This window comes from Ictalurus furcatus, chromosome 14 (genome assembly GCF_023375685.1).
Source record: "Ictalurus furcatus strain D&B chromosome 14, Billie_1.0, whole genome shotgun sequence".
Taxonomy (NCBI): domain Eukaryota; kingdom Metazoa; phylum Chordata; class Actinopteri; order Siluriformes; family Ictaluridae; genus Ictalurus; species Ictalurus furcatus.
The window spans coordinates 7,322,276-7,386,976 of NC_071268.1; the positions used below are offsets into that span (position 1 = coordinate 7,322,276).

General features: G+C 38.8%; 2 protein-coding genes across 3 annotated transcripts; both read left to right on the top strand.

The window, feature by feature from the left end:
• Positions 1 to 13,831: 13,831 nt before the first annotated feature.
• On the top strand, positions 13,832 to 16,151 carry LOC128618660 (Golgi-associated plant pathogenesis-related protein 1-like). Its single transcript, XM_053642390.1, has 6 exons — positions 13,832 to 13,917; positions 14,042 to 14,067; positions 14,177 to 14,386; positions 15,372 to 15,449; positions 15,607 to 15,756; positions 15,948 to 16,151. Exons 1-6 carry the CDS (start codon positions 13,847 to 13,849, stop codon positions 15,953 to 15,955), a joined length of 543 nt encoding a protein of 180 aa, XP_053498365.1. The 5' UTR covers positions 13,832 to 13,846; the 3' UTR covers positions 15,956 to 16,151.
• Positions 16,152 to 39,788: 23,637 nt separating this feature from the next.
• Positions 39,789 to 58,050, top strand: zgc:92242 (uncharacterized protein LOC436899 homolog). 2 transcript variants are annotated; one of them, XM_053641850.1, is made up of 6 exons: positions 39,789 to 39,807; positions 43,407 to 43,808; positions 49,720 to 49,867; positions 51,356 to 51,446; positions 52,300 to 52,510; positions 56,133 to 58,050. In XM_053641850.1, exons 2-6 carry the CDS (start codon positions 43,631 to 43,633, stop codon positions 56,291 to 56,293), a joined length of 789 nt encoding a protein of 262 aa, XP_053497825.1. In that variant the 5' UTR covers positions 39,789 to 39,807; positions 43,407 to 43,630; the 3' UTR covers positions 56,294 to 58,050. The 2 variants fall into 2 exon arrangements, with proteins under 2 accessions (XP_053497825.1, XP_053497827.1); XM_053641852.1 differs by having other exon boundaries at positions 39,802 to 39,888.
• The last annotated feature ends 6,651 nt before the right edge of the window (positions 58,051 to 64,701 follow it).

Here is a 64,701-nt window from a genome sequence, read left to right on the forward strand (position 1 = left end):
TGACATTTCCACCTGACATTTTATCTTCTAAAAGGTGCATTTACTGTCTATACTTCTTATAGGAGCATGGAATTGAATGCCTTTTAGCTAAAGTCCTTGTGGTCCATTGCATTCAAAACTATTATCAAGAACCATTCCAAAACAACTTTGCTTATTTACGAAGCTCATAGGTCAACCAAATGATGTTAATGCCATCAAAGCAAATTTATTACGCACTATGCCAAGCTTCTACAACTTCATTAATGTATCATGAATGTGCTGTTTGTAAAAAACATCAGAGCTCCTGAAGTGTTCCTGATGGATGATATCCCGAACAGTGGATGTTCTTCCTTGTGTAGTCTTAGGACTGCAATTTCTACGAACAGTGTTGCACTCAAGTCTCTATCATTGAACAGTTAATAACTTCAACAACATAGACTTCAAGTAAAAATTGTAGTGAATTCAGAAATATCTCTGATGCTCATATTCATACAGTAATTGGTTCATAATCTCATAAGTTCCTGTTTACACAGTTGCATTTTTGGACTATATATTCCATCTTCTATACCGCTTTATCCTTTTCAGGGTCACGGGGAAACCTGGAGCCTATCCCAGGGAACATCGGGCACAAGGCGGGGTTCACCCTGGACAATCCATCGCAGGGCACAATCACTCACACATTCACACACCCATTCATACACTACAGACATGCTTACCATGCATGTCTTTGGACTGGGGGAGGAAACCGGAGTACCCAGAGTACCCAGGAAACCCCCGCAGCACGGGGATAACGTGCAAACTCCGCACACACAAGGCCATGGTGGGAATCAAACCCCCGACCCTGGAGGTGTGAGGCGAACATGCTAACCGCTAAGCCACCGTGCGCCAGACTATATATTATACAGATAAATTGTTTACACTTACACTGTCCAGTGTCAGCCAGATGAGGATGGGTTTCCTTCTGAGTCTGGTTGCTCTCAAGATGTCTTCCTTATGTCATCTCAGCGAGTTTTTCCTTCCCACCATCACCTCTGACTTGCTCATTAAGGATAAATTTACAAGTTTAAAATGTATATCCAGAATTTATATATTTCTGTAAAGCTGCTTAGTGACAATGTCCATTGTTAAAAGTGCTATACAAATAAAATTGGATTGAATTGAATTGAAATTCTTGGAACCCTCTCTGAGGGAATTCCTCTATCTTAGACTTCTTTATACTTCTTTAAGGGTTCCTCCAGAGAAACAAATCAAAGGTCCCAGATTTTACCTGTTGATTATAAGTTTCCATTGAATGGTACACCACCAGAGACAATAAAAGTTCCTTGGCATTTCTCAGGACAGTTGGTATGGGAATGTCAAGCTGGGCAGCTCTGACTGCGAGTCTAATTGCCTTTCGGCTCTTTAACAATATTTAATTAGTGATCAAGCCATCAGGATCTCCAGGACACATCAATCAGACTCAAATCTCACCCTCGCTTGTCTAACAGGATCACACTGACGACGGACATAAGACAAAGCTGTTCCTGTCATCCTGGGATTTTCTCATTCTATACACATTCTCACTACAGCACACAAATACAATAGTTCTGGAGGTCCATCTGCTTGTTATTATCCCAGTTTCTATATAACACTTTTCAACATATATATTCCATATATTCTTTTTTGGTTATGGATTCATTTGATTAAAGACTGACTAGAAGTCTGTCGAAGTTACTTTAATTTTCAGTTTTCATGTGTGTTAAACTAACATCAGATGTGTCAGGTGTTCATATTTGTCATGCCAATAAAGCAACATTTTGACACAACTTATTTGGACATGTAGCTGAAATTTCTACACCAATATATGTTTTGATACGGCTTGACGCTTCCACGATGTCCCTTTTTTCGAGAGTCAACTAATATTCTACACTCATGCTAAAGACATCAGAGTCATACTAGAAAAGTAGTAAAGTAAGTTTGTTTTGGCAAAGAATATTTATGGTATTATTGCTGGATGAGGTTCAGTTGTGACCTGGATCACTGTGGGAGTTGTTTACTGCAGGAGTTGTTTATTGTACCTCCTGCAAGTCGTGTAATCAGCACTACACTGGAGAAAGAAAATATAGTTTAGTTGATTGCTGTGGCAGGCAGCAAAACATGAGAATTAAGGACTTTTTTATTGCAGTGGTGAAAAGTTTTAAGACTGATGGATATACTAGTCCTTCAAATTACAGTAAACTTTCCTCACACCTCAAGTTCTTCATCAGCTGTGGGATGGACAGGACAGTGTTTTAGAAAGAGCAGGAGGTGGAATCTGAGTCAGATTCTCATTGTGATTCTGTTTCTGATTCAGATTCTGCTACTGATTCTGTTTCTGATTCTCAATTCTGATTCTTGTGCTGAATCTGACTCCGAATCAGCTATTGATTCTTTTTCTAATTCTGATTCTGGGTCTGCTTCTGATTCAGACTTTATTTTTTTGATTCTGACTCTGCTACTGATTTTGTTTCTGATTATAATTCTGACTCTGCTACTGATTCAAATTTTGATTGTGATTCTCATTTAGCTACTGATTCTGATTCTGAATCGGTCTTTTCCAGAAGCTCTTTCCTTGTTCTGCTGATGAATGCCCAGATTCTCCAATATATATATATATATATATATATATATATATATATATATATATATATATATATATATATATATTCTGCTGTATTACTACATGCTTCTACAAAAAATTACCACAAAATTCATTTCTAATGCTGGACATTATTCTAACAGTGCTGTGTTGTGTGCAATTTATGAACATAGCTAGCTGTGACTGTCAGATATCTCTCTCTCTCTCTCTCTCTCTATCTCTCTCTCTCTCTCTCTCTCTCTCTCTATATATATATATATATATATATATATATAACATTTTTTATTGTACATGTTACGTTAGGAAGTCCACATATGCTTGGTACAGAAACTCTCTCTCTCTCTCTCTCTCTCTCTCTCTCTCTCTCTCTCTTTCTCTCTCTAGGGGAGGAGGGATAATTTCAGTTACCAGTGCAGCAAGAAAAATCAGACATGTACGCAAAATTAAGCCAAATGACCAGTGTTTTGTTTTTGTTGTTGGTTTTTTTTTGTTTTTCTTTTTGTTTTTTTGTTATTCAGATGTTACTGTCAGTTTGCCTTATTTTTCTTTGTTTTTTTGTTGTTTTTTTTTTGTTTGTTTTGCTTTTGACTAATATGAAAGCAATAACGTGAGTCAGTGTGCAGGAGAGCAAATGCTGCCACCTAGCGGAAAGTTTCCTGAAAGTTTAGGACAGCTGTGATAACAGCTGTGTTGTGTGCTGCCTTAACCCTTGTGCGTCAATTACAAAAAGTTACACATAGGTCCATAGAGGACAAAAATGTCCATGTCCAAAAACTATCATAAAAATATTATATATTAATATTTGTTTTCCACTTTCACTGATGTTGATATTTTTTTTATTTTTTTTTACCAGCATCAGTTCTAATTATAATTACCAAACATACATTCATTTTCAGAATTTTAACCCTTTAAAAACTGGTTTCTTTACATAATGCGAAAATCTTCAAAGCTCAGTAACCCTTTTTTGACTCGTATACTCATGTGTACGAGTCAAAAAAGGGTTACTGAGCTTTGAAGATATAATTTATACATGTGGGATTTGTGATTTCCAGTACAAGATCATTTCTTTCTTTCAAACTGTTCACACATAAAATTTTCAGTACACACATACAAACCACAACTCTGATATCCATACAAACACACACACACACACACACACACACACACACACACACACACAATTATAGCTGTATCATTTATTCAGTTGGTCGGTAGTGCTCTATAATACAGCAGAATCAGAAAAAAAGGAAAAGCATGGATTTTCCCCATGAGGCTAAACCTGAGAAAATACTACACATTTCAAAAACTTATTTTAAAAAGTCAATGTTTTGAAACCTTGTGAACAAAATAAGAGCATATTAACACAGAATGCATGATTTTATACTTAAACGTCATGGGGATTAAATATTGCAGTTTGAATGGGTTTCAGTGGGGATATTTTTGTCCTTTTGTCCTAGATATTTTATGTATCTAGGTTAAAATAGATTTATGTAAACAAATGAAGTTGAAATGTTAAAACTCCAATACAAATACACACCTTTTGCAAAATTCATGCTGTTTGCATTAACACAGACAAAATGTGTTTTTTTTTTTTTTTTTTTAAATAAAAATGCCAAAAATGTCCATAATGATGCAAGGGTTAATTAACCATACCAAAAATGTTGCAGTACATGTGTGTGTGTGTGTGTATATATATATATATATATATATATATATATATATATATATATATATACACACACACACACACACACACACACACACACACACACACACACACACACATAAATCTGACTGATATCAGCAATGACTCCTGTTTCTGCCAGCATCTTAGCTTGTTAATGAACACCTCTTCTCTGACTGGTCTTTTCTGGAGCAGGTGGGTTTTAGTTGTATCGATTAAACATGAAGACACTTGCCATTTAAACTCCCACTGTCCTTGGTTTTTATTCAGTGCCACATATAAGCCTGCAAATTTATGTTATTTATCAATTTACTGCTGCAAACAAACAACACTTACTACACCTTCAGCATTTAAAAGGTACTGGATCCTTTGAAAGATAACCATAACCAGTTTTAAAGTAGGCATTCTCTTAAAACAAACAAAAAAAACAAACAAAACAAAACACACACACAAAAAAAAAACTAAAACTAAAAGAACCTTCAACAACTCAGGTTTCAAGAAGATCATAGTTAAATGCTCCAAATTCAATATGTATGTCCACTTCAGCAGTAATATAAATAAATAAATATAAATAAATGTGTAAAAGACCTATTTCCATTGTTGTACCATGTTTGTATATGGCACCATACCCCAAAAATGCCTCCTTGAATTAAAAAAAAAAATACAACCCTAATTCCAAAACAGAATGCAATGATTTGCAAATCTCATAAACCCATATGTTATTCACGATAGAACACTGGAAATAGTTTAAACTGAGGAAATGTACCATTTTAAGGAAAAAATAAGGTAATTTTGAATTTCAGGGCCGCAACATGTCTCAAAAAAGTTGGGACGAGGGCAACAAAAGGCTGGAAATGTAAGTGTTACTAAAAAGAAACAGCAGGAGGAACATTTTGTGACTAATTAGGTTAATTGGCAACAGGTCAGTAACATGATTGGGTATAAAAAGAGTACCTTAGAGAGGTAGAGGCTTTCAGAAGTAAAGATGGGATGGAAACTGGATGGAAGAATATGTTTTCTCTATAACCTATATATACCTTTCAGCATTGATGGTGCCTTTCCAGATGTACAAGCTGCCCATTCCATAAGCACTAATGCTCCCCATACCATCAGAGATAGTTGTAGTTAGCACCATACTGTTTAAAACCATATCACTTAAAAAAAGAACTGCCACTCAAACTGAAAAACAAGCAGTGGTTGATCTGGTATCGGGTTTTGTGTCCAACTGTCTGTTTAAAATTGTTTTTTGTTGTGATAACAGTCATGTGTCATGCTCTGTGTCAAAGTCTATTAACAATATAATGTGTAGCTCATAAGATGCACTAAACACTTATTTCACTATCTTTCCTATTGTTCACAAACACTTGCAAAAAAAACTGCATCTTCACCTTTATCTTCAGCACTGAAGTAATGGAGAACATGGTTGCTTGTTGGTCTAAAACCAAACTAATGTAGTTTAGACTGCTGTTAGAACAGAATTTAACTCAGTTTTACATTTGTCTCCATATCAGTATTCTAGGAATGGAGAATGTGTGGCAATGAGAAAGCGATGTACATGTATTAAGAAACTTTGCACATATATTCAGACGAGATTACAGCAGTGGGCAAAGGTGAGAGAAAGAGAGAGAGAGAAAGAGAGAGAGAGAAAGAGAGAGAGAGAGAGAGAGGAGGGCAACAGAATGAGTGATTAGTGATTAGTGATTAGTAATTAGTAAAGAACTACTGTAATGCTGCTCAGTTAGTAAGTAATTACGCATTAATTAAGGAACCATATTGTAAAGTGTAACCAATTATATAGCATTGCCAGTGTAATGAATGTGCCATATTTTTTTCATTAAAGAAATGAATGTGGTCTCACTTATTTTTTTAAAGCCCACACCAGCTTTTTAAGCACTTCACTCAGAACAACCAACACATGCTAGATTACTTGGAAGTCTTTTAAGTTGTCAGTTCTTCAGAAGTTAAATGAATCTTAACCCAGGACCACAATATCACCTTACGATCAAACCGGTTATGCTATCGCCATGTATGATGCAAACATCCTGGTTAGAAGAAAAGAAAACATGCCAGAAAATCCCCCACACTGTGTTCATTTGAAGCTGTCCAAATACGATGGTTAGAAGATAGAAGAAATTGTATTACCAACACCACTCTGAGAAACTAACACCATCAATTTGGCTCGATCTTTTTGGAAAGAATTTGGATCTCAAACATTTTGTAAACAAAACTAGGCATCCAGAAGTTGTGCTGAGCATCCTCAGTGTAAATTACTCCTACATACTACAGAAACAGAAGCAGGTATGCATGAGAACTGTGGCAGATTCACTTTATAAACATCAAGAAATTGTTCCTGAGGGAAGTTCTGCAGTTTTGAAGGCAAAGTGCGGTCTCAAAAAATATTGATTTGCTTTCATTTATTATAGTTTAGCATACATAATAGATATAGAATGTTTTCATTTCATTATTACACCAATGGCATGTTTGCTTGACAGATTTTTTTTCAGACGTGCCCAAGAACAATAACGGTCATATTGTCATGCCATGAAGTTTTTGCAATGTTTCCTGTTTTGGCTTCCTTGGAACCTACAATATGCATGCATGGCATTCTCACACGACTGAAAATCTTTTGTCTGTCTTTCAGAACACCATGTGCCAAATGACACATCAGCTAAAATCTGTACTTATCTGCACTGTTCCTGTATACACACACTGCACGCTAATTAGACAAATGGACTTTAAAAGGCAGATAGAGAAACAGACAGGTCTACAGTCCATGCAGGTGGTAAACTAGGCGTATTGATGGCTTCAGAAATGGGGTTCTGTAGTAGCAGTAGCATTGAGCTGAGTCAAACAAACGTATTTATTTTTCATCATGTGCTATACAGTATTATGAGTCATATTAGCTATACGAATCTGCCATCATCTAGAATTTCTCTGTAGCATTTACAATTTCTGACCTCTTTTTATGGTGATACATACCAGAAAACTCTGACAAAAAGTCTGTCCATTGACTGAAGGGAAAAGGGCACAGAAAGGGAAAGATACATTTGTGATTGCTTTAATTTATGAATTTGTGAAGTATTTTCCAATTCATTGTCAATAAACTGGTCATTCAATAATATAAGTGCAGGGTATAATGCGTCATGTGGCACAGTTTAATATTTCTTCACAATGTATTGTATATTTAAACATTTTCTGTCTCAATTTGGCCAAACAAGATGTTTTATTTGTTTGATTTTCTTTCATATCAATAATAATAGTGTTAAGACCAGGAATATTTTACAATCCTGTCCAAAGACATTTTTTGTGTGTGTAAAATTCTTTGTTTTCTTTCTCCATGCTAGGATTTCCTTGTTGGAAATGGTGGCTATGTAACACTTTCTCCCAGATGAAGGCGTAAATTCTTAACAATACCAATTCTATTCTTTCACAACCCTGCTTTCAGGACCTCCTTCACTATTTTCTGTTATTTAAAAAAAAAAAATTAAAAATACATTACCTACATATAAATAAAATCAAAGAAACCAACAGTAGATTCGAACACATGAAAACCAGGTCGAATGTCATGTGTTGTTGATGTGGTTGTAACTACATCTTATACAGTGGCGTGAGATTTCTCAAGAGCCCACAGGATCATCTGTGTGATAAGATGTTTGTTACATATTTGTATTAAAGCATTAGAGGAATGTGTGTTGTGTCTCTTCTGACTAAATCAACTAAATCTTGTCTTTCAGTGATGCATGCACTGAAAAATGTTTTATAGAACAACACATCAGGCAAGACAACCCTTTGCTTTTTAAACATTCATCAATAGGTACATGTTGTGCCTGGTGGTACAACCATTGGCTGGTATGTTTTTCTAATCTTGAGAATCTGCTACAGTTGTTCATGAGACTTTGACCGATTGCTTCTGATCTTGCAGGTAAAACCTGATAGCCAGCATTCATTTCTTTTTGTCTGAAAAGTGGTCTACGAAATAATATGTTACCTTCTTTACTGACAGACAAACATTTTTCTTACTTATTTTTTAAGTAATGGTTGGACATCTAAAATGTGTCTTTACGGAGCAGTGGTGGCTCAGTGGGGCAGTGGTGGCCCAGTGGGGCAGTGGTGGCCCAGTGAGGCAGTGGTGGCTCAGTGGGGCAGTGGTGGCTCACAGGGGCAGTGGTGGCTCAGTGGTCACATGCTCTGGGTTACTGATCAGAAGGTCAGGAGTTCAAGCTATCACTGCCAAGCTACCACTGTTGGGCTCTTGGGCAAGGCCCTTAACATGGCAGACACCACAATGTTAAAGACCTCAGTTAGATGGCATCCAGGTGCATAGTTTGGAACCAAGCTACTTAGATAAGATAAGATAAGGCACCTTTTGGTGCCTGAATGTGAGTGACCTCAACAAAGGGAGTTACAAGAGAACTTTGAGAAGTTTGAACTTCTTGCAAACACCAACATTCTGGATGTAAAGGAGATATGCAGTATGGAGGCAAAGAAAATTGATGGACAAGTTTAGAAATTAGTGGCGTTAGAATGAGAATTTGATTCATTTCTGTAGCTAGGCAAGATCATATTCTTCTGATGTCTGATTTTTTCTGATTGTAGAAACATATCATTTAAATCAATGTCAAGATTTTTAGCAGTGTATGCTAGATGTACAGGGAGTGATGATGATGTCGTCACCACACAAAGCTGTACCTTAACAAGACATTTTAAGAAGCAATTTCTTAGGAACTCTGTGATCACTCCTTCTCAGAATGTACGAAACTCTGTAGTGTTGAATGACCAGTTATAATTTTTGGCACATGTTCCAAACAGTCACTCTTTCATCTTCATGGGAACATTGAGCGTGAGGTGGGAAAAACCCTGGATTTGACCCCAGTCCAAATGACTCCGGGTGCCATGCACACACAAATTCACATACTCATTCACACCTAAAGCCAATTTAGAGTAGCAAAGCCACCTACCAGAAGAATTAATTTTGCTCTGATTCATACTCTGAAAATCGATCTAATGGATTAAATGAAAGCAACATAAGTCACTTTGGATAAAACTGAGCCAAATCATTATATGAGTTACTGAGGCAGCAATAAAACGTGGTCCTTATTGGCACGTGGAGCTCATTATAAGCCTGCTGTGGCATTTTATCTGAGTTATATGGCATAACTCCTTCAACTACACATTAAAATCAGGCCCACATTGTCAGTTGATTTACAAATGAAAATAGCAGGTCTCAGGCTTGAATCTTCTGGGTGTTGATGTATTGAAACAGCCTTCCTGGTGGATCTAGTCTACAAACAAAGCTATTTACATTTGTGATCAACAATCACTCAAGTGGTTATACAACTTAAACACATATAGTTGAGTCAATAGCTGAGTCAGAGATAATACTGTAATAACATATATGTACTTTCTTAAACCTGGGAGCATCATAGTGTGATGTGACAAGTTTGAGAATGTAATTTCATGTAATCTCTACTGGCGATCTAGATAAACCTGTGAAGGTATACAGTGCAATAAACTAAATATATGTGAATGTAAATCTACTTTATGTATCTATAGAATGTATTCTCATGAAAGTATATGCATGTTTTTTTTTGTGCCAGATTAGTAGTCTTCCAATAACATATTTGCTAAAGACTCCTGCCATAAAACATCCAGGTTGGTACTCAGATTGCTGCATATCCGACAGACGTCTAATTTAGACAAAACGTGCAAACAGTTGAAGGCACAGAAGGAAAAAAAACATCACAGAGTAGCATCTACAATTTATGAAACTGCCCCTGTCCAAATAGGACTTTGGCTATTTTTCTCTATTGATTTTCTTATGTATTACTTTTGGGTTTTTTTTTAAAGTTATTATTCAGATTCTCAGATGCTTTGTATTCCTGTGCCTTCAACTGTTTGCATGTTTTGTCTAAATTAGACATCTGTCAGACATGCGGCAATCTGAGTAGCAACCCGAATGTTTTATGGCAGGAACGAAAGCATGTATTGTGTGTTATCAGCATATCTGGGCATATTTGGGTGGCTGTGATTCAGGTGGTAGAGCAGGTTGTTCACTAATCACAGAGTTGGTGGTTCAATCTCCGCCCCAGACGCCTCCACATGCCAAAGTGTCCGTGGGCAAGACACTGAAGTCCAAGTTGCTCCCGATGGCGGGCTAGCACCTTGCATGGTAGCTCTGCTGCCACTGGTGTGTTAGTGTGTGTCTGTGTGTGTGTGTGTGTGTGTGTGTGTGTGTGTGTGTGAATGGGTGAACGAGAAACAGTGTAAAGCACTTTGTAGAACTGCTAAGATTAAAAAGCGCTATATAAATGCAAACCATATCTGCATGAAGAAGATGTGGATCTTTTCCATGTCACCTGACATGAGCTCCACTTCACTTCACAGTATTGTGCAGACCACTGCCAAGCAAAACTAATTCCAATGATGAGGAGAATCGACGTGATGGTATGGCTACTATGATGAAGGCAGTGGAGAAAATTCTAACAGTGTTATTTTATCGGAATAATTTAAAGAAAAAAAATTGGGCATGCTCCAAATATTGCAATGTGTGAAAACTAAAAACAGTTACAGTCTGATTATTAACCAGTATCAAATTAATAAAGTATCAAATAAAGCACAACACAAGACACATGGAACAAGAAAAGCATAACATGATACATGGAGACAGAACAAGTAATGTACGACAACAGTGCAGTGCTGAATGTTGCTATAAAAACACCAGTGCTAATGAGCTAAACGTGAAACAGGTGAATTGAGACTTGTGACAAGGTGCAGTTGCTGATGGGAAACCTAGTTTCTAGCCCTTCTCCGATATTACATGACACATAGCATTAAACACATGTCAATCTCATAACTGTAAACAGTTCAGCAAAAGCTGTAATCAATTGGACACACACACTGCTAGTGTTGGAAATAGGTTCAAGTATATCCTCTAGAATTAGAAAGTCTAAGTAAGAAGTAGATTTTTAATTGAACTGAGAAATCTTGTAAAAAAAAACAATTTATTTGGGGCCATATACTGAATTTCTTAGTGAATTTGCAGACTTTGTCTCAAACCTGGTTGTGTCTGTAGATAAAGCATTAATCGTCGGAGATTTTAATATTCATTTTGATAACCTGGAAGTTGTATGTTTGTTGTATGTTTCAGCGAAGCCAGAGGACAGACAGAAGCTTAGTAAGGTTGAGGATTGTGTAAAGGACATTAGACGTTGGATGTTAACTAACTTCCTTTTACTTAATTCTGATAAAACAGAAATACGATTATTAGGATCACGTGTAGCTAGAAATAATCTTTCTGATCACGTGGTTACTCTGGATGGACTTTTGATGCTCATGTAGATAATATTACTAGGATAGCCTTCTTTCATCTCAGAAATATTTCTAAAGATAAGAAATATAATGTCACTACATGATGCAGAAATACTAGTTCATGCATTCGTCACCTCTAGATTAGATTACTGTAATGCCTTACTGTCTGGATGTTCCAGTAGGAATATAAACAAACTCCAGTTAGTCCAGAATGCAGCTGCTAGAGTCCTAACTAGAACTAGAAGATACGATCATATCACACCAATATTATTAATACTGCATTGGCTCCCAGTGGAATCCCGCATTAACTATAAAATACTTTTATTAGCCTATAAAGCACTAAACGGTCTCGCACCACAATATCTAAGCGACCTTTTGGTTTTCTATGATTCGCCACGCCTACTTAGATCAAAAGATGCAGGCTATTTGACGGTACCTCGAATAGTGAAGGCTACAGCAGGGGGGAGAGCTTTCGCTTATAGAGCCCCACTGTTATGGAACAGTCTTCCTATTAGTGTTCGGGACTCAGACACAGTCTCAGTGTTTAAGTCTAGGCTTAAAACGTATTTGTTTACTCAAGCCTACCCTGACTAGACTTTCTATTATACTAATTCCCAGTCCTAATAATCTTTTCTCTCCCTCTCTCCTTCTGCCGAGCCACACACGATTTTATGGAGATACTAGAGATCCAGATCCTTTCTGCCTCTGAATGGAGCTCAAATCTTCTCCAATTCCAGACTGCTGGGACTACGGCTGCTCCTAAGGCCATACAGACTTCATATAAGTCAATAATGAACTTTTTCACATTATCTGTTGTTAAGCAGATGAGGATGGGTTCCCTTCTGAGTCTGGTTCCTCTCAAGGTTTCTTCCTCTTAAAACATCTTAGGGAGTTTTTCCTTGCCATCGTCGACACTCAGTGGCTTGCTCAGTTGGGATAAATTTGTACCTTTAATATCTGTATACCGTGTTGATATTTCTGTAAAGCTGCTTTGAGACAATGTCTATTGTAAAAAGCGCTATACAAATAAAATTGAATTGAATTGAATTTGGAAAAAAACATCCACGTGGCTGGTCTGGATCACTCTTGTAGCACCATACTATATTTGTCTTATAGTAAATACTAATACTGTCTAATTTCAATTGTAAGACAAATCTCAGCTTACAATAACTTACAGTTTTATAGTAACTGCTTCACCAAACAAATACACTCTCATGTAACAAAGCACTCATTTAGAGTCCCATTACAATCTGAGAGTGGACAATGATGAAGTCCTTAAATACAAAGATTTATGGATTTGATGGAACACTTGTTTAACTGTTTAATTATTTCACAATAGAAAAAAAAACTGTAAGAAAAAAAAAATAATTAAATAAAATAAAAAGTAATAAATCCGTCCATCCATCCATCCTCTATACCACATATCCTTCCCAACATCCCAGGGAACATGGAGCACAAGACGGGATACACCCTGGACGGGGTGCCAGTCCTTCACAGGGCACAATCACATACACATTCACACAAACACTCATACACTACGGACAATTTGGACATTCCAATCAGCCTACCATGCATGTCTCTGGACTGGGGGAGGAAACCAGAGTACCTGGAAGAAACCCCCACAGCATGGGGAGAACATGCAAACTACACACACACAGAAGAGCGGCAGGAATCGAACCCTCAACTCTGGTGGTGTGAGGCGAACGTGCTAACCACTAAGCCGCCATGCACCCTAAAACATAGTAAAGTAAAAGTAAAAACTATATATTGTTTTGAATTCATGTTTATGTTAATGTTGTGAGAATTTAATACTGATGTATTCATATAACTACATTATGTAAGTATTTTCATATAATTTAACATACTCAGACTGATAACATTGCAGATTATGGCTGCAAACAGGTTCAGGGATTTTCTTCTTAAACCATTATAAATTATTAATCATAATTGCTACTTCTTATCAGCAGCCAGTGTGGAACATTGTATAGGTAATAAGGGCTGAGCTCTCAGGAACTCTTTAATAACAATAACAAGTTCAGAATGACAATAAAATAAACACTGAAAAACTTTGAATTTACACACCAACCTCAGAATCTGATGAAAGGCTTAAAACCTACAATGAGCAACGGATATACTTTTCCAAGGAAAGGTAGAATTTTAATTCCCTGGAAAGGGATTAACCTTTAGCCAAAACTACCGGCATGGAGCAGTCGAGTCTCCTCCTTCTGCAGCTTAGAATGAGAAATCTATAAATAGCAATGTTGTGTTCACTGCCGCATCAGGCTGAGAAGATAACTGCAACCTCCGAGAGGCAAGGAGAAAAGACACGGTAGGATGCTGCAGTGTAAATAATGCACATTTCAATAATATTTCTTTATATAGCAGATATGTTTGCATGCATTAATGAATAGAGAATCAGAACATATATGTATGTCTGTTTATACATATTGCAGCATCACATCCTTAGCAGCAATGGCAGGTTAGTCAGTTATTGCTATACTGGTTTTTATATTCATCTGTATTCCCTTTAAGCAACAGTTATTGGTTTTCGTTCTAAGCCATACTTACTCATTATATTTCATCCTCAGATGCAAACCTTAAGGCAAAGTTCCTCGCCAAACATAATGAGTACAGAAAGAAACATGGAGCCCCTGCTTTGACCATAAGTCAAGACTTATGTAGTTCTGCACAGGCTTGGGCTGACCATTTACTGTCCATTAAAGCCTTGCAGCACAGTAATACCGACAACGGCGAGAATCTCTATTATTTCCAGAGTTCTGCTCCAAAGAAACTTACAGGCAAGTCAAAACAGTATATAATAGTATGTGTTACATTGGACAACTCTGTGCTAGCTTATGACTAATCCTGATATTTTACATTGACAAACTGAATTTGTGCATCTTCTTGAATGACATCTATGAAACAATTAAACACTTACAGTTTATTATATTATTGAATTGTTTCAGACTAGGCAGCTAAATTATTAGACACACGTTGTAAAAAGGCTTTCCTGAGCTGCAGTAAATAGTAATTACAGCATTTACAGGCAGAAACAGATGTGCCTACGCTGTTTACAACAGGGTGTGTTGTTGCTTCTGACCACAAGGTTTCTGACGCCAAAAAATTACTTTGTAGGGAATATGACACTAGGAGCTAGTTCTTTTTTCGCTAACAATGTTGTGCTTTTATGGTGGTTAGCGACTGAACAGTGAATAAATAGATTTCTGGACACTCCAGGTTCTGAGGTTTCCTCCCACCTCCAAAAAACATGTCAGGCTACGCCAAGACCTTGACCAAGATAATTTGGCTACTGAAGAGGAATGAGTGAATATTTAATGATAACATAATAACAAAATGTTTGATAATTTATTACTGGCTCTTACATCTATGTTTCTATTAATCTGAAAGGGAACAATTTGTCTGTTTAGCAAACCTAAAGCTACCAGATCACCATTCTGATGTTTTAGAAATGCAGACTGTACCTTTTGAGTACAATTTCAATAGATATAATTTTCTGGAAACTCAGTGTTCTCCCTCCACGACGCTGACGCCGATAATGCTGTTACTAACGAATGAAACTATTGGCAACAAACTTTTCAGTAATGCTTAGCATAAGATAAATTATTTAGATTTTATTTTAAAAACCCATCAGTTTTGTTTTCATGCTCTAAAATTTTCTCTGCATTTTCTCTGTATAATTTCTGTCCATTAATTGTATGATGTTGCTTTAAATACATTTTGCTTACTTAATTACTTACTTACTTTCCTACATACTTACAATAGGAGAGGAGCCTGTGGACAGCTGGTACAGCGAGATTAAAGACTATGATTTCAGTAAACCTGGATTTCAGTCCAACACAGGTAAAAATTATTGTGGAAATACCTGAAGAATGTATTCATTGTTGTACAAAGAAAATAAGAAGAAAATTAAAATCAATACAATGTATTTGCAAATAGTCCATCTTTAGTTCATAATTTATAAAAACATCAAATGAATCTGATTCACTGTCATTTGTAGGACACTTCACCCAGGTTGTTTGGAAATCAACCAAAGAAGTTGGAGTGGGCTTAGCCACTGATGGAAACACTGTCTTTGTGGTTGGTCAGTACAAACCTGCTGGAAACATAGCCAATCCAGGATTCTTTAAGGACAATGTTTTGCCTGCAGGTTGCCATAAAAACCCATTTATTCCATTCTTTCATGTTTTTTCCTTATTAGAAAACAGATTATGTTGTTAGTACACTGATTGTCTATAAGTTGATATTCTCTATTTGTGAATATTTGTTCTAGTTTTATTTAGTGTGTAACCTTGAAGAAAGCTGTAATATTTCTAATGATCATTTCTCTTTATTCTTAAGGGGAGTGAGACATCAGCTGGTGAAACATTTAAGAGATATGGATGTCTACTAAAGCACATTATATTTCAGAGAAGATTTTGAAATTCCGTACAATAAAATAACTTTTGATCTTTCAAAGCATCATATAATAATAATTTGTAATTGTGGCATAACTAACGTGTTATTTGACAAATAAACTCTTGTTTATAAATTGTAATCAGATGAAAAAAATGAAGCACACTGCTTGTTTATTATGTGTTCTTGTGTATTAGTGTGGCAAATAAGAACCACAATATGATTCAATGGTATAACAAAAATAATAGCAAATATATTTAGAGAAAACTAACAGTATGTAGAAAAAAAAGACACAGTAAGTTAAGGTTGTGAAAATATGGGGGGAAAGCACTAGAGGGATCACAAACAGGAGAAGAAGTTTTAAAAGGACAAAGTAAACTGATTTTATAGAGCAGATTAAGATTCAGATCATGCCTAAAACCTATTTTTAGAGGGCTGGACCAGCTAGTACTGTTTACATTCTATAACGTACGGTGGCCAGGAGAAACAGAATTATTGCAGCACAAAACAAAATCAGCATGTAGCATTGTTGCCTCACAGCATCACGGTCCAGAATTCTGAGCATAGGTTCCTTTCTGTGTAGAGTTTCATTTCATTCTTCCAGTGCCCATGTGGATTTGCTCCGTGTTCTCTAGTTTTCTTCCACCACCCCCCGCCCCCACTGTAACCGTTACAGTTACGTCAAAAAGCAAATGAATACGATTACAGGTACAGTTTGTAAAAAAATGTCAATACTATTAAGATTACATTTTTTTTTTCATTTAAAACCAAAGAAATTAATGTTTTGACATAGCAATATAGACAGCTGCTTGATTATAGTTCTGGTTCTCTCTTGCCAATCATGACTCACATGAGCAACCTCCTGGTGCATGCGCAAACACATTTTATGCAAAGTTAATTTGGTAGAAATTAACACAAATTGTTCTCTGAAATCCTTTTGTTAGGGTGACCATACATCCTCGTTTTTCCCTGACATGTCCTCTTTAATCGGAACTTAAAAAAGCATCTAAGTTTGAGAAAATGTCCGGGATTCAGCTTTAGTTTCATTATGATGTGCTTATGGTCTAATACAGCAATGGGTGTGCGCATATTTGCATTGGTTTATCCCCTCTCTGTATTTCCAACCTTCTCGCACACCAACTGGTCGATTATAACAGTCTTGCAGCAACCATTGGCTAAAACTCTCAGTGAATGTGCGAAGGTGAAGCGCTGTTGTGTATGGCATCAAACAGTTGCTTGGCAGCAAATGACAGCTGTCCTGAGTCGAAACAATGCTTATGGCCATAGAAGGTTATTTTAAATTTCATGGTAACACATTGCTTTGTATTACATGGCCAGTCAAATGTGTAAATGATGGTAGAAGGTTCACTCATGGCCTCTGATATTTTATTTTATTCCAAAAATGGACATTCAAAGGAGAAACTGTAAAACCTGGGTAGAGTGAAAACAATTTTATTTATATATATTTATGTGATGCTAATAGTGGATCTTTTTACATTATTATTATTATTTACATTATTGTCCATCTACTTTCGCTTCTATCAGGGGTGGCCCAGCATACCATGAAAAATCTCAAAAAGGTGATTCTGCAGCAGGTCAGCCATACTCTGGAAAACCAGTGGCAGAGATTCTGAGCCTTGACCATCATTCAGTTCAGCCAACCATTTGTTCTCACACAACAGCTTAATGATACCTGCCAGAGGTGGCTGCTCATTGAGGTGCTTGATGTTGGCAAACTTGTGGACCGGGTGGTACTGGAGTAGTTTGTTGCATGACTGCCTGCAGGAATAGCGGAGTGAGTACAGTGCTATCAGCTGGGGATGGTGGATGTGCAGCTTGTAGATGATCTTTAAAAAAAAAAAAAAAATTAAATCTTAAAAGAATATTAAACATTAAATATTAAATTACATATTGGTATTTATCTAAATATTGTTGTTAATGTAGCAGTTTTTCAGTGATGAGTAGGAGCACTGAGCTCAAAATACAACAGCAAAATCACCTATATATAATGTTGTCAATGTTTCATGAACTTCAGACAAGCGCCTAGAGCATAGATTAATTTTAAAAAATCAAATATGAAAGGAGAAGACATTTCTACAAATATTTAAGAGGGAAAATGATTTCTCAAGTCTGCTTTTACTTCTGTCCTTATTCAAGAGTTGCTAGGTACTGTAGATCAGCCTATATCTAGAGGGCTGGGCAAGCTACACATGTCTGCAGACTGAGATATACAGTTACTGGCTATGAGATAAAAAACCAAATCCAACCACGCACCAAAATTTAGTCAACAGAAATGTTTTCCCACAACAGAAATGTTTACATTGACTATACAAGGTGGCAATCCCGTTTCTACCACTTTAGAGAAAAGCTACAAAGAAAACTGTGGATTTGTCTTAAATACAACACATCAGATGTGAGTTTGAAAAGGTTTTTTCCAACCATGTTTTATGGAAGCACTGTGCTGAGACACTAGGAAAAATTCCCCATCTTTGAGTTATGCATGACCTAAATTGTGTGCTTTAGTGAACAAACATATAGTGCAAATATCCGTATTGGACATTCAAAATGTTAACGACGTGTTACCTCTGCATAAATTCAAATAAAGTTCAGTTAAGGTTAATGTGGGTGTGATTGGTTTTACTGCGTGGATAGTTTAAAAGGCATCTTATTAAATAGCAGCAGGGCCATTCATTATACTTATTGGGCTTTAAACTCTACACAACACCTCGTAAAAAAAAGAGCACACATTACGCTTAAATGAACTTTATTTGATCTTAAACAGAGGAATATTCTTAATATTCTGACAACCAAATGTTGACATTTTCACTTTAGGTTATTCAGTAAAACATAGACTTTAGGTTTCTCTGATGCCTAATGCCAAATAAAACACTCCTCAAACCCACAGGTGGATTTGAAGCAGTTTACCTGTCAGTTCATTTTAAAAACAAATACTTAATTTTATCTTAGTTTTTTTTTCTCTACAGTTGTAGAAAGAAGATTGACACATTCTCTGGCATACTCTGGCAGGCTGCCACAATTGAATCAGTCAACAAAGTATTTTAAAAAAAATTTAATTATGATGATTGATGATGCTCGTCCATCGGTGTCAAAGAGGACCATTTTGTCATCTATTCACTTGGGAGGTGGGTCCAGAGATGGCTGATCAGTCCAATCCGGGCCCGGAAGAGTCTGTTGCAGTGAGGACAAGGATAAGCAGGTTGCTGACTGGGAGATCTGTAACTGCTATTCCTGAATTTGCGCAGAGCACATTTTTCAGCTGCGTCTGCCAGCCTTTTCTGCTCGAAGGCTGCCACACCGGCATTGGTTTGACTGCGCCAAGCAGATCTATCAGCAGCGACACTCTCCCAACTGCCATGGTCAATGCCAAATTTCTTCTGCGAGGCCTTAAGGGTGTCCTTGAACCTTTTATATTGACCACCGTGAGATCTCTTGCCTTGCTGTAGCTCTCCATAGAACATCTTCTTGGGTAGGTGTTCTTCCGGCATGCGGACAACATGGCCAGCCCATCGGAGCTGTGCCTTGCACAGCATGGTGTGGATGCTTGTCACGCCAGCCTGACTGAGCACCACTGTGTTCGGTACCTTGTCCTGCCAACCGATCTTTTCAGTTTTCTCAGGGAGCTCATGTGGAAGTGGTTGAGTTTTTTAACATGGCGGCTATACACAGTCCATGTCTCACAAGCATAGAGGAGGGTGGGTAGAACCACCGTTGAGTAGACTTTGAGTTTGGTAGCAAGCTTAATGCCTCTCCTATCCCAAACATTTGAGCGGAGTCTGCCAAATGCTACACTGGCTTTGGCAATCCTGGAGTTGACCTCATCGTCTATGTGCACGGCTTGTGATAGGGTTCTGCCGAGGTATGTAAATCTGTCCACATTTTTGAGCTTTTGGCCACTGACAGTGATGGATGGTTCCAGATAGTCTTTTCCCGGAGATGGCTGATGCAGAACCTCGGTCTTGTTGGTGGAGATGGTTAGTCCGAAGTTGGTGCACGCTGTGGAAAAGAGGTCCATGCTATATTGCATGCCTGCCTCTGTACTGGAGTTGAGGGCACAGTCATCTGCAAATAAAAAGTCCCGAATGTATTCAACTTGGACTTTGGTCTTGGCTTGAAGCCTCCTCAGGTTAAACAATTTCCCATCCAGACGGTATCGGAGACCGACTCCCACATCACTGTCCTTGAAAGCATCCATAAGCATGGCAGAGAACATGAGGCTGAAGAGGGTGGGGGCTAAGATGCATCCTTGTTTCACACCATTCGTAACCTCAAAGGGTATGGAATAGTTACCCTGGTCCTGGACTCTAGCAAGCATGCCATCATGAAATTGTTTCACCATTTCAATGAAGACTTCCGGACATCCAAATTTGGCCATGATTTTCCAAAGGCCTTCCCGGCTGACGGTGTCGAACGCCTTTGTTAGGTCTACGAAGGTGATGTATAGCTGGACATTTTGTTCCTGACACTTTTCTTCCATCTGCCTGGCAGCAAAGATCATGTCAATGGTGCTTCTCTTCTTTCTGAAACCACATTGACTTTCTGGCAGTAGGCCATGATCAAGGTGCTCTGTGAGTCTATTCAGCAGAATCCTGGCAAGGACCTTTCCTGCGATACATAGTAGAGAGATTCCTCTATGGTTGTCGCAGGATTGGCGATTTCCTTTGCGTTTGTAAATGTGGATAATAGATGCATCTTTGAATTCCTGGGGTATACGTTTCTGCTTCCACATCCCACAAAACATCTCTGTTAGTCTTTCCACTAGCTTAGGCCCACCACACTTGTAGATTTCCGCTGGAATGGAGTCTGCTCCCGGAGATTTCCCACTAGACAGGAGCTCAATGGCCTTGTGAGTTTCCAGCACTGATGGAAGGTCAGCCAATCTCTCGTTTATCTCCACCTGGGGTAATTTGTTGATAGCTTCATCATTGATGGAAGAGGGTTTGTTTAGGACACCGACAAAGTGTTCAGCCCAGCGCTCCAGTATCTTCTCCTTCTCGGTTATGAGAGTGCTGCCGTCAGAGCTCAAGAGTGCGGCAATGCCTGATGTTACTGGGCCATAGACATCACGAAGAGCACTATAGAAATGTTTCATGTCGTGTCTGTTGGCAGCAGACTGTATATCATCAGCCTTTCGGCTCAGCCATGTGTCCTGCATCTCGCGCAGTTTTTTCTGCACCACTTGGCAGACTCTGCTGAAAGCATCTTTCTTTGCTGCGGACTTGGGGTCGATGCTGACCGCACGCTGGAGACGGTGCTTGACCTCTAGCATAGACTGTATTTCTTCACAGTTCTCATCAAACCAGTCTTGGTGCTTTCGCGCAGTGACGCCAATTGTTTCATATGCAGTAGAATACACCAGCTGTTTAAAGGCCGCCCAACATTGCTCTATGTCACTGGTATCAGAATATGTAGTTTCTAGCTTGCTTGTCAGAGCGTCAGACAGAGCTTGCTCAACGTTTCAGTCTTTCAGCCTGGAGACGTTGAAGCATTTTGGGACTCTAATTCCCTGTGGGCGTCTGGGAGGTTGAATTCTAAGATTCATCTTGGATATCAGTAGCCTATGGTCTGTCCAGCAGTCTGGTCACACGGACATCCTGCCTGTCACTCCAACGGACTAAGATGTAGTCGATCAGATGCCAATGCTTAGACCGTGGGTGCATCCAGGTTGTTTTGTTCCGGTTGGGCAAATGGAAGACTGTATTGGTGATCAGGAGATCATATGTTGCGCACATCTTCAAGAGCCGATGACCATTGCTGTTACAGTTGCCAATGCAACGTCTACCAATAATTCCCTCCCACGCGATGTGGTCCGCGCCCACTCGGGAATTAAAATCATCAAGAATGATCAGTTTATCTGACTTTGGTACTGAAGCAATCAGAGCTTCCAGATCCTGGTAGAACTTGTCTTTGACTTCCTCCGAGTTGGTCATGGTTGGTGCATAGACACTAATGAGTGTGGCTTGCTTTCTTCCAGGTAAAGGTAGCTTCAGCATTATTAGCCTGTCATTACTTCCCTTTGGTAAGCTGGAGAGCTTATTCACCAGACTCGTCTGGATAGCAAACCCAACTCCAGATTCCTGACGTTCATCGCTGCCCTGTCCACTCCAGAAAAAAGGAGTAGCCAGCTCCAACTTCAGTCAATTGGCCCTCGTCGGCCAAGCGGGTTTCACTCAGGGCTGCTATCTCTATATTGTAGCAAGCAAGCTCTCTTGCAATCAGGGCGGTTCTTCTCTCTGGTCTGTCAGTCTCTGCACGATCCAATAAGGTGCGTATGTTCCACGCACCAAGAGTGAGGGAAACCTTTCGGGTTTTCTTTATGTTTCGACCGCAAGAATGGGATTCCCTCCAGCTGCGGTAAGCTGGTCGGGGTAGTTGAAGCAGGCTATTTTTAGGGCACCTTTTCTAGCCCCTTCCTCAGGCTATGGAGGTAAGCAGCGCTATCCTAAAGAGGGCTTAGTCGCTCGGACAGCTGCCGAAATCCATTTCTGCTTCAGGTCAATGGAAGACGACCCTATGGCCTGAGCCGCCTGCATGCAGGTCCGCTACTACGGCTGCCAGTGCATCCACACCTGCCGCGACGCAGCTCGCCCATCGCCGCAGGACTTGAGTACGGATGATGACATAAATGACTTGCGCGTGAGTTGGATTAAAGTGAGGGAGAGTTGCGCTACGTCAGCCTCACTCTCTCGTCCAGGCCCCACTTAGTCCAGTGGCAAGGCGTAGTCTAGACGGCTGGAATGGAGACTGGATGCAGTGGATGACCAAGGTGTCCTACGTGTCTTGCCGTGCTCGTAGTGCTCCACGTCGCTTTGCTGGGTCCGTCTTCCTGCCCGTTGACCAGCTGATGGTTCCTCCGCGCAGTCCGCCAGATCCAGTCTTTACATGCTATGGGTGACAAGCCCTGAACTCACCGACGGTTTGAGACCCGTCAGGTACCCTCAACCTGGTTTAGCCGGCCAGTCGAAGCCATTGGCCGTGGAGTGGCCGCTGCGCATACTACAGCTTCTTGGAGCCACAGGTGAGAGCTGAGCGCCATGTGGGGACCAAAGGTGGACTAGCTACCCCCGCAGGAGTACGACTGTTACCCCCACCAGAGGTACTACCCCTCCATGAGCACACCTTACACCATATTTTATAATTATAGCACAAGGTGAAAAACAAGGTTCCTAAATTAAACACTGGATGTTGCTTTCATATAAAAACAAATCTAAACCTCTCCTCAGTGCCTTCTTTTCCACCTACTCAAAATTTTAATGATGTTAATTTTACATGCCTACATTAATGTTAGACGTGGCAGCACCAAAGAAATTAAAACCACAAAACAAATGCATAGGATGTCAGGCTGTCATGTCAACACCGGAATCGGTGGTGCTTTTCCATTCCATGTAATACAGAGTGACCTACAAACATAGCCACCAACTACAACTCCCAGAACTCAGAGCAGCCTGTAAACATTGCAGCCAAAGATTAGAGCACCCAACAGCCATTACAAACGCTCTCACGTTCACGTTCAAAATTGTACTGAATTTCACACAACAAGACTCAATTACTCATTCACACTCCATTGTATATAAGGACACTAATTCCACTATTACATTGTGAAATATACACTTAGTGTCTTGTATATGTGATACCAAGCCTTATTGTTCTGTTATAGGGTTTTTGGTTATGATTATGATTCTGGTTCTTTGGTTTATGTCATTGTCTATTGCCCAGTTTGCTCTGTTTGCACATTACCTGACTTCTGCCTGTATTTTGACCTTGATTCTGTCTTATGTTTTGGATTTATTTGCCTGCTCTTAACCTGCAACTGTCATTGTTTCTGTGGCCTGGCAAAGGCATGCTGGAAAAATGTTAATTTTTTTTTTATTTATAAGGAAGTGGTTCTTGTTTCGTTTCTCATGAATCAGTTATTCTGATGAAGAAGTATAATGTTGCTGGCAGGTCTGACTGGTAGGTTTGCCATTGTGTGCTATTTGCCTGGGAAATGATCCAAAATGCAGCTGCAAGACTTGTTTTTAACCAAGTTATCAGACATTTATATTTTACATTTATTCCTTCAGCAGATGCTTTTATCCAAAGCGATTTACAAATGAGAAAATACAAGGACACCACCCCATTGCCCCATTCCACTGGATTTCTGTTGCTGCTCATATCAGATTAAAACACTGATGTTTGCTTATAAATGGGCTGCACTTATATAGTGCTTTTTTAACCTTAGCAGTTCTACAAAGTGCTTTAAACTTTGTATCTCATTCACACATTCCCTCACCAGTGGTAGCAGAGCTGTCATGCAAGGTGCTAGCTTGCCATCAGGAGCAACTTAGGGTTCAGGGTCTTGCCAAAGAACACTTCAGCATGTCAAGTCATGTGGGCTGGGAATCAAACCACCAACCCTACAATTAGTGGACAACCCGCTGTAGCACCTGAGCCACAGCTGCCCAAAAACAGACCAGCTCCCACCTTCCTTCCTTATAGTACTTATCACACTCTGCTCTGCACCACACACACTCTGAGCCTTTAGCACTGCTCGACCCACCAACCCTAAAGATACATGCATCAGTCTTTTCTGCCCTGGCCCCAGGTGGTGGAATGAACTTCCCCTGGCTGTACAGCTGAGTCACTGGCTGTCACAAAGATTAAAGATCTACCTCTTCACCATGCACTTGAATTAACATAATTCTATTTTTAAAATCTCTTTTCTTGTGTGATATCTTTTCATGCTGTACTAATGTCCCCCAATAGGCTTGATGGTATTCCTAGCCCCTGTCCTACTTGTTACGGTACCTGAGACGGAAGCAAGCGCAGGTGATAAAGACTCCGAAAGGCGAGGATCAGGCAAAAGGCGTAGTCACAAGGCAGGCAGTAGTCAGACGATCAGGCGAATAGACAATCCAAGGCTTAGGCAGAGAAGCATGGTCAAAAAACAAAGCACAATATCCAAAAACATTAAGGTTAAGGTTAATCAAAAACAAACACAACGGCTTGGTTAATGACAGAGATGAGGCTGCTGAGCGTTTACTTCACGAACTAGTACTGCGCAAACTTTCACTTAAATACTATGTGTGTGATTGTGTGTGTGAGTGTGTGTGTGTGTGTGTGTGTGTGTGTGTGTGCGTGTTTGTATGATTGGGTGCAGGTGTCCGTGATCAGAACTCGGGAGAAGGTGTGCGTGCATGGATATGGGAAGTGTTGTCCTCGTCGGCCATGTTTGTAGTTTGCGTTGCACTCTCGGAATTGTAGTCGCGGGTTCGCTGCGACGTGACACTACTGAACTAGCTTGAGAATATGTTTTTGGTAGAGACTACAGAGCAATTCTGTAAGCCACTCTGGATAAGGGTATCTGCTAAATGTAAATGTAAGAACAAGGATATGTATTTTATATTTATTCTTATTCAATCAGGTGTGATGAGATCAGTTTGTTTGGCTCCACATACTGTATATGTGAACAAACATTTTCTCTAATGGTGCTGAACAAGAGCTGACCAAGATCATGATGACCTGAGAGAAACTTTGGTAAGTGCTTAGAATCTCAACAAGACTTACACCTGACTTAATAGTAAATGTTCGGTCCCAGGCAAAACTTCACTGTTGCCATTAGAATTACTGGTGAGTGAAATCTGCAAAATCTTTATTGGCACAAAGCTGTTGAGCATTCAGCAAAAAGTGCTTAAAATCCACTCACTGAGTTAATCACTTGAATAAAAAGGCATTGTTAGTAGTGGCTAGTATGACTATCATTTCCTTATTTGTAAAATTACATAGAGTGTTTGGACTCTGACTCCATATTATTTCTCCATCTGTCCCTCAACAAGAAAAGTTTGGACACCCTTGTAGTATGTTGATAGTACCTCAAGCTGTCCAGTGCTCAATCCTTTTCAATAGTTGAATACCTCATCTCCCATATGAACAATTTATGGTGCAGGTATGAGTCCAGCTAATTGTCCCCCACCAAAATCAGAAATATCTTTGTAAAATCTGGGCTCTGGATTATAGGGTGTAAATGCAGATAGCATTTAACTACCTGGAATAACTCATTATACTCTTTTATCCACTCCACTAGCTCACAAGCATTTTCCCTTGTCTGGTCTCTCAGAAGGGGCACACAGGGTGGCAAATCAGGTAATAACCTTACAACACTCTACAACCTGCCCCAGAAAAGAACTGGCCTATTTCTTGGTACAAAGTGAGGGGCTGTTCTGGATGGCTTCCACTTAATCCAACTTCAGTCTGATCTTTCCTTGTCTTACATGCTGTGACATTTTAGCCTCAGATGGTGTACCATTTTCCTCAACTCAAAGTCTGTAAGTGTTGCTAGTGAAGATGACTACAACTGTACTTTTTGCATCTCTGAATTACTTGAGCCATTAGATACCAAAACATCACTGGAGCCTTGTTGAGACCAAAAATCATTACTGTAAACTGGAACAGGTCAAAGGAGGGGGTGCTAAAAGCCATTAGAGATCTTGATTGCACTCCTAAAGTAGCTATTACATACATCCAGTGGGGCAATAAATCAAGTCTTTCTAAGCCTTTCTAAGTCATCAATCCTGGACATTGCATTTGTTTTGAAAAAGAAGAAATTATTCAGCGTGTGAACAACAACAAAATTGTTTTGGGGGATAATCAAAACAAGACTATATCACGCATTCTTAAAAGAGTCATTGATTTACAAATGTTTAATGGTCTGGACCTCCTCCTTTAAAGCATCCATCAACCATTCTGGCAACAGATTTAACTGTGATTCAATGCAGCAGTTTTCTCTGGTGTCTGACAAAACATGTGTCTGAGATCCAAAAGCACATATGGGCACAATTTCCATGCGTCTACCACACCAAATACTAAAAAAGCTGCAGAACCAGGCCATGGGTTATGTACTACCAGGCCGCACCACTGAAGCAATGAGGCCTCCTTATTGGAGGATAAAAAGTCATTTTAAAAATAAAACTTCCTCAGAGAATCAGCTTTTGGCATAATTTCGTAACATCTAATAATGTCCAAATATGTGCTCTCTTACTCTCCTTACCTGTCTTACACACCTTGGTTGTATATTAACCACTCATCATGACATCATATAAATATTACTCCATTTTTCTCCTTCTTCACTTACTCAAGATGAGGTTTTAGATGGTCAAATTTAATGTACTTTTTCTTAAAATTATGACTTCATAAGTGACTCAAAACAATATGTTTTTTTTTGCAAAATTTTTGACTTTGTAATACTGTGGTAAAGTTTAACATTTAAGCACACTAATATGCAAATTCAGTCAACTATTACGCTGAAGAACTAATGTGAGACACTGTATAAAACATGTTATCAGTATAAAACATGAATGTAGATTTGAGTGTGTGTTTGGTTCATAAGGCAAAAAAAAAATCACAGCTTTCTTTGAATGCTTTTGGCATCTAAAGTGCAATTGTGTCACAAATGTGTAATCTATCTAATATCTAAAATATAAAACACAAAGCCTTTACTGTAGTAATATTAAGTCATAAGTCATCATTTGGAAAGCATTTTCATTACTCTAAGATACCAAGTCATAATTTCTCGAAGCTTTCTAAGTCTTTCTAAGACCTAGTAAATGGTTTTATCAGCTTCTTCAAATAGTAAATATGAGCTGTCATATACTAAATATCAACAATGTAATTCACCATTCTCAAGTTTTTCCTCCACGCAGTAAAAGCACCCTGCAGTTACTAAATTAATCTATTTGCATTGATATCACCCACCACTCTTGCCCTCTTAGGTAATGAGACTGTAAAACAAAACCACAAACCATTACATTTATAGCATTTGGCAGACAACTTTATCCAGAGTGACTTACATTCATTCAATCTCATTTATACAACTGAGCAGCAAGGGCCTTGCTCAAGGGCCCAGCAGTGGCAGCTTGGTAGTGCTGGGATTTTAACTCATTAAATCATAAACTTCCAAACAGTAGTCCAATGACTAAGCTACCAATGTTTTTCCTCAGAAAAGAGAATGCAGAAGTTAAAGGAGAAATACAACAGCTTTAAATCTTTTATCAGATCTTGTGTAAATGAATTGACCAGGAAATGTAAAGAACTGTTATTTTATTCACAAATAAAAGCTACACTTTAAAATAATTACACAAATTGTGTACATACAATATGCTGTATATGTTCAGATGGCACCTAGAAAACATTTAAATGCACAATTAGATCGTGCTATTCAAAATGAACAGTTGTTGATGTTTTATAGTTACAGGCATCTAAATTATTAGACGTGCACAGTAAAAGAGACTTTCCTGAGCTGCAGTGAATGGTAATTACCATATTTACATGCAGAGACAGATGTGACTGGACTGTTTACAGCAGGGAGTGTTGTTGCTTCTGACCACAAGGTTTTTGACATCAAGGAATTACTATGTAGGGAACAAAAACAGCTAATCCTCCCAAACAACACTGTATTTTCATTTGTAGTAGTGACCACATAGGTTGTGGGGTTTTCTGTACATTCTTTCCTTTTGCGCTATGTGGAATATATAAATATAGGAGAAAAAAGAAAATGCATTGTGGTTGCGGTCACAATGTCGAGGTAGAGTATGTTGAAATAAAAAAAATCCATCTTGCAAACACCAAACACAAGCCAAGGACAAGGACAAACCTAACTTAGCTGCACTGTGAATACAGAACATTGCCTCTCAGAAACGTTGCACCCATAACTTTTTGCTAAACAATAATGCTTCCATTTTCCCAGAAAATACTTCCTCACTATATCCTATCTATTTCCTAAAATACAGGTTATGCCATAAATTATGCCATGGTATATTAATTAAATTAAGTCTAAATAGGTGTATACAGTCTAATAGAGCACAGGATCTCACCCCTGTTCCTAGAGTATTCCCTGTCTTGCACATATCTGTATTTTCCCTGCTCCCTCATCCAACTAATCAGCTATCAGCTAATTAACATCTATTCCTGAGTTAAAGTCAGTGTATCAGCGTAAGAAAAACAATAAAAATGTGCAGGACAGAGCATACTTCAGGGTTGTTTCTCCAGGCAGTTGGAAAAGGTGTCCTGATTTTATGCTGGTCTGTAAACAGTGATATTCCCAGATTATCCTGTGGTGTGGGGTGCATAATAATCCTAACTCATCCAATCTATTTACAGTTCAGTCATGGCAATACTAAAGTAAAGTCATAAATATTAAATGTAGTGACTTCATGAGATGAAATACTGATAACCAAAGACAGCTGAGCTGAACTGTCAAAAAGGTTTATAAATGTTCATAGGCATCCACTGATCCAAGGTGCCTGACCGGAAATAATCACAGTAAAGCAGAGCTAACACTGAGACCAGAGCATGTCACACGGCAAAAAAAGTGATATTGTTGAGACTGAGAAGGAATCAATGGTAAAGACACAGAGGTATCAAAAATTACATAAACTGCCACTGGGGCAAAGAGTGAAACTGGATCTGGGTCTGAGATAAAGCCAGGTAGACTGAATAAAGAGAGTAAGACTGAATCTGGAGCCGTGACTGGGCTTTAGTCTGTGAACTATGCAGCATCGGACATGTTTTGAGGGTTCTGGAGTGACTGGCTGGTTAATATACCTGATGCACCACTGGCCTGTCCTTGTGCTGGAGTACCTCGTATCCTCATGATTTCAACTAATCAGCTAATTAACAGCTCTTCCTTAGTTGAAGTTGGTGTGTCAGAGCAGAGAAAACACCCAAATGTGCAGGACAGGAGGTTCTTCTGGACCAGACTTGGAAATCTGTGCTTTAATCTTAAAGACACGGGCCACAGAATTCTTTCAGAGCCATGCAGGATTGGTCACAATTCTTTCAGGAGTGGATGGGATTGGTCATAATTATTTCAGGAGTGGATGGGATTGGTCACAATTCTTTCAGGAGTGGATGGGATTGGTCATAAGTCTTTCAGGAGTGGATGGTATTGGTCACAGTTCTTTCAGGAGTGGATGGGATTGGTCATAATTCTTTCAGGAGTGGATGGGATTGGTCATAATTCTTTCAGGAGTGGATGGGATTGGTCACAATTCTTTCAGGAGTGGATGGGATTGGTCATAATTCTTTCAGGAGTGGGTGGGATTGATCAGAATTCTTTACAGGGTGTGTTGGATTGGTCAAACTTATTTCAGGAGTGGGTGGGATTGGTCAGAAACCCTTCAAGAGTGAGTGAGATTGGTCAGAATTCTTTCAGGAATGGGCAGGAGTGGATTTTTTAAAAATGCAGTCATATAAACACCTCTATTGTAGGGTTCTACATAGGGTCTCTAAAATAGAATAGGAAGAAGAACCCTTAAGCGTCCTAGATACCATTTTTTTTCTAAGAGTGAACAACTTTCCTAGAATTCCTATTACTTTTATGAGGAACACAGGGAGCAGATACAGATAGATAACCGGGGGTACAGATAGTTCTGAATTCAGATTACTGCTGTACCACACTATCCAGTAGAAAAGTGCTATAAGTTTCTACAGATCCTCCTCTATATGGCACCATGTAGAGTTATACATATACAGTATACAGAGAGTGTAACAGTTATGAGTTCTTCCTGTAAAGCTGCAATATATATTGCAGAAAAAGCAGCAGTTTTACTTGTAGCTTAAGAAGACTCATTACAGCCAAAGAAACTAAGGAACTAACTAAGACTGGGAAACTAAGTGGTACAATGCTCTGGGCTTTTCCATAATCCTAGTCATAATTGCTGGACCGTTGCCACCCAAGTTGGGTAAAGGATAGCATGTGCTTGTTCCAAGACACAGCCAATTTTGCTCTTGTCTTCTTTTGTAGATTTCAATCTTACAGACATAATTACATCAGTGACTTAAAAAGGCACAACTAACAGCATTATACACTTTTCTAACGTAGCCTAAAGGAAATCTCTGACCATTTATTATTATTTAAAGTTTATGGCTAGGCTAAATTTAATGCACTTTTAAGAATTATTTCATTTGACCTTTATTACATATGTCCTTTCCTAGTCCAACAAGACCTCCAACAGTCTAAAACAGTTTTACTGAAACTAAAACAGTTTTTTTTTTTTTTTTTTTTTACCACTAGAGGTCTCTAATGGACAAATATAGCCTCACGATATGAACTATTTTTCAACACGTTACGCTGGAAAGCTTCAAGGTTTCTTGAAGCTTCGTTTCACCATCACTAGGCGGCACCAAGGCATCAGTTTTCATTGGTTTCGCCGTTTTATTCCAGACAATTGGTTTGATTGCTAGATTGACTTGTCTCTATTTTAACTGGATGCAGAAACTGTAGATTGGATTTGAATGATGGAGAAAGTAAGACTAGTGGTATGAAACTTTCCACTGAGTTACAAAATGTCAAAAAATAAAATGAAATCTGCAAAATATCCAGCTCTATATACAAAAAAAAAAAACAAAAACAAAAAAAAAAAACCACTTTACGTTTGTGAGGAAAGTTTATAATTAGACATACACCAATCACTGTTTTACATGAGCTTGAAGATATTGGTTTCATGTTGTGTATAAGGGACTACTATTGTTTACCTCAAAAACTGGTTTATAAATGTTACATAAAAAGCAATTTTCAAATGAAGACTCACCACTGACAGTGCACTATAATTCAGCATGCTGTTACAAACAAACCTCTGTATGAAAATGAGTCTGCGTTTCAAGCAAAGCATTAAGGCAGTAATGAATTCTTGCTGGATTAACAGTTTCAGGTGAAACATCACCACAGCTTGCAGTAAAAAGCTATATCACATTTCTTTTCGGATTTATCATACATATCTTAACAATATGCACTAATTGGGGGTCCAAGCATTTAGTGCTTGGAACTGTCTTGTTGGTATTAGGATTTCCCTTATTATTATTTTTATTTATTTATTTATTTATTTATTTATTATTTATTTATTTACTTGTAAAGGCCCAATTGCAGGAAATTCTGTGCTTAGACCGGGATAAGCAACTAATATGACAGAATGGTAACAGCTACATTTTTATTCTTCATCATTAGTCATTAGTTCATGGCTTTAAATGATACCCAATAGTTTTGATTGGTTATGATTTGTTTTGCTGTGGAACTTCACATCTGAGCAAATGAGACACTGTTTTGAATTTGACACGTTGACAATAAATCCATTCATCTTTGACCATTTGTCTTTCTGGGTTGTCTTTGTCAGACCAGAGAGAGTAAATTTTTTTAAATGTATAAAAGTCTGTGAAAACTCTCCCCTTTCTGAGCGAGTGTATCTAGCCCTGTAGCTAGTTTCTACTCTGATGAGCCAGCTGCCTTCAGCTAAAACATTTGCATTAAATGCATACAGTATGTTGCGATATACCACAACAGAAGATCTGATACAGAAGTGAGGTTGGTTCATGTTTAGCATCATTGTACAACAGGGAGTTTTTTTAACGTGTTTATCAGCTCTGCTACAGTATTTATACAAGTACTTGGTTATTTGCCTTTGTTGGGTCTGCATCTGGACGACGATCCATCAGTTGAGGATCCTTGATTTGTAGGGTCTTTAGTGTTCTATGTAACTCTATAAGAAGTGCCAGCTGGGGGCACTATTTGCAAAGGGTGTTTGGACCCCTGCAGCTCATCACCTGGTTTATATTTTGTACTTATTCCTGTTCCATGACTTTTGCAAGTTCTTCTGTTCTTTGTTAGTCCAAACAGCTTGAGGCATTCATGCATATCACCAGTGATTAAACTACAGATAGTCATCAGGAGCCAGTACACTTTCAGTTAATCATGTTTGTCTTTTGTTTGTTTTATATCAGGAGAGGAGTTACTCAGGCTGAAATATAAGCCAATAGAAGACCTGCGTTAGGATCAGTATAAAGCAATTATTCCTACATAAATGAATACAGAATTGCCAATGTAGTTGTGTTCAAATCCCGGAATGCCACATAGTTCAATAACACAGTGTTCATGAATGCCGATAACGGGAAGTTTTGAGCTCATGACCAAAAATAGATTTTATCTGTAGCCAAACATAGAAACACATGCCTGCTTTGATACGTGGCCTGGAAACACACACATACTGTACGCATACTTTTTTTGTGTGTGTCGTATTGACGTCCTCGGTTTTACAGGTGTGTTATTATTTCCAATGGACATAAACACAATCATCCAAAAAAAAAAAAAAAAAAGTGATGTCTTCAAGAATAATAAAAAAAATTTGACCTTACCAGTTACCAGTGGACAACTACATTTTTAACTTTTGCCCATTTCATTCGAAACCCAGAGTTTCAAGGAAAAACCCAAGAAGTCAGGTGATGCTGATGTCGTCAGCAAGCAATTTCTGCCTGAGAGTAACAACAGCACATTTTTAACATGCTTCCTCCTCCCAGCCAGTGCATTCCACTAAGCCTTAAATGCCACAGTGTCACAGCTCGAAATGCTGCGTTGTTCTGAAAGGCTCTGACCAAGGCTTAATCTAGGCCTATTCATACCTGTCTCACACACTACAATCTACACAACTTTGGCATTATGAGTTTTTTGACATTTTAATTTAAAAGTATAAAATACTATCAAAGAAAATAAGTCTGTACATTTTGTTCCTCGGCGTACAAACAATGTTAATTTATCCTCAAAGATAAAACATTGATCCTTAAGGTCAAATTATGTGCCTTAATAATGTTCCACTAACTAAAGGTACAAAAAACTAACAAGCATTTGCTCTGGGCAGTGGAGGTCAACGGTTAAGGCTCTGGGTCTGCCTCTGTTGGGCCCTTGAGTTAACCCTCTCTGATCCAGGGGTGCTATAATCATTATATCATGGCTGACACTGTGTTCTGTGTTCTGTGCTCTGACCCCAACTTCCTAACAAGCTGGGATATGCGAAGAAAATAATTTCACTGTGCTGTAATGTACATGTGACAATCAAAATCAATCAAAAGACTCCTTAACTGTGCTAAATGAAATCTTGCATTGTACACAATAAACACCTCTTGAACCCTGCATGCAGCATTTGAGAGAAAACAAATCTATCAACTTGTTCCCACACATTCCGACAGAAATATTTTCTCTTCCCTGAAGTTATTTCAGTTATTTTCACCCAACAGTGAAAATTCTGGTCATTCTGGTCTTGTCATTTAAGTTATGCGTGACTTGTTCTTATATACCATGCAACCGAATCACAATGATAAAGTAATGATAAAGTGGTCATGTTCCTCCTGTTTGGCTTCTTTATCATTTTGAATATTGTGAACCTTGTTTACATTTGTGGGTGTAGTAAAAAAGCATCTAGCTTTGTAACAACTACTGACTCACACACAGCTTGGGTGTGTATGTGAAATCTTAAAGTTATGCAAGATGGATTAAGGGAAGGAGGAACAGTAAACACAACTACGGTCTGTTACAGTAAACACAACTACGTCGAGCAGGTGAGTCTCGCCAAACAGGTACTTTCCTTCCTGGTGAGCCTTACTTAATTTCCTTTGAATGGGTGGGCAACTCCACTCAACCTATGTTAGGGGATTTCCAAATGACATTTACTTACTCCTTCATTTACTTTCATGTAGGCCATTTTCTGTTATTACTGGCATATTTAATCCGCAATAAACAAATATCCTCCTCCTGGATATTTTAGTTTAGTAGATATACACATGATAAAAAATAATCAAGAACTTCATTCATTCATTTTCATTCATCTTCCGTAACCATTTTATTCTGGCCATGGCTGTGGTGGATCCGGAGCATATCCCGGGAACACTGGGCAGGAGGTGGGACAGTCCATACATGCCAGTTCATCACAGGGCACCATGCACATCCACATTCACATCTAGGGGCAATTTAGTGAAGCCAATTCACCTACTGGTACTCCAGTTTCCTCACCCAGTCCAAAGACATGCGTGGTAGGCTGATTGGCATGTCCAAAGTGTCCATAGTGTATGAATGGGTGTGTGAATGTGTATGTGATTGTGCCCTGCGATGGATTGGCACCCTGTCCAGGGTGTAGCCCGCCATGCTCCCAGGGATAGGCTCCAGGTTTCCCCGTGACCCTGAAAAGGATTAAGCAGTATAGAAGATGGATGGATGGATGGATAGATGGATGTAGTGTGTGAATGTTTGTGCGATTTTGCCCTGCCCTGCAATGGGTCGCCCCCGGGTCCAGGGTGTCCCCCACCCTTTACCCCAAGTTCCCTGGGATAGGCTCCAGGCTACCTGCGACCCTGTGTAGGATAAGTGGTGCAAAAAATGGATGGATGGATAAATTTATGTGGGTTTTTGTTTTTTTCAGACTGGACCAAGGAAAAGCGCAGATAGAGAACTGTTGATGTTAGTAGGAAATTATCTCATTCTTTTATTTGGGGTTACCCTGTGACAAATAATATTCTATAATCCAATTTAATCTAATGAAAATAATCTAATATTGTATATGGCATGGTGCTGCTTACAGCCCAGGGGTCCTGAGCTCAGGTTACTGTCAGTGAGGAGTTATGCATGTTTCCTCTAAGTTCTCCAGTTTCTTCCTACTTTCCAAAAACATGACACTAGGTGGATTGACTAAGATAATTGTGTAAATGTGTCTGTGAATGTGTGTGTGAATGGTGCCCTGTAATGGATACCCAACCAGGGTGCGTTTCCTTCTCACACCGAGTGTTCCTGGGATAGGCTCTGGATCCACTGCATCCCTCACCTGGATAAAGTGCTTACTGAAAGTGAGTGAGTAATATAATCATTCTCTTTTATTTCTCTTTTTCATGATTGCATTTCCTTAACACACTCTCCTCTGTTGCACAAACTCTAACATCGCTCTAACCGCATTTAACACTCCACAATTCACACATTTTAAAAGAACACTCTTGTGTTTCTCAATCTTCTTCATATTTAACTGTAGCATATGGGCAATTTCAACATTTCTCTGTATTGAGAAAGGAACAGAAAACACTTATTGAAACTTACTCACAATGGAGGTTTACTTGCTTAATATAGTCAACAGATGTTTAATATGTGCAACTGTGTAACATGAATTGAAAACTACAGTCATTTTGCTCTAACAAGAAGTGTGTGAGGGGGAGGAAGATGTAAGAAAGTCTTAACAAAGAAGCTCTTTTTGTGTTTCATCCAACTTTAGTGGCTTAGAGGTACGTTTGCCTCACACCTCCAGGGCTGGGGGTTCAAATCCCACCTCCGCCCTGTGTGCACAGAGCTTGCATGTTCTTCCTGTGCTTCAGGGTTTCCACCTCCAGTCCAGAGACATGCGCTGATGGCGGATTGGAATTTCCAAATTATCTGGAAAAGTGTGTGATTGTGCCCTGTGATGGGCTGGCACCCTGTCCAGGGTGTACCCTGCCCTGTGCCCCGAGTTCTCTGGGATAGGCTCCAGGCTTCCCCATGACCCTGTGTAGGATAATCGCTATGGAAAATGGATGGATGGATGGAGGTTCTTAAAGTCTCTAGTCATCAGACATACCTGAGTACCACAAATCAAATAGTCCCTCAAAAATCTCAAAAAGGGTTATACAGATTTAGAGTTTAATTTACAAATACCACTGAAAGGCTAAAAAGATAGCTTTACTGATGGAAATCAGTAACCGTAACTCAGTAATCTGTAAATTAGACATTCAATATAAGACTTCCATTTTTGCATACAAAGAGTGTCTGTTATTTTCATCTGAAAATCACTATAGATGTGGCGCTTCAAGATTAGATTTCAAAGTGATTGAGTTTTCCTTTAAGGGCTCATGCTGTATGTTTAGATCAAAATAAACTTGTCTTTTGCCATTCATCACTTGTTGATTAAAAGGGCAGGGTGAATTGAGGGGAGGTGAGATAAACATTCAAACTACTAGAGACCAGTTAAATATGGCCCTATATAGCCCCAATTACTCACCCTACCCCCAGATGTTCTCCTTCTTCACACTTTCTTACTTTAAGCCACTCATTCAACCTGATCAGTAGAGTTGGAGGCTGTACTGTTTGGTAATATATAGCGAGCACCATTTGCCCAGAGGACTCAATGTTCTCTCAGAGAATGACCTGGGGCAGTAATAAAAGGAGGTATGGAACAAAAAGAATATGAAAAGAATGTTAGATGAGAAGTTACATAAGGAGAAATAAATTAGAGCCCTGCACAACAAAAATAGAAAAGAAATATTGTTTCATTTTACAAACATTTTCTCATTGATGCCGAATGGTTTTAATGATATCCATGCATTCTTGCTCTAGCTACCGATCCAGGATACAGTCATGAGCAAAAGTCTCTATCCCCCATGGTTTTGGAAAGGAAAAAGTGTACCTCTATTTTGGAAAATCAAAACATGGTTGTATGTTGTTACAAGACAGTAAAATCAATCGAAAAGTAGTCTGAAGTAGTTTTGGCATGGCCCTCTTGGTTTGCATTTTTGATTTGAAGAATGCATCTGGCTGAGTAATAACACAGATTACTATAACGGAGAGGCTCCACAAGCTGTTAAAAGGATATGAAAAAGCTTGGAAGCAGTTATAAAGACAAAGGTGGACTAACAAGTTATTAGAGAATATCATTCATTCATCTTCAGTAATCACTTTATCCTGGTCCGAGTCATGGTGAATCCAGAGCCTGTGCCAGGAACTTGGGATGTGAGGCAGGAATGCATCTTGGTGTCCCATGTACTACTACATCACACGCACACACATTCACACTTAGGGGCAATTTAGCATAGCCAATTCACATACTGGCATGTTTGTGGGAAGTGGGAGGAAACCAGAGAACCCAGAGGAAACCCACACAGAAACAGTGAGAATGCATGATACAGAGAGTAATCCGAGTTCAGGATAAAACCAGAGAACCACGGAGGCAACAACACTATCCGCTGTTTCACCACCTCTGGAGAAATCAGTTTCCTGGACTTGATGTGTATTTAGGACTGAATCCAATCGCTACAGGAAGAGAGCAGTCAATTTTAATAGAAAATGATTTCCTCCTTTTATTATGGGTGATAATTAATTATTATAAAGGTCACAGGGAAGTGTACCTATCGTTTGTTTAAAAAGAAACTGGAGATTTGGAATATTGAAAGAGTTCCCAATGGAAAAAAATACAGTTATAAATAGGGGAGAAAATGTTATTAGTTTTTTTTTCTTCACAGGGCATCTGATTGAGACTAGAACCAGGTCTAGGATCTTGCAGGACAAAACCAACGAGTTAGGCAAGTGGAAGTTTTTTTCCTTTCATGCGGGGGTGAGGGAGCCGTCAAATTTGAAGCACAAAAATAGATCATGCTGGATTTACAGCATCTTTAGTAACTGGTAGTCAGTGTTACAGTGGTTTAAATTTGCTTTGTCTTTGTTTTCTATCAAATATATTTGATAGAAAGTATCGCATGAAGGTACAAACAAAAATAATAACTGTGCGAGCAGGATATGAACTTGGGTGATGTAGCTGAGGTTGAGGAACTGCAAGAGCCAGAATTCACACACCATGCTGCAGTGCTGCCAATCTTGATTCTGTTCTATTTTTTCAATGTTTCCTGGGGCATAGTGGTTGGGGTCATATTTATGTTGGGGGGGGGGGGGGGAATGCATGGTTTGGACCACGCCACTTCAGTTTTAAATCTGAAAACAGATACAGACAGCGGCACTGTGTTACACACGAAGTACACTGAAATAGTTGTGGCAAGGCACAAGTGAATTTGCCTATGCTTAACATTATAAGGCACAAAATATGCAACACACACAAATATGACACAAGAGCAACAACTACCAACCTAATTAGAAGTGGCTTAGTGGCTAGCACATTTGCCTCCCTGACTGGGGGTTCGAATGTTCCCCCTGTGTTTTGGGGTATTCCTCCGGGTTCTCCGGTTTCCTCCACCAGTCCACAGACATGCATTGTAGTCTGAGTGGCATTTCTAAATTGTCCGTAGCATGTGATGTGTGATTGTGCCCTGCGATGGGTTGGAACCCCATCCAGGGTGTCCACTGCCTGCCCCGAGGTCCCTGGGATAAGCTCCAGGCTCCTGGTGACCCTGTGTAGGATAAGTGATACAGAAAATGAATGGCTGGATCTTCCAGATCTACCATGACCCTGCCCAGAAAAAAGTGGTTAATAAAGATGAATAGAATACACAAAATACAATATAAGTACGGAGAAAACAATATGAATAAGTGGAAATAAGCCAGAGTATTGCTCTGTACTAAAGTAGGGTGTAAATAGACTCAGTAACATTACGAATAAGAGGATGAATGAAATAGAGGCTATTTAAAAACCTGATAGCGATACACAATACAACTACTTTTCATTCATTTGATCACGGTGGAGCTCATGAGCACTGGGCATGAAGCAGAAATACATCCAGAATAGGGCACTAGTTTATCACAGGGCACCATCCACACACTCTTTCACACCTTGGGGCAATTTAGAAGAGTCAGTTCTTTTACTGGCATGTATTTGGGAGGCGGGAGGGAACCGGAAAACCATCAGGAAAACCACAAAGACACAGGGAAAACATGCAAAATGTCATACAGAACAAAGCTCGGGACTGATTCCTGGAGCTGTGAAGAGGCAATGCTACTGTACCACCAATTAATAATAATAATAATAATAATAATAATAATAATAATAACAATAATAAGCTTTAATATAGCACCTTTCATAAATTTTAAATGCATCTCAAGGTATAAAGTAAAAACAGAAAGCCAAGAAACCTCTAAGTAGGGGGAGGAGACTCTGTGTGTGTGTGTGTGTGTGTGTGTGTGTGTGTGTGTCAGTGAGAGAGAGAGAGAGAGAGAGAGAGAGAGAGAGAGCGAGAAAGAAAGAAAGGAGGCGGGAAGGAGAAACAAAGAGAAAAGCTGTGATGTCACTCCCCACCACACCACTCATACAAAGGCGTGAGTGAGAGAAACACACACACTTATACTATTCCACTACACAAACTAACTCCTGTTGACTCTGTGCCTTTCATTCTGGATGTGAGTATGTCTTTGCTTTCATTTCTCTTAGCAAAAAAATGTATGAAGTGATTACTCGTCTTAGCATTACTTTTCTTTGTTTTGTTTTTGTTAGACAAAACAAAAGTCCTTTCAGTCTTTTTTTTTTTGGTATGTTGTCTTGAACATTGTGAATGTTTCAGTCTTGCTGTAGTCCATTGTTTGTCTCAGCTGGATGTTTCTGCATGTTGCACAGCTTTTCCTGCTTAGCTTTGGGATTAAAACACTGAGCTGTTATGATTGTTGTTCCAGATACATTGTTAAGTTAATGTAAGTGTTAGGCAAAAAAAAAAAAAAAAAGTTGTGGTGTTGCACTTGAACTGGCTTTGTTGTCTTGGTGAAAAGCTCACAGAGGAGGATACATGTGGTGAAGTTTACTTTTGAAAAGAGTGGTGCTGTAAAGGCGTGGGGAGATTTTCTGATCTGTGTGACCATCAGACAAAGAATCAGAAAGACTGAAAATGGAGACTGCAGGAGGATCCTGTAAACTGTGCAAACCAGACCAACAGCTAGCCAGTGGATGAATGGATAATGAGCAATGAGTAAATAAAGCGACTGAGTGAGAGAAAAGAGTGGCTCAGCAGCAGCTGAAAGGCCAGAGAACCCTGAGAGGACAGAAACTGGACTGTATTGAAACAGACTGGCTTTTGTCACTACACACAGAGGTCAGGAAACGCAGCTGGGATCATATGAAACAGAGGTCATGCTCACAAACCCAGCACAATCCCTAAATGAGCACTTAAACTGCGAGCATATAATATGCATGTTTACCATGTTCTGTTTTGTTTTTTTAACTGTCTAGTGTCCATTTAACCTGCAATCATAATCAGCTAAATATAGAAAGAGACTTATATTTTAGCCTTTGTGCTAACAGAGCTGACTTGATGGTCTGAAGCTCTTTAGAAGAGATTTTGAGGAATGAATATTTTGCAAGCCAGACAGGTTAATGTTACTTTAGGCTAAAAATCAAGCTGGCAACTTTAAAGCCAAACATCGTTATCTAATAGCTAGCATCCTTGAGAGCATTACTCTGTAATCTTAGCGAGACAGATAAATCAACATAGCCGAAGCCTACAAAGTCACAACAAGGCAAGATTTGATCAACAGCTTGACAAACAGTTTCATACTGTGCCCTTTTAGTATTTAAATGCCTAAACACAGTAAACAGCTGACCAAATTGTTAGCAGACTATCAAGCACAAAGTTAGCTTAACTAGCTGCCCAGGACACTTTAGTTAAAGTGCACACATTTCATTTTAATCTACAGCTTGGCTAACTTGCTCTTTGAGTCCATATTAATCACCCAGCATTACTCTCAAACACCTTTGAGACAATACTAACATAGATATTTAAACACACAGAAAACAAGTAGTATGGTCTCTTCATCACGGCACGACCCTTGATACAGTCCAGGTATTAGGCTGACACTAATTGCAAACAAGGAATGCAAGAAAATAACCAGATATTCTGTTCCTCTAGAGCTAAAGGAAGTATTAGCTAGTGTTGAGTAATACTCCAACTTCAGTAACTGTTTGTTTTGTTGTCATTTTTTTTCAGTAGATTAAACATGGAATAAAATGATCTTTTTAGCTGCCAAGGAACACCCCAAAATGTAAATATTTATCCACTTCCTGTTGGATTTTAAGTGCTTTAAGCTGTCATACAAAGTAGCAGTTAATACCTTTTTGCCTTAATGGAACAATATTAGCTTCAGTGTTGCCACATCCACAGTTTTCCTGTGAAATTGAGCTAATTGTATATCCCCTAGTGCTTTTTTCAATGTTCAGCTGTCCAGTTATGGTGAGTCTGTGCCCGTAGCCTCAAATTCCTGTTCTTAGCTGACAGGAGTGAAAGCCAATGTGGTCTGCTGCTGTTGTAGCCCATCCACCTCATGGTTAAGTATGTATTGTGTTCTGGGATTTTCTCTTTCTCCACACATTCTTACTTTCAGACACTCATACAGCCTGATCGGTAAGAGCTTAAGGCTAAAAGGCAAAGGATGTTTTGATGTATAGCGAGCACCATCTGCCTAGAGGACTTGATGTTCTCTCAGAGGATGGCCTGAGGGCTGTAAGAAAAGCAGGTCAAAATGTATGAAAAGAATGTTAGGTTCGAAGTTACATAAGGAGACGGAGAAATATATCAGGGCCCTGTGTGTGTGTGTTATAAACATTTTCTCATCCATGTTAAATGGTTTTTAATGATATCCATGCACTCTTGCTCCAGTTCCCTATCCAGGATACAATCATGAGCAAAAGTCTCTTTTCCCTCAGGGTTTCTGGGAAAAAGGAAAAAAATAAAAGTGTAGGTCTATTTTGGAATAGTGAAACCTGGTTTATTTTGTTACAAGACAATGAAATCAATAGACAAGTAGTAGTGTAGTAGTATTATTGCTGTTGTATCCAGTCTACCTCAAGGATAAGCATGTTGTGTGTTCTGAGATCCTTTTCTACTTACCATGGTTGTAAAGCGTGGTTATTTGAGTTACTGTAAAGGTCCTGTTAGCTTGAACCCATCTCCTCTAACCACTCGCATCAACAAAGCATTTCTGCTCACAGAACTGCTGCTCACTGGATTTTTGTTTGTCACACATTTCTGTAAATAACAATGATTGTTGTGTGTGTGTGTGTGTGTGTGATAATCCCAGGAGCTCAGCAGTTTCTGAAATACTAAAACCAGCCTGTCTGGCACCAACAACCATGCTAGAGTCAAAGTCACTGAGGTCACTTATTTTCCTCATTCAGATGTTTGATGTGAACATTAACTGAAGCTCTTGACCTGCATGTGCATAATTTCATGCATTGTGCTGCTGCCATATGATTGGCTGATTAGATAACTGCATGAATGAGCATGGGTACAGGTGTTCCTTTTAAAGATTAAAGTAACCTGTTTATTTGCAGGGCCCTCTGTGGTTTGGGGGCATTAAATAAGCACTCGTACAGTTTATAGCTAGAAACAGCCCTGGTGTTAGGATACTTTCAAATATTCCATTACATTTTGCATTGGTTCTAATGTTGGATTTTAAAAGCTGTGGTTGTGATTAAGATGTTTGGAGGTTTGCTGTTGGGTTAATTTAAAATTGGGCTTGTTGCTTTGGTCAACTCATGGTGGGAGGGCAAAGTGGTGCAGCCTCTCCCCGGGTTTAATCCTGAGCTTGAGTGGGTTTCCTCTGGATTGTTGATTCTAAATTGCCCACAGTTATGGATGTGTGCGTGGTGCCCTGCCGTCCAAGATGTATTCCCGTTTCAGGCATAGTGTTCCTGAGATCCACCATGACCAAGATAAAGCAGTTACATACAGTTACAAACAAATTTGAGTCATGGTAACACAATAATGCTAATCTGTGGCGTTTGTCCACAAAGACGCCATTTTTAATTAAACTGTTCCATCATGAGTTAAACCGGGGGTGGGGGGGAGGGAATGGAAGCCTGCCAAATAACACCAGTGTTGTAATTGATTCCTCTTCCTCCTCTTGTTTCTTTCCCTGACTGTCTTTTTCAGAAAACACACCAATATACGGTGACCGTGCGTGCCAGGAATGAGCAGAGCTGAAACAATTGGGGCCAGCTGCAGGAGGATGGGAGTAATTCTCTCTTGAGAAGAGGAAAAGGAAGAGGGACAAAACTGAACAATCACATTTGCACGAGTGCTTCCTGTTTACCTGCAAATACACGTTCTCGTGTTTAACAAACACTTTGTACCGGGCCCCATACACACAATCCAATATGCTGCAGCAAATTCTCACAAATATGTACGTCGACCCGGACATCCTGGAGGCTCTGAACGAGGAGCAGAAGAAGACGCTGTTCCTGAAGATGAGAGAAGAGCAAGTTCGCCGCTGGAAGGAGAGAGAGGAGAAGGAGGAGAAGGAAGGCAGGATGGAGAAGCCCAGGCCAAAGAAATGTAAGGCTTTTCTCACAATATAACAAACCTCAGTATGTTCGTTAAATGTATCGCTGCCATTCGTCCTGAAGTACGGCCTTCCAAACTATTGGCTTTGCTTTAGATAACGTTCAAAAGGGGGTCAGTGAGATAATGCTCTTGTATTTTGGATTCACTCCTAGAGCATGATTAGACCCTTTGTGACCTTACTCAAAGCAAAACATATTAAAGCACATCAGAACATCACCTACATTCATCAGATATAAAGCCGAACATCACTCGTCACACAAGAGTGCTTATCTCTTCACATCTGTTATGATTTAACAGGAAATCTAAGAGTTTAGTATGAGATTGTTGGGATTCATTAACTGATCTGACATTCTCCAGCTGTAGCTGCATTGAAACACTAAACAAACCCTGTCCTGTTTTCCTGGGCATCTCCCATGACGTCTATACAGTTGAGTGCTCGGGATTTTGCATAGCTTTTGGACAAAATGTTTAGTGTGTTAGGTTTCAGACATTCCTTCATTATCTCAAGTAAAACAAATGCGCTGTAAATATCCTTTAAATCCTCTCTGATATCTTGCATGCCATTAAAGTGCCATCAACATTTAGGTCTAATTCTGAAAAAGCTTTGGATTCTCTCACCCTAACAAAAAAGAAATCACATACATTTCACATGCGCACATGATTGTGTGAAAATGGTGCATTTTAACATGCCCTGAAAATATTATTATGCCCTGAAATTGCACGTGCCATCATTTTTAATTATGTAGCATCACATGTCATTTTAATTTAAGTAAGTTATTTCATTTTTTCCCCTTTACATGCATACCATGTTTGGTCTTAATATCATAACCAAACTCCTTTTGAATTCCATTCAAGCTTTTCATAACTCTCTCACAGTCTACTTGCATGTCAAACTGTAGATAAATAGCATCAAATGGCATTTGTTTTTGCCTCCTGTTGCACCTTACAGGTTTGAAATGTTTGTAATGGTTTTATTTTTTTTATTTTTCAAATGAGGGTTAGCTTGGCATACACACCATAAGGAGCACAACAGCTGAATAGGTGAGGATGTGTGGAATGCGAAGCATCTCGCCTGCAGAATATCTCGAGGGGGAACTTGGGGGCATGTTCCTCAAGAAAAAAAACCATATTAGACCTGCATAATCTCAGGAATCTGGTACATCCACATTTTCTGCCGTGCCGATTTCTAATTTAGAAAACGTTGCGTGTCTGTATCTATCTTTAGAACTAAGTGCGTTTAGTGATTTGTGGTCTAAAAGCGTCGCAACAAATGGATGCTTTTTTTGTTTCTTACATAATCATGTGGTTTGTGACTTGTGCCTATTCTATTAGACAGGGTTGGTCTTGGGTTGAGGCTCTTCCTGTCTGTAGTACTGTTGAGCTCAGGTTGAATTCGCATCACTGGTCGCGCTGCTGAAGATAGTGCTCTTTATTGTGCTCTGTCTTTTTGTTTTTATTATTAGTCCGAGTCGGTCTGTAAAGCATGCTTTTGTTGGTGCGTTCTATGCGTCAGCACTGCATCAGTGGTCTGAGTAGATGTTGACTCAGCATTAGGTATGAAATCTGACCTGGTTGGACGCAGTGCTGGTGTTTCTGTTGGCTGACGAGTTGTGTACACAGTAGTGCGAAACTGGAGTTTGCACCTGTCCTATTCCGAAACAGGTGAAACCCTTAAAAATCCAAATATAACAACGTTCTCCGCGATTACGTCACAAGAAAATTGAACACCTTGCTGTTTGGTGTGTTGTCAGATGTGTTAAAAATAAACCTGGGAGATCTCTCCACTTGCCTAAGTGTAAGATACATACTCAGGTCTCCTTCTTTGTCTCTCGCACGCAGTCTGGACGTTATGTACCCTGACTTTATGCCTCACGCTGAAATACAATACAGCTCCTCAAGTGTTCAAACACACAAATGAGTTCTGTGTGTTTAAACCCACTGACGCGATCGACGTCGGAAGACACGTACGTGTGCACACGCCCTCGTTATCCAAAAGTACGGCGACCCTGCACTTCACATGCGCTGTTTGTGTGTTTACAAATTGCCAAACTGTAATGGTGGCATAGTAATGTGACCTATGTACACCACATACTAAAAAATTTAACACGTGTGCTAATCTCTGCAAAGCACAGACATGAATCTGAAAGTAGCTGCACCTATGAAACACAACACACATCCGTAAATATATAATACAAAATAGAAAACTTGCAAGCAAAAAAAAAAAAGAACGGAACAAGCAAATTAGAGAAATTAGACTGTTTTCTATGAAACATGACGTCAACATGACTTGATTTGTTACGATTTGATTTTTTTTTTTTTTTTTTAAGTTCATCCAAGTTCTACCCATCAGTTCCTCTTATGAGGAGCAAAACTGTTTAAGATTAAGTCGGGTCACCTTGATTGACTAGAACAAGACACTTCGGTGATCTGGATGACTGATAAACAAATCTAACTCTACTGTGGCATTTCAAAAATAGAATGAAAAATGCAAACGTAACCTTCATGACCCTTAAAGAGGCTGTGCAGTGCTTTTTTTGATAGGAATTTTAAAAATTCTTATTAAAGATTTTATATCCATTTACACTGAGTTGCCAGTGTATTTGGTACATTTAACTTGTATTTACAGTCCTTGTCCATTTTGTCAGTTAAACTTACTGTTATAGTGCAGTCTGAAGTATAAGTGGCCCATTTGTATACAATACCAATATCAGAGCTCTGATTATGGACTAGTATTTGACACGTGCGTCCTCTTAGTACCCGAGTTGACTCTCATAAAATTACATCAAGCACCAAACCAAAAGGGCCAATACTGGCTCCTGTACTTCTCATTTGGTAGATGTACTTGTTAAAATGACCAGTGTGTGTAACTACATGGCAGATGTACCCAGCAACTGATCTGCATTCAGAACCAAGCAGGATAGCTTGTGCTTATAATCCTACATGCTTGTATTTGTGGGACAGATGTTGTTTGTTTTTTTTATTTTTTTTTTTATTGCTGATTTGTTTTCATGGCACATTTGTTTTGTATGTGTTCTTTCTTCCCCAGTGCAGTTCTTGCACGTTAAAAGATTTGCATTTGTGTTTTGTAAAAAAGTTGTTTGCGTGTATGCTCTTTTGCATTGGCATCAGTAGCATTTTGTTGTTATGAATGTCCCGCCTGATGCATCATGCTAATTAGGGGCATGGTGATCTCCATGAGGTCTGGAGGGTATGAGATGGAGTATGTGGATGTAGGTTCATTTTTTGATCCTGAAGATCAGGGAGTTTTGAAGAATTAATGTCATGCACCCCCCCCCACCCCAGTTCTCCTATCCATATGTCTTTATCTTGATCCCTTTCTGACATGCCTACGTCACACGGTGAACCAGGTTTCTTTAGTAACAATAATAACAATAACTTCTCATTGTAACACACTCCAGCCTGCTGAATTTTACCTGATCCGCTGAATGCTCACTGCCCATCCCTCTCTAAACCTGGACTCCGATCATGGAATGCTGCTTTGTTTTGTGTTTGTTAAGCTCCCTGATGTTTTGAAGGTATCTTTCCCTTTAGAGTGTTGTTATGCAAACACAACCATACTAATGATCACTAATCATGTGACATGTGAGCAGACACTGACGTTAGTTTGTGCGCAATATGATACGGTTATGTCACAGTGGAATACGGTGGAGGGTAACCTGCGCACTAATGAAGAAAAACGTGTAGATTACATGCGGTAATGGGGTGGTGAAGGAATCCTGAGCGTGTGTGTTGAAAATCCAATTCAGTTGTATTGTTGTACTTTTACATACACAAACCGAGTAATAAAAAACTGTTTGGCTAGCTTGGGTAGATTTAAAATTCAAGAGTCAAAAATCGTTAAATAACAAACATTAAAAAAATTAAAAATCACATTAAAGGTGCCGTTTGTCAATTTTAAGTGTCCCTAAACCTATGATACTCAGAATTTAAAAGATTCCTTATAAAAACAAATGTTGAAGCTGATTAGTGTCTTCTTCATGTACATGTATAGTGTAATATAATATAATTTTTAGCTACCGCATGCATTCAAAAATTCAACATAGAACATCTCTAGAGTGTGTAGTCAAATACTAATTTTTAAATTAAATAATTAAAGTAACAATAAATGTCCTATTTTTAGGTTTTAAATATTCTCTAGACCTATGATACCCATATATTTAAAAAAAATAAATAATAATAAAAAAAACTAACATGCAGCATCTGTTAAGTCTGCAGTTCAGCCACCATTTTCAGAAAACATTAAATGATAAAAAAACAACATTTTAAAGGTGCCATTTGTAAATTTTAATTCTATATCTAGGCCTATAATACTCATCATTTGAAAAGTACCTATGACTTGGAATAATCGAGTTGCCTAGTTTCTTGTTTTGTCTTCTGTTCACATGGTTTTCTGGCCCAGAAACAAGCTCCACCCCCAGTTTTAGCTCTATGCCTTTTGTTGCCTTTTAACGACAACGGACAGCATTTCATCAATAGGGGCGGGGTTGGTTGGGTAAAAAAACTAATGCTTGTCCATGCTTTCATTACAATTTCAATTCACCTTACAGGCAGCAAATGCTTTAAGTATTACAGCACCATAGTGATATTTTCATTACTGTATTAATAAGGAGAATAGAACAAGTTCAATATGCATGGCTGTAAATTTGAATAAAGTTGTGGTTGAAGGAGTGCTTGAACATTGAAGAAGAAGGACCCTTAATCTCCAGGCATTGTCAGATTTACAAACTCGCTGTTCTCAGATCCACACTGGAAATGTATAGGAATACAGAATATCTATTCAGAGTACTGTTGGTAAACCCCTGCCACTGAAAATCCCCCCCCCCCCAAAAAAAAAATCACCAACAAATGTCTTTTTTTGTTTGTTTTTTTGTTCATTTCTTTATTTTTTAAATAAAAGACTCTGAATTTGAAAACCTATACATGTAAATGAATCCATACTTACCTGAGCTCATTCAGCACCAGCTTAATACTAGATGTTTTGATGGAGGAGGCCATTGAAATCACCAGCCCCAGCACCTTGCATGCTTTCAGGTCAGGATTAGCCCCTCTACTCATCCATAACCTCTAATTAAACACCTGCAAAATGAGCTGTATGGTTTATTTAATTTAATAAAATAACTATTGAGGATAACTACAAGGTAGATGCATCCAGTATGCTAGTATCTCTAAAATTGTACTGTTATTACAGCTATTGGACTAATGTAGGTGGTGTTTTGTAGTTGTTTTAAATATTTTATATATATATTTGTCACAAATTGTTGTAGTGTTGAAGCCATGTAACCGGAATACCAAATTCGCCCAATTGGTAACACAATTCGTTTGTTGTATCACACCGCCCTCTGGTGGTGACTCTGTGGTTTACTTTTGATGCGAATTTCGGCTTTTTTCAGTGAGTCAGATCATTGGGTCACTGATAAGAGTCGACTCTTTTAGTTTCCAAACTGCTCGTTGCCATTTTTCTTCTAAACTGAGTTGGTGGTATTTTGACCAGTGATTACTCTTCTTTTCCGTCCCATATACACCACTCAAACACATCTCACCTTTCACGAGTCAACTCTCAATCAGCGTTTAGTAAAAGAGCCGACTCGGTCGTGAACGACTCTTCATTAGTGCTCTCGTCTGTTGTTTTTGTTTTGTTTTGTTTGTTTTTTTTGTTTTTCCTATCGCATTTTCATCACTTAAAAATAATTTATATTAATTAGTTGGCACCTAAATTTCTCAAATACTACTTGCTATTTGTGTGCAACATCAGAGCATCTGAGACATCAGATTCATCACATAACCCTGATGTGTATGAGGTGTGGTGTAAAGGTCTGAATCTGATGTAATGAGGTATGATGGGTTCCATTTATTTTCTCTCTTTCTTTCTCTTTTTTTTTAGCCACTCTTAAGAAAGTGAGTTGGCTCCTGGGACGAGATGGAGACGTGCAAGTGTGTGTTATCGGTGAGACGGATGAGTTCAAATCGTCCAAACTCCTCCTGTCTGGACTCAGGGAAAAGCACGAGAACAACCTCAACACCTCCAACAGGTATGGCGTCACTCTGAGGTAACAGGGAGGTCAGGAAAACAACAGGCTACACCTCTCCTGAATAGCAGGTGTACACTAGTGATGAGGTTATTTTAGTCCTGTAAAGGTCATTGTTCACGTCAATGACTCCAGTCACAAGAAAGTAACATGATGAACCTATTCAAGCAAATGGCATGTAATTCAGAGAGTAAAGAGCCTGAATGGCAGCAGAAGGATTGTTTTCATTCCAGCTAATTATTGAAAAAGAAAAAGGCGGGTTGTTTGCTTCTACTCTCCAGTGTTTTGTTGTTGACTTTATCAAGAATCAGGCACATTTTAACACACACATACAATTTAAAGTAATATATAAATGATAAATGACATACAGTGAACCCCCTTACCTCATACCAAGACATGTCTGAAATTCCCTTGTTTCTTTTTGTGTTGCAGCTAAAGGCCTAAAGTAGTAGCAAGTATTAGACGCCTTGTCTTTTTTTTTCTTTCTTTTTTTTTTTTTCTGTAAATATAATGTCCAAATGTTCACATAATTGCTTCAAATGATATGTATGTTTTACTTGAAGGTAGTTTTGCTTAATCACACACAGAGAGTCTGTATTTGTGTCCAACGGTTGTTCATGTAACAGGAAATGAATAACGTGCATAAAAATGATATGGATTCATTCCAATCTTACTTTCATAAAGGGGCTTGCTGGACAAATCGCATATTAAGTGCTAAATAAAGCTCTCATGTACAAAATTATCTTAAATAATAGCAGTCCATATTATAACGTATCATCAGAAGTTATTAAAAAAATATTAAGAGACAAAATCCAAATTATTATTAAGGTTCTGGGCAGTGGTTAAGACATTGGACTACTGATCAGAAGGTCATGAGTTCAAATCCCACCAAGGTGCCACTGTTGGGCCCTTGAGCAAGGCCCTTAACCCTCAACTGCTCAGTTGTATAAAAATGAGATAAATGTAAGTCGCTCTGGATAAGGGCGTCCGCCAAATGCCATAAATGTAATTTATTATTGTTTTCAAAACTTTTTTTTTTGACTACTTTACAAATACATGCTTAAAGTAGAAATGTATCATCAGCATAACTTCTACTTTTTCCAATACAGTTTTATCTTTTAGAATTGGTCTAGAGAAGGAAATGAGAAAAAAAAAAAAAAAAAAAAAAAAAAGAGAGAGAGATTTATAACATAATCGCAAGTTTGTCTGTTGTTTATAAAGGGTCCTAAACCTTATCAGCATGTCCAACAAATTGAATATGAAACAAATACTTGCAGAAAAGATTTTAGGTTCGATGGACTACCCTTAATTTGCTCACTACGTTCGCCTGTAGCTACAGTACAAAAGTAAAGAAGACACCAGACAGGTCCTGGTTGAACACATTTTGGGAAGAGGAAAATGGCATTTGATGTAATTCCTTTAAATTCCAACAATGATAAACTCTCACAGCAGTGTCTCTTTTTTAATTTAATTTTATTTTTTTCTGAACAGACCTCAGATTACTGGTCATCTCAAAAGCAGCCTGGACAACCGAGTAATCCAGGAGGACCGCAGTACGCCTGGGGTAGAGCTACTGCTCAACGTATGTATAAGTACACCAGTTCAACACAGCTTAATTAAATTTCATCTCTATTCCAACCTGGTGGGTTTTTTTTTTTTTTTTTGTAATTATGTGTAATAATTAAGCCATTCCCATGTTCATTAAACATAACCAGCAATTTAAATGAACATGTGATTATAGCGTTCTTCTTTTCAGTTTAAACTGTATGACATGAAAGTGATGTTAGATAGAGGTCCAGATTCTGAAGCTTGTGTCCAGAAATGTCTACAAAAGTAGAACATCAGACACTCTGTAGCCCCTGGACGAAGCATCTGAGGCTGAGATTGTATTTAACATGCCTATACACCATGTGTGTTTGACAATGCATGGCTTCCATGAGTACCCTGAAATTAAATTCACACACACCTGTTTATGCGCAATATGGCAAAAATCCAACAAGTGAGACGTTCTCCATCATGTAAAACACGTACTACCAAACTGCCTTCAAAACGACAGCGTAACATCAAAATACTGTGGTTTCCGTGATTTATATTTATTCATTTATTTAAAAAAAAAAATCCATTAATTATTTGAGGAGGGTGAAAAAAAGAAAGATGTCGATTTTAACATCCAATTTCTAAGCAACAATTGAGTCAGTGTTCGAAAGAGAAGTAGTAAGTGTGAATCATGACATAATTTATCATAATATCAATATCATAATCGCTACACTGCCAAGCCGGACCCATAAAATAAACCAACTGGCAGAAATCGCTTGTATCTTTGTATCTACACTTGTTTCAATCATGCGTTTGAGCTGTACATGGCCTATACTTCATACTGACTGTACCCAGTGTCTGTGTGTTTATTTTTTTCCTGTATATGGTTACATTTACAGAAAACGGAGAGGATGAACCACTCCAATACTCTTCCAGACATCCAGCAACAAAACAGTCACTCCACAGAAGAGCTCAAGAACCAAAAGGATGACTCTTCAAATTTCAGAACACCAAAATCATACAGGGCGGATAGCGAGGCATCTGCAGTGACGAGACTGAACCAGATGGGTTTGCAGAAAAGCGCCGTGGAGCAAGACGTACAGGAAAGAGGTAAATGAGTGCAAAGTTAAACGTTTAAGCTTTACCGTACCCCAAATTAAACACGTGCAAGGAGTAAGGGACGATGTGAAGGACGATGTGAAGGACGATGTGAAGGACGATGTGAAGCTCACGAGACAAAGAAAGGCCTTGTTTAACACGAGAGCGTAACAAGTCGGTGTGCAGCTATTCATTCTTTCACTCATATTGATTATCGTCATGGTGGATAAAATGCCTAATTTTGTTTAACATTTTTTACAAACTAAGTGTGTTTAGAAAATATCGCAGGTGGGTGGGATTAGTCAGAATTCCTTCAAGAGTGAAACACATTTCATTGTGTTCCCATAGCGAGTTCATTAATAGGACTAAAATTAATAGCTGAAATATTACAGTAGTAATAATCTTTTATTTAAAATTTATTATTAATGTGCTTGAAATAAGAGGCCACGTTATTTACTGAAGTAAACAACTTTGTGCTGTGGTGTGAACCTGGCGAGTTTTTTCATGTGTATTGAGAAATGAGTGCCATCTAGTGGATATATAGTGAAACTGTCCGAGAGATCACTTCTAGCTGTCAGTTTTTTTTCACAGCGAGATTAAACCCGCTACTTTTAAAAAACCCAGTTTTGCTGCTGTGTACTTCTGCATATCATAATCTTCCTATTATGACTCCTCTAAATAATCCTCAATAAAAGGATAATGAGCCGATGAGCTAAACGATATGTAATAAAGCAGGGCTGCGAATGAGGAGCACCCCCCTACCTGAATCATTAGAGATACGGTACAACTGATCTAGGAGCAGGTTCTAACTGCGTCTTGCATTCGTTTTCCTCAGCTGGGTCTAATTCTGCTCTGACATCGTAGACGGTGCTTCCTTGAATAGCGCTCACACGGTCAGTCTCTAGTTCGTCGGGTTCGTCTGTCTGCTCGGTAAATTTTAGCTCTGTCTGCAATGTTGTGCAACTGATCACGGCCCACGACTGTGCGTACTCTCCCTAAATGTTCCCACAGTTTCCTGTTTCCTGTTTTAATCATTTCCCTATCACAGAAACATGGAAACTGGTATCTACGGATTATATACGTGTGTATAAAGAACCAGGGAGTGTCGAGTTAAAAGAGGGAAAAAAATGAATGCAAAAAGGGTTTGCAGTGTAACAGCATTACTGGCAACATGAAAATATCCAAATATGTATAACATAATGAAACTTGAATAGTATCAAAATTAAATAATTATTTTATTGGAAAATATCTGAAAATCGTTTAAATGAGTTTGATATATATATATATATATATATATATATATATATATATATATATATATATATATATATAATAAATATAAATATATAATATAATATATATATATATATATATATATATAATAAATATAAATATAAATAAAAATAAATAAAATAACATTTCAGTGAGTTGAATGTGAAGATGATGATGAAGAAACGGTTGTATAGGAAACCTCCAAATATCTGCACTCTTGGCAAAGCAGCCTAAAGGCATCTTACTGTAGGTTTGTGCCTCATAGAACCCTCCAAGGTTCTTCATATAGCCAACAATCTGTCGGCTAATTTTGAAAACCACACGTTTTTCCTCTCGTGTAATAGTAACAGTGTTGACCTGGAGGAATTGTATTTTTTTTTTTTGAAGCTGTGTATAAAAGTACTCACTGCACACACAGCTATCAAGCTGTTTTATATTAAAGTGAACAAAACTAGAAACTCCGACAGTCTCAGATATGTAAAATCTGCTGAACTGCCGGTCACATCAGTATCAGACTCTTTATATAACGCACGTCTGCACATTGTACTACTCTGGAACGGTTTGTGTAATTTTACCTTCATTTAGATCAGGAGAACTTCAGCGTGCGTGCGTGTATGTGTGTGTGTGTGAGAGAGAGAGAGAGAGAGGGGGGGGAGAAGAGAAGAGAAAAGACTTACACCCTAGTCTCCATGGCGACAGCCTAACACAGTCACCGGGTCACGGCTGCGAAGAACGGACAGAGACACATTAAGAAGAAGTACAGATCAAAGGGCAGACACAGAGCAGGAGAGAGACAGAAATAAAAAGGAGAGAGAGAGAACGAGAACGTAAGTGAGAAGGAGAAGGAAGTGGGAGTAGCGGGTGAAGGAGAGTTTTAAGGTGCATCATGTCATCTGGGAGAAAACAAACCCTTCTTGGGTTGAGAGTGAGAGACAGAAATAAAGAGAGACGGACATGGAGAAAGAGAGTGAGACCCATGGTCAGAGAGGGGGAGACAGAGAGCGAGAGAGATAACAGAAAGATGGAGGTGGTGAGTGACAGTGAAAGGAAGATGAAGAGAGTGATGGAGACTCCGAGAGAGAGAGAGAGAGAAAGATGGAAAGAGAGAAAGAGAGAGAGCTAGCTCTAGGCTCTAAGCCTTCAGGGAGAAGCTAAAAATACAGTCCATCCCCTCATCCGGCTGCTCCTCCGAATCTGAACAGCATCTGTCTCTCCATCCTGTTCTCATCCGTTCGCCGCTTCATTCCATTTGATTTTCGATTCAAAGACATTATTGATGACACTTTTAGCTTAGCGTTTGTTTGTTGTACTTTTTGCCAGTATCAGTTACAAAACTTTGATATACTTCAAATCAAAGTTTTTGTATTTTTGTAAGTCGCTTTGGATAAAAACTTTCCATCAGTCCAGCGCAAACTCGGAGTTAGCAGTTTCTGATTATATTAGCTAACTAGCTAATATACGAGAAAGACGTAAGAAAGCTAGCTGTTTTGCTTCACCTCACATCTACTGCTAGAAATTTCGATTTTAGTTAGCATGAAAGGAAATTTACAACTAGTTCGTCCTGTTTGTTTAGTTATGGAATGCAAAAAAAAAAAATGCTACCTTTCGGTGTCTCTTAAACTGAAACAATCGAGGACTGTACGACAATTTCATTGTTTTTTTCTGTCCTCTAGTAGGAATTTTAGCCTGGCTAACTTGCTAGTGATACTTTTTTATTATTATTATTTTTAATAGAGGATCTTGTGCCATATATTGCTGTGTCTGCTGACAATACTAGCTAGCTTTGTTTGCTAACTGATACCTTTTTCGATATTGGTGACTTCTCATTATCAGTATAGCTAGCTAACGTTGGCTAACTAGAACACTGTCGGTCTTTCTAAATAAAACCTAGCTAAACGGATCTCGTACAGTAAAAGGAAGTCCGACTTCGTAGGATAAATTTATTAGCATTTCTAACTTTCAAATCCTGTTTAGTGGAAATGTCTGTTGACATTTTTCAGTGAAATGTTGCAAGATATTTATGCAAAAGCTAACAGACAGTGAGATTTAAAGAATCTGATATTTTATACGTCTTTAATTGCAACCGAGGAGGAAATAACGTATATATCGTATCCTCAGCTGGTCTGTGTCCTGGTCATGAAAGCTTTCTATAAGCAGAGGAGATTTACAGCCAATAAAAACTGCTTATCATTACAAGACTAGGACAGATGATTAAATGTTTGGGTGAGCCTGAGGTTGAGGTTAACCCATGTCATTTCACAAGTTTTATTGACACACACATTCTCTCTCTCGCTTGCTCGCTCTCGCTCTCTCTCTCTCTCTCTCTCTCTCTCTCTCTCTCTCTCTCTCTCTCTCTCTCCAGGAGTGGTAAAAGAACAAGGACTCGGCTCTCAATTCGGAAGTCGTGTGGCTCAGCTCAGGATGAACTTTAACACACCGAACACTAAGGTCCCCTCACCGTTCACCAAACCACCCATTCCCACCAAACCGGCTCATCTGCTGACAACGGCCTCCATCACATAAAAATCACACCCGGAAGAAACCAAACACTTCAGACAAACACCAGCTATGGGTTCTCAATAATTTAACATTAGCTGTAAATAAACGTTGATGCACAAAGCAGAGAAAAGGACTCCACTACACATGGGACTTCCTTCAGCTTGGTGTACGGCTATGAAGCAGACTATGGTGTCGAAGAGGTAGAACTAAAACCTGATCTACTGTATATGATATCAAAACCCTTTCACTCACTCCACTGCAGCAAGTCGATACGCACATCCTGGACTTTAGCAGTGCATCATCTTTTCTTTTCTTTTTAACAAGGTGTAATATCCACTGTAGGTCCTCTAAGCCCTTACTATATATATATATATATATATATATATATATATATATACAGTACCGTGCAAAAGTTTTAGGCACCTGCAAAGAAAAGCTGTAGAGCAAAGATGCCTTCAAAATGATTCAATTACATGTTTCTACATTTTTAAAAAAAAAAAAAAAATACCATAAACAGCAATTATTTTTTTCTCCTCTGAAAAGTGTCTCTTACATAATATGCTGCCTTCTTTACTGACACACAAGCATTTTTCTGAAACATTTAATTTTGTGCTAAAAACTAATGTTTGGAAATCTAAACTGTTTTTCGATAATGTAGAAGTCATAAAATAAATAAATAAAATCTATAACAAAGTTTGCACTAAACAAAATAGGGTGCCTAAAACTTCTGCACAGTACTGTACATACTCCAATTTTATCCAGTCAATGAAGGCCAAAGATGTTTCTAGATGTTTTCTACTTATGTTATCGAATGTGCTTTGTAAATATGATATTGTATCAAATATGCAAATAAAACTTGTTGGGTTTCAAAGTTGCACGTTTCGGTCTACAGGCGTCACAGCGGCGGGGAACAAAAATACTTTCTGCTTTTAAAGCTGCAGTCCTTAATGTTAAGATGATGCAGTTTTGCAATGCAAGTGGAAAAATAAGTAGCATTTTTTTTTTTTTTTTTTACGCTTCTATTGCCAAAATTTCACTACAATATACAGTATATGTACTACTTTAGCAGCTCACAATATGTATTTAATTTGATGGCTGTGGATGTTCATCCTTGAATAGCCTCGGGACTGCCGTAGCTAAGAACAGTTTGCATTCCAAGTCTCCATCACTGAGCAGTTAATAACTTCAGGTCGATACAGTAGATTTGAAGTTAAAACTACTGTGTAATGAATTCAGAAATGACTCTGATGTTCAGACTCATAAGCTGCTCATAAGTTCCTGTTAAGACAGTTTGCACTTTTGGACTATATAGTATACCGTTATAGAAGAGAATTGTTTTATAATCGCACTATCTGGTATCACCAAGATGAGGATGGGTTCCCTTTTGAATCTGGTTCCTCTCAAGGTTTCTTCCTCATATTGTTATTGGGTGGCTGTGGCTCAGGTGGTAGAGTGGGTTGTCCAATAATCGTAGGGCTGGTGGTTCGATTCCCAGCCCACATGACTCCACATGCCGAAGTGTCCTTGGGCAAGACGCTGAACCCCAAGTTGCTCCCGATTGGCAAGTTAGCGCCTTGCATGGTAGCTCTGCTACCATTGGTGTGTGAGTGTGTGTGTGTGTGTGAATGGGTGAATGAGACACAGTGTAAAGTGCTTTGGATAAAAGTGCAGACCATTTACCATTTGTTCTCTTCTTGATGTATTGCTTTGCTTGTATTTCCTCATTTGTAAGTTGCTTTGGATAAACGCGTCTTCTAAATGAATAAATGTATGTAAATGTCTCGGGGAATTTTTCCTTCCCACCGTTGCCTCTGGCTTGCTCATTAGGAATAAATTTATAAATTTAAAATATTATCCGGAATCTATATATTTCTGTAAAGCACTATACAAATAAAATTCAATTGAATTTGAACGTTTTGCATCTCAAAGTTTGCACAGAAGAATACAACTGCTAGTTTAAGGTAGTGTATATAAAGTTATTTACTTTTTAACCCTTTTGATTTACCTTGAAATACAATGATTGATTAGTATTATAAAATACGATAGAGACAGAAAGCAAATACAGGTTTAGAGTTTTAAAGCATATTTTATTACATATTAAACAAAGATGGCATGTAAAGAATGCAACAATCAGAAAATATGGATTGTAAACAACATAACATTCAAGAAATAGTGATTGTAAAGAACAGGTGGCTGACTCTCAAGTATTAATGCCTATAGATGATTTTTTTTTTTTTTCAATGCAGTCTGTGGAATCAAGACAAACTGTTTTTGTATTCATAGTCAATTGTACAGCTTGATAATCTATGGGTTTTCATTTTTTTTTATTTGAAAATAATATCATGTAGGAAGAGCTTACCATGGCTTTAAGATTTTCGCTGCGAGTCCTTTGTCCTAGTGGACTTTGTGAAGTCGATCTGGAAAACTCGCCTCCAGCTTCCTTAGCCTATGTCTGATTGCCTGGCAGTCTGGCCTCTGGCACTTTGCACTTGGACTGGATGCTATGGCAGGTCTCGCCCCAGTGGATATTGTAGGTCGTAAAGTAAGATGGAGGCAGCTGAACATGGCTGGGACAGGATTGGTTACCCAAAGTCATGACAAACTGCCTCAAGACTAGTTCCCTGTTTGCTAAGATCACATTGCCAGCTACATCTGTCTAGAAAAAAAACAGATTTTTTTTGATCGGGCTGTCAAAAATTTCAGTTTGTCCAGAAGAGGAATATGTAAGTAACAAATACTGCTTTCTAAATGTCTTTACATACTGCCGCATTGTGTTTGACCAGGCCGGTTAGAGACACCTTATCGCACCCTGGCAAACGAAGATCCTGATAAAACTATAAAGAACTTCTGTGATCTAGATGATATCTGCTGTTAGATCAGTTAAAGAATGCACAAGGAGCTTTTCAATTATTTGTATAGCATTTAAAACAGACATTGTTACACAGACATTGTTACCTACATTGCCATTTTGTTATTTTTTTTAAATATATATATATATATATATATATATATATATATATATATAGGCTGTTAGTAACAAATATAGTCAACTAAATGGAATTATTGGTTCCTTTTACAAGAAATGATTATATAAAATAAATATTACACACAATGATTCAGATTTTCCACTCATCCATCTAAAGATACTGTCTATCTTTCCTGTAGCAAAATTATTTGATAACTTTTTCAAAATAATTGTGAGACGTGTAAAGATTATTAGTGCTAAAATTATTACAATTATTTAAAAATAAATATGGACAAAATGTATTCCTTGGATATATATTTTTAAATGATTTTATATATTTTCTACTTTTAATGATATATTTTATTTTTTGGTCTCTAGGTGTTATATTTGTACAGTTCTTGTTTCCATGGGGTATACATATGAGGTTGCACACGTAAAAATAATAATAATAATAATAATAATAATAATAAAATAAAAATAAAAAATCCCTTTAACATACAGGAACATCTCAAAAAACCATGGAAAAGTTCTCTTTTTTCCATAATTTAATTCACAGAGTGGAATTTTTTATATATTCTAGATTCATTACACATAAAGTGAAATATTTCAAGCCTTTTTTTCTTTTAATCTTGATGATTACGGCTTACAGTTTATGGAAATCAAAAATCCAGTATCTCAAAATATTAGAAAAATATTTTTATAAAAAATATATTTGTGCATTACTATGGGGAAAAACCAAAGAGCCTCCAACACAAAAGGGATAGATGTTTGCTGACCTGGAAATGGATATTTAAAGCTTTGGCCCTAACACACATCGACACAGAAATCAACATAGAAATGTTTAAAAGAAGCCAAGATCTGTATGTTATGATGGTCATCTCAGCCTCTTGATTTGAGTATGTGGTGTTAAGTAAATAGGGATGTCCACATGCACAGGATATAAAGGAGATTAAAAGGAGGGTCTAAGATCCTCTACAAGTATCGCTAAACTGTAAGATGAAAGTTCAATCCTGCAGTGTGGTAAACGATGCAACATTCCTTTATTACTTTTAAATCTTCATTTAAAAATGCTAACCAGTTTTAATTTATTATTATGCATGTAGACAAATCAAATTGTGAATGCTAATTTGATTGGATGGGTAGAACTGCCCAAGGAATTTATATGTACTCCCTGTAAAACACACAGGCCAATTAGTCAAAGTGCTAACATACTAAACTGTGATTCCAGATTTAGTCCCCCTCTGCTGTTACAATAAGCTCCACTCTTAGCTGAAGGCTTTCTGCTAGATTTTGGGGCGTGGCTGTGGGGATTTGTGATCATTCAGCTACAAGAGCATTAGTGAGATCAGGCACTGATGTTGGTTGAGAAAGTCTGGGGTGCAATCAGTGTTCCAGTTCATCCCAAAGGTGTTCAGTGGGGTTGAGGTCAGGTTTCTGTGTTGGACACTCAAGTTCTTCCACTGCAACCTTGGTAAACCATGTCTTCATGGAGCTGACTTTGTGCGCAGGGGCACTGTCATGCTGGAACATGTTTGGGCCTCTTCATTCCAGTGAAGGGAAATTGTTACGCTACACCATACAAAGACATTCTACTGTATATAATTGTGTGTTTTCAACAGTTTTGGGAAGAACCAAATATTGGTATGATGGTAAGGTTTGGCAAATGTTTGGCCATATATTGCAACTCCCCTGCTAGCATGGCACCCAATCACCTCACAGTTAAAATATCAAGAGAAAATAAATATACTAGCCAGAGCATGGCAAATAAATCTCACCTGCTCAATCGAATCCTGTCTCAATTGTAAATTGCTTTGGATAAAAGCATCAGCCGAAATGAGGTACACCTTAAATTGGCAAGGCAAGAACACCATGATACCAGAAACTTTGTAGAAAACAATAATGATATGGCTCCACGGAGTCTGGGAGTTCAATTCGGTTTTTCTTGTAATGTATTAATGCACTTAATGCTGTACTAGCTAACCAGGTGGCTATACATTATTTCATTATTCGTGATGCTTTGTTTGTGTTGAAATAATTCCATAGTGTGTCTATACTGTATGTTTATGCTTAAAAAAATATTCCACACATCTTCATCAAGGGTGTCAATCATTAGAGTTGACCGTATATTACAAAGTGCTCTCATGTAATCCTACTCATAAAATAAAATGGAGTCATGTATCACTTTTATTCTGAGTTAAAGAAAAACAATAGGCCTGCCTCATCTGAGTAAAGTGCTTTATACTGGAACATACTGCTTCAGGAGAACTTTACACATCAGGACTCTGTAATGCACTTCAGCCTGGTGTGTATTGCAAAACAGCTAATATTATCATTTTGTCCTGTGTCCTCTGTACTGTCCTGCTCTCTCCTAGCACAGGAAAAGCGGATCTCTCCTGAAAAGTGGGCGGAGTTCAACCATGTTTAACCAAATATACAGTATATTTTTGGAGGGAGTTTTTTTTTTTTTTTTTAAACCAAACCTAAAAGTAAAATTCGCAAATGTTAATTATTAGTTTTTTTAAAATGCAGATTTATTTAACGTGTGGTTTTAAAACATCTTTATTAAATATTTACAGTTATAAAAAATAGTACATGTATTACATAAAAGAACCACATTTACTACTCTGGGATTGTTAAAGTGATCTTTTTTTCACCAGATGTTCTGGAGGAGGAAGTTTTTCCTTCCATTATTTCATTCTTTTCCTCTTTGCTCTGTTTTCTTTCCTCTCCTACCCAGTATACATCATAGGTCCTCCACCTCCTCCTCTGCTGACATGAGTAACTCTGCTACTGGTGGCTTATCTGGTTTTAACTAGAGTGGATTTGGAGCTTTTGCTATGCTTTGCTAATGGCTTGATTTTTCCTGTTTCCTTTGCAACGAGCCAAAGGTGTCAGATGTTCATTAGGAAAGAAGCACGTATTTTGGTCTCTGACTGAAATACTGTTCGTGTGCCAGTCTCTGGTCCTGCCTTCATCGATGTGTTAAGCCTTGCTGTGGTCAATGCATATCTTCTTCTTGTCTCTTGCAGATTTTCAGGTCCACCTCTTTTGTCACCATGCTAATGGAGGGATGGAGGACTTTATCCTGCTTTTGGCTTTTAAACACTGCAACCCCACTCTACACTATGTTTGCTTAAAGCCAATAGCATGGCTTGTCTTGACCCAAGGCCTCTCAAGGTACTAGGAAAACATACATCAAAAAAAAAATTTCTGTTCCAGAACTCATGTAGGGGAATGAACTTCACTCGGCTTTCTGAACAGCTGAGTCTGTTTTTAAACAAATTATGAAGGCACACCTCCTCATTAAAGCAACTAAGGGTGCTTTCATACTTGCTGATTTGATCTCAACCACCATCGCACATTTGATATGCAATCCTACGGGAAGCGACCACAAGGCTGGTGGAATGCAGCTGCTTTTAAAGAGTTGGCAAACTGCATAATACTGCTGGCAACTTGCTGGCAAACTGTGTAAAACCAGTCAAACTGCTGGCAAACTTCGTCAAACTGCTGGCAAACTGTGTCAAACCTGGCAAACTGCAGCAAACTGCTGGCAAACTGCTGGCAAACTGATGGCGAACTGATGGCAAACTGCGTCAAACCAGTGAAACTGCTGGCAAACTGCAGCAAGCTGCTGGCAAACTGCATCAAACTGCTCACAAACTGTGCCAAACTGCTGGCAAACTGCGTCAAACTGCTGGCAAACTGCTGGTAAACTGCTGGCAAAATGCGGCAAACTGCTTGCAAACTGCTGGCAAACTGCTTGCAAACTGTGGCAAACTGTGTCAAACCAGCCAAATTGCTGGCAAACTGCGGCAAACTGCTGGCAAATTGCTGGCAAACTGCGGCAAACCAGTCAAATTACTGGCAAACTGCGTCAAACCAGTCAAACTGATGGCAAACTTCATCAAACTGTGGCAAACTGCTTCAAACCAGTCAAACTGCTGAGAAACTGCTTCAAACCAAACTGCTGACAAACTGCGTCAAACCAATCAAACTGCTGACAAACTGCGTCACACCAGTCAAACTGCTGACAAACTGCGTCACACCAGTCAAACTGCTGACAAACTGCTTCAAACCAGTCAAAGTGCTGGCAAGCTGCTTCAAACCAGTCAAACTCTTGGCACACTGCATCAAACTTCTGGCAAACTGTGTCAAATTGCTGTCAAACTGCTCACAAACTGTGTCAAACTGCTGGCAAACTGTGTCAAACTGCTCACAAATTGCGTCAAACTGCTGGCAAATTGCGTCAAACTGCTGGCAAACTGCGTCAAACCTGTCAACCTTCTGGCAAACTGCGTCAAACTTCTGGCAAACTGTGTCAAACTGCTCACAAACTGCGTCAAACTGCTGGCAAATTGTGTCAAACTGCGTCAAAGATGGCAAACTGCGTCAAACCAGTCAAACTGCTGGCAAACTACGTCAAACTAGTCAAACTGTGGCAAACTGCGTCAAACCAGTCAAACTGCTGGCACGCTGCTTCAAACCAGTCAAACTGCTGGCACACTACTGGCAAAGTGCATAAAACCAGTTACACTGCTGGCAAACTGCGTCAAGCAAGTTAAACTGCTGGCAAACTGTCAAACCAGTCCAAGTGCTGGCAAACTGCATCAAATTTATGGCAAACTGCGTCAAACTGCTGGAAAACTGTGTTAAACCAGTGAAACTGCTGGCAAACTGTGTCAAACGAGTCAACCTCCTGCTGGCAAACTGTATCAAACTGCTCACAAACTGCATCAAACTGCTGGCAAACTGCATCAGACTGCCGGCAGATTGCATCAAATTGCGTCAAACTGTTGGTAAACTGCATCAAACCAGTGAAGCTGCTGGCAAACTGCGTCAAACTACTGGCAAACTGTCAAACCAGTCCAAGTGCTGTCAAACTGCCTCAAACTGCCTCAAACTGATGGCAAACTACATCAAACTGCTGGCAAACTACGTCAAATCAGTCAAACTGTGGCAATCTGCTGACAAACTGCATCAAACCAGTGAAACTGCTGGCAAACTGCGTCAAACCAGTCAAACTGCTAGCAAACTGCATCAAACTGCGGCAAACTGCTGGCGAACTGCTGGCAAACTGTGTCAAACCAGACCAACTGCTGGAAAACTGCGTCAAACTGCTGGCAAACTGCGTCAAACCAGTGAAACTGCTGGAAAACTTTGTCACACCAGTCAACCTGCTGGCAAACTGCATCAAACTGCTGACAAACTGCTTCAAACCAGTCAAACTGACGGCAAACTGTTATACCGTGAAACTGTTGGCAAACTGTGTCAAACCAGTCAACCTGCGTCAAACTGCTGGCAAACTGCTCAAACTGCATCAAACTGCTCGCAAACTGCATCAAACTGTTTGTACACTGCGTCAATCCAGTCAAACTGCTAGCAAACTGCATCAAACTGCGGCAAACTGCTGGCAAACTGTGTCAAACCAGACCAGCTGCTGGCAAACTGTGTCAAACTGATGGCAAAC

Coding starts and splice junctions, on each gene's coding strand:
- LOC128618660 (XM_053642390.1), top strand. CDS start 13,847: ATGTTGTGTTCACTGCCGCATCAGGCTGAGAAGATAACTGCAACCTCC. Junction 13,918..14,041: donor AGGCAAGGAGAAAAGACACG/GTAGGATGCTGC, acceptor TACATATTGCAG/CATCACATCCTTAGCAGCAA. Junction 15,450..15,606: donor TGGATTTCAGTCCAACACAG/GTAAAAATTATT, acceptor TGTCATTTGTAG/GACACTTCACCCAGGTTGTT.
- zgc:92242 (XM_053641850.1), top strand. CDS start 43,631: ATGCTGCAGCAAATTCTCACAAATATGTACGTCGACCCGGACATCCTG. Junction 49,868..51,355: donor AACCTCAACACCTCCAACAG/GTATGGCGTCAC, acceptor TTTTCTGAACAG/ACCTCAGATTACTGGTCATC. Junction 51,447..52,299: donor GGGTAGAGCTACTGCTCAAC/GTATGTATAAGT, acceptor TTACATTTACAG/AAAACGGAGAGGATGAACCA.